General features: G+C 39.3%; 2 protein-coding genes and 1 non-coding gene across 9 annotated transcripts; 1 reads left to right on the top strand and 2 right to left on the bottom strand.

Moving 5' to 3' along the window:
* Positions 1-14,944: 14,944 nt before the first annotated feature.
* LOC110776991 (transcriptional corepressor LEUNIG) lies at positions 14,945-24,227 on the top strand. Of its 7 annotated transcripts, none has more exons than XM_056835091.1 (18): positions 14,945-15,218; positions 15,944-16,041; positions 16,156-16,289; positions 17,042-17,617; positions 17,696-17,781; positions 18,162-18,240; positions 18,334-18,397; positions 18,576-18,625; positions 18,842-19,156; positions 19,697-19,888; positions 20,492-20,716; positions 20,826-20,943; positions 21,534-21,643; positions 21,752-21,901; positions 22,563-22,718; positions 23,102-23,218; positions 23,423-23,629; positions 23,769-24,227. In XM_056835091.1, the coding sequence occupies exons 1-18, from the start codon at positions 15,187-15,189 to the stop codon at positions 23,910-23,912; spliced, it is 2,853 nt and encodes a 950-aa protein (XP_056691069.1). In that variant the 5' UTR covers positions 14,945-15,186; the 3' UTR covers positions 23,913-24,227. The 7 variants fall into 7 exon arrangements, with proteins under 7 accessions (XP_056691069.1, XP_021837252.2, XP_056691062.1 ...); XM_021981560.2 differs by having other exon boundaries at positions 17,699-17,781; positions 20,477-20,716; XM_056835084.1 differs by having other exon boundaries at positions 14,946-15,218; positions 20,477-20,716.
* A 1,517-nt stretch (positions 24,228-25,744) lies between these two features.
* On the bottom strand, positions 25,745-37,058 carry LOC110776992 (U-box domain-containing protein 4). The gene is made up of 5 exons (XM_021981565.2): positions 36,770-37,058; positions 35,922-36,202; positions 28,295-28,411; positions 26,037-28,088; positions 25,745-25,946 (listed from the first exon to the last, which is right to left on the bottom strand). Exons 2-5 carry the CDS (start codon positions 36,195-36,197, stop codon positions 25,890-25,892), a joined length of 2,502 nt encoding a protein of 833 aa, XP_021837257.2. The 5' UTR covers positions 36,198-36,202; positions 36,770-37,058; the 3' UTR covers positions 25,745-25,889.
* A 15,278-nt stretch (positions 37,059-52,336) lies between these two features.
* Positions 52,337-52,443, bottom strand: LOC130466485 (small nucleolar RNA R71). Its single transcript, XR_008926710.1, has one exon. It is a non-coding gene; the product is annotated as a small nucleolar RNA R71 (small nucleolar RNA).
* Between the last annotated feature and the right edge of the window lie 19,646 nt (positions 52,444-72,089).

Raw genomic sequence — 72,089 nt, forward strand, 5'->3', positions numbered from 1 at the left:
GGGCGCTGAAGTTGCTGCTTGGCTTTCTGGTCAGGCGCAGCAGCCTCGGTGCCCAAGCAAAAAGAAAGCACGTAGCACAAAAAATGCTCATCAAAAGAATTGCTACGAGGGCGTAAGAAAAGCACTTGATTTCAAAAGGCGACTCGCGAAAAATTAATAACTCTTTGTTTCGTCGTTAGGCCTCCTACGACGGCAATGCTCGGCACCAAAACCGAACATGCTAACAACTATGAATGTCACACGGGCAAGTGTTTCGAAAATCCAAAGAACGACCAAAATAAAAAAAAAAACCCCAAAAAGTGTACCGACAGAAGAAAGAGCGAAAAGAAAACACCAATTTAGAGAGTCGAAGTCTAGACTAAGTAATGCTTGAAACTTTGGGAACCTAAACTTTAGCTTATCTTATGCCTAGGACTGGTCCTGCCACTTGGTGCCGATCAGGGAATCAACGGCTAGTGCGTCTCGAAGATACATCACCAACACCAGGTCTAGTAACTCCAAGCTCCGTCCGTCGTCCCTCATTTCAAGGATCTCCGCTTCCCCAACCTCGATTCGCACCTCCAAACATGTCCATCGAAGATTTGCGAGACCAGATGGTCCAAATGACCCAACTCATGGGCCAACTGAAAATGGAAAACGAAGCCTTAGCGGCTGCGCAAGCCAAAAATGACCTCGAAAACGAGAAGAAGATCGAAAAAATGTTCCTACAGCAAACCATGGGGAGCAGATACTTCTCCCTCGAGCCTGAACCTTTTTCTGGCAAATTACCAGAAAAGTTCAGTTCATCTGACTTACCAAAGTTCAAGGCCACGGACAACCCCCGTGATCATCTACTGAGCTTTGTGAATACCATGAACTTGAAAGGCGTGGACAAGTCCATGTACCTACCTGCCTTTCCTTTGTCCTTGGAACCTGTGCCGCTCAAATGGTACTATCACCAGGACCCTAAGCTCTTCCCCACTTGGGAAGACTTTGTCAATGTCTTCATCAAGCAATACTCGTCGAACATGGATTTCCAAGTCACCATGCGCGAGCTGGAAGTTCTCTTCCAAAAGAAAAATGAGGGTTTCACAACCTACTTTGCTAGATGGAGGGACCAAGCGGCCCAGCTAATCAATAGGCCTCCCGAAACAGAATTGGTCCAAAAATTCATTGACAACTTGGACCCGGGTTACAGACAACACCTTAGGTACCTGGGACTCAACACTTTCAAAAGGGTTTATGATGTGGGAATAAAAATCGAGGACGACCTCGCCAAAACCATACAGAGCAAACCTGCATATAAGACCAACACCTATAATCGGGGTAACGCATCCCAAGCCCAAGAAGTCCATGCTGTAGAAGAGGCTCCCGCCCGAAGATACCCTGTAAGATGGGTCCGAGACCGAAAGTTTGCCCCACTCGGGTCAACTTTGGTACAAGCCTTTGAAAGACTAACCAATCAAGGAAAGTTGAGACCTATAGGCCCCACCCGTGACCCTCCTGTCAAAAATAAATACTGGGTCGAAGGTACTTACTGCGAATTCCATCAAGGAAATGGGCATGACACTGAAAACTGCTGGAATCTAAAACATACGATCCAGGACATGATAGAGGATGAAGTAATACCTCTCCCTAACGTTGGCAAACCCAACAACGACAAGAGCCCACTCGGCTCTTGTCACATCTCTCTCGACCAACCAGAGAATTTCGACCCCACGGTGTATATTACACCTCAAAGTGCACCACTCGCTGTGGTACCTATGGATCGAATCGAGGGGGAAGTGTGCAGTGTGTGGAACGATGATGTTGAAGATATTTACCTATCTCAAGTCTCGGGCCAGGACCTCTTCACTGAAACTTGGCCAGGGTATGCTCTCATTGACACCACCCCTCAGGAGCCCGAGGTCGACAACCTCACCCGATCCGGAAGGATATACCAACCGGATATTCACCCACCTCCTATGGACGACATCCCGGTTAGGCAAACTCCTGAGAATGGGCGGCACGCCACCGTCGCAGAAGTCATTGAAAATCCTCTCCTGAAACAACTGAAAAGAACCAAGGCCGAGATTACCATCTGGGATCTTATGTGTACTTCAAAGGAACATCGCGAAAAGCTTATTCGCTCACTTGACCTCATCTCAGTACCTACAGATATCACACCTGACTCATTGGTTAGCCATGTCACGAGAGATGCCGGAGAAAAGGCCATAGTTTTCACTGATAAAGACTTACCCAAAGAGGGGGTTGCTTACAATAAAGCCCTTTACTTAGTGGTTGGATGCAAATGACAAAACATCCCCCTAGCGCTCGTAGATAATGGTTCGGCGGTTAATGTCTGCCCATTGCGAACCGCCCATTGCTTGGGGCTAGGAAGCAATGACTTCCAAACCTCCTCACAAGGGGTACGAGCTTATGATAACTCCCGAAGGCCTGTATTGGGAAAAATCAACCTTACCATACAAACTGGGCCTGTGGCACGCACCACGGAGTTTCAAATAATCGACATCAAGCCCACTTTCAACCTCCTCTTGGGGCGACCTTGGCTCCATGACTTAGGAGGTGTGGCTTCAACCTTGCACCAAATGGTTAAACTTAACCATAACGGGGTAATACTAGAAATCCGCGCCCCTCCTCTCGACGTCAGTTGTACTATGGTTGGAACGGCCGAAACTGCAGATGACCTTTATGGGTTTCAAATGGAAGAAGCAATCCAGTTCATCGAAGATTATGATCCAGCCTTCCTAGACCCGCATGCATCCCGAGTCATCCCTAGAATGCTGTTGGCTCAAGGTTATTTCCCAGGAACCCCATTGGGCATAAGGAAGAAGGAATGCACATTCCATCCTTTTCCCGACAAATCTACTCCCTTTGGCTTAGGTTATGAACCAACGGAGGAAGATATTGCTGACCGCCTATCTAGGCTACGCCTTAACAAAGCCAAACAAACCACCCTCCTTCTCCCATATCAAAGGACCCTTAACGGGATGTTTGTTCGGGAAGGAGAAGAACACCCATGCTGTGATTTCCCTGAACCCTTCGTTCGGGATGGCTTGCTAAAACCCGGATTTGAAATTTTCCATGACTGCCACACCTTGGATGAGGCACCCCACCTCACCAAGACTAAAACAGCTGAAATATTGGACAACCAGGCTCTATGGACATTGTTTAACGAATCGAGGCCTATGGAGAACGAGACTGTGATGACTACCCTAGCTTTACAAGATGAAGGTTTCGATCCAACCCGGTTAATCTCTCCTGCATCAACACTAGAAGAGGTCGGGAACGGATGGGTGAAGACATATCAGTGGGTCAACGCAAAAGGAATAGGATTCAAGATGAGTACCGGTGAAGGATCGAAGTTTTATGAGACTAAACCCCAGGCTTGAGCCATATAGAGCACCATTAGTAGTTCTTTAGATTGATAGAAAAAATAGAGACTTTAGATGGTCCTAAGGCCCTTTAGAATATGGGTCAGTTTTATTTCAGTGTGTTTTCCTTACTTTCCAAATCAATAAAGGCGTAATATTTCTCCTAAAAATTTTATTCTAACACTAAATAAGCACCAAATGTACTTGCAAAATAAAAAAAATAATAAAGAAGCGGCCCACTATAGGCCCAACAAACAAAGCCCACTCGGTTTTGAAATAATGCCATGTGAACCAGTTCCCGAAACCCACAAAATAAACCACACTATCCCATCCTCAAAACCTAAAAAGCCAACCAATGTCATCATAAGAGCCAATCCATGCAACCCAAAATCAAAAAGAAATCAAAAATTTAAAACAAATGCAAATGTTACCAAAAAAAATAAATTCATAAAACATAGAATCCACCAACAGCTGTTTCACATAGATTCCATCATACCCTCCACAAAGATCTTCATAAGTTCCGCACCCTAACTCCATTTTCAAAACCGTTTTGAGTCACCAATAGAAAAAATTAATCTGGACAAAAATGCGTTTCACGCTAACAGTCAAAAAAGCCTCCAAAATAGCCTCAAAATTAACTTTAACTACGAAGCAAAATATCAAGGCACAAAAAACGAAATAGAAATAAACGCAAGAACATGTGAAGCAAAAACGTCAAAATTGACCGCCCAAGTTATTTTCAGCGCCCAGGGCTGGGCGCCGAAATTTCTGACGCCCCAGCCTGGGCGTTGAAACTCTCTGCCTGCCAAAAGTTTTCCTTTTTTCGAAAAGTGCTCGTCATTTTATCCGCACACAACGGAAAAATAACGAACACTTGGGGGGTACAGTACGTATCCAAATAGGTTTACCAACAAATTGGTCGAATTTTACGCAACCTATGGAAAACGGCAGATGAAAATAATGGCAAATACTTCACTCATTTGACCGATTAAGTAATATGTTTCCACTTCAGGACATATCTACCGAAATCCGGCATACTAGAACTTATTCTAAAGCTAAGAACTACGCGCGACCTGATTCTGACAAGATACGTAGGCAATCCTTACCAAGGATTCGGTCCAAATAATAATAAAAAAATTATATTCTTTGTGTAAAAAAGTGTTAGACATATAAACAAAATTGAATGGAAACTAAAAATACGCCTTTATTAAAATATAATAAGAAGGAAAACAAAGTGCTAAGAATAAAAACAAACACAACTGAAATAAATAGAGGGCACCTACACCCTAGCAAAGAACTACACTACTCTAGTTCTTCCGGATCATCAAATAAAGTCTTGAAGAGAGCAATGTTCGCAGGATCCACCCCCATAGTCTTCTGCGCTGCCCCAATATCAATCTCCATAAGAACTGGCTCCTGGACACTAACTTCCAAAGATGCCAAAGCTTTAGAAACATTCTCAGTTATAGCCCGCTCAGCCTCAAGGGCACAAACAGTGGTGGGAGAAGGATTACTATCATCAACTGGACTAGCCACTGTTTCTACAGGTGGCTGAGCCTTCCTAACCCATACATTGTTCCGGCGACGATCTCCGTGAGAGCTTGCATTTCTTTTAACAACAGCAGGCCCCTTCATGCTAGGCATCTTTTTAGGCCTGACACTGGAACGGGGAAGAACTTCCTTTCGCTTTCGATCAGGACGAGCTTTCACAGTCTTAAAACTATAGGTACGAGGTCTGGCAGAATCAGGACCCTCATACTTAACACGAATACGAGGTATCAAAAGCTCAGCCGGCTCCCTATTACGAGCCTCGGTCCTCACATCCTTGTCATCGGAACTCATCCACAACTTATAGTTTTCAGAAAGACCCACAAACCCATTTGTAGCTACAGCCCAACGCGGGAGACCATCATAATACCTAGCCCACGCTAAGACCCGTGTTTGTGCAAAGGTCGCTACCTTAGGTGGTACCGTATCAGAAAAGGGGATAGTCTGCCTTAAACCATATTGACGCATGACTCGGTAAGGGAAAATATAAATGGGACAAGATAGCCCCAACAAAGAAACATAAACCGATACATCAGACCCCCCCTGTCATAGTAGTCAAACCCCACCATGGTACCATCCACTTAATAGAACAAATGCCATAAGTAAAAAAGGAGGTCCATTCGGCCTCGTCCTGGCCTTGGTGCAAGTACTTTCGGTTACCCAAAGCTATAGGGCGATAATGTTTAGGATCGGCAGGAGCTTCCAAAATTCTAAGCCGTTCCGCAAGCCAAATCTGCAAAAACAGGTACGATCGAATCAAAAGAATAAAAAGAAAGAAAAAAGGTTCCTGGGGCGCAGTTTCAATGCCCAGGACCAGGCGCCGAATAGTCCAGCGCCCAGCCCTGGGCGCTGAAACTCAGCCCCAGGCAAAAAGAAATATATAAAAGTGGCGTATGTGTGCGCAAAGAAAAAATAGATAACCTGCAGTAATAGGGGGCTTCCCTTAAAAATTTCGGATTTGGCATCCTTCTTCAGCTCATCCGCACTCAGCAAAGTCTCAGCAACAACCAACGGCATAATAGAATAGCAACTTTCCATCTGGCTAATCAAGGGGATCAGCCTTATGTCACCGAACTCACCATTATTATTCGACAGCAAATAATGATTCAACAAGCAAAATACAAGGGCTCGAATGTTCAATTTTTGTTCGGTCATATTCTTACTAGGCCTAAAATGATGTTTTACGAGTTTTGCCAAGTTAACCTTATCGTCTACAACAAGTTCAGCAAACATGTTATCATCTAGCCCTAGGAAAGCCCTTATGGTTGTTTTACCCTCTTCAATAGTGCCAGGGGTAACAGGAGTAGCATTAGTAGGATAACCAAGGATCGCAGCAAATTCATCAGGCAAAGGACATATTTCATTGCCCCGAAAGGAAAAAACATGATGATCGGAGTCCCAAAAGTTTAGGGCAGCATGCAGAAAATTATAATCAATATTAATTTGTTGTAAGCCTAAAAGTGCCTCTAAGTGGTATTCTTTTAACAAAGCTTTTTCTGTGGGAGTAAGGGCTCGTAGCCAACGCCTAACAGTCCGTTGGAGTGAGAAAGTAGGGATCGACATGGCAAAAGCAGTAAATAATTAGAGCACAGCAAAAAAGAGAGAGAATTTGAGAGTGGTGGAAAATAAGGACGTACCTAGCCCCTATATATAGCTGAACGCACCCAATAAACATCCTGATCCCATTCGGAAACGTGTTTAGAAATCCGAAAATCAAATATTACCAGGAAAGAACTTTCAGCGCCCACCTCTGGGCGCCGAAATTTTTAACGCCTGAGCTTGGGCGCGGAAAATGCAGCCCAAGGCCCAGATTTCACAAAAACACGGAATAGGAAAGGACTTAAGACCGTGTTGCTAAAACACGAGGCCCTATTACAAGTAAGATCAAGCCCAAAGCACCTTTAGCTCCCAAATAAGCAAAAAATAATAATAATAGTGAAACTTGGTCGAAACTTAGACTCATCTCAGAAAACGCTCATGTACACTTTTCAAAAAAAAAGCAAGTTAAATATCATGGTCATTCTTCGAAACACCAAAAATATGTGTCGTCAAGTCATTGGTTTTCCAAATAGAAAATGTATGTCTGTCAAAGGGATAATCCGGGCCAAGCCAAAACCGGATGTCGCCTGAAAGCTAAAGTCGCACTCCACGGCTTCACTAAAAATAGCACACTACTATAGGAGGTCGCTCGCACATACGAGCGTGACCCCAAACATGATTACAAGACGCGAAAAACAACCGACGAGCTCCAACACTTGGGGGCTCGCGAAAAGTGGACTCCAACAGGGAGCGCCAATCAGAATCACATTCCCAGACTGCGCCACGCACCATAACATGTTTGGATATCTCAAAAAATATCGTTAAACAAAAATATACACAGTGTGGACCCACTTATAGGACACATCTAATCAGGAAATATTACGACCCACCAACAGGTTGTAATCACCAAAAGCTCTTCTACATAGGCAAAATAAGAAATTCAAAATGGGCTCGCCCACCCTCAGCGGGCGGGGTCTGCGTCACTAGCCGCGCAGGTCCTCAGTTTCGAAAAATAAAGTCTTCAAATTTAAAATAGGCTCGCCATCTTCAGCCGGCGGGGTCTACGCAAAACACGTAGGTCCTTATTTTCAAAAAAAAAACAAAAAACAAAACAAAATAAAATTTCAAAACAGATTCGTCCACTTCTATCGGACGGGGGGTCCACCCTCAGCGGACAGGCTCGCCATCTTCAGCCGGCGGGGTCTACGTCACAAACCGCGTAGGTCCTTATTTTCAAAAACATCAAAACAGATTCGTCCACTTCTATCGGACGGGGGGTCCACCCTCAGCGGACAGGCTCGCCCACCTTCAGCGGGCGGGGTCTGCGTCACTAACAGCGCAGGTCCTTAGTCGCTGCAGCGATAACTTTTATCGGTTTTCCCTTTTTCCAAAAATCAAAGGATCGGTTTTCCCTTTTTCCGAAAATCAAAGGATCGGTTTTCCCTTTTTCCGAAAATTAAAGGATTGGTTTTCCCTTTTTCCAAAATTTAAAGGATTGGTTTTTCGTTTTTCCAAAAAAGAGCGATGTGCTGGATTTTCCTTCGTTTTACGTCCTATAAAAACAAGGGGGTTTTCTCGTTTAGCTAGCCCTGAAAATGAGAATATTTAAAACGGATTTTTCATGAAATACCCCTCAATTTTCACGAAATTCACCAAATGCCCCTCAACTTTCAGAAATTCACCAAATGCCCCTCACCTTTAATATAATACCCAAACTACCCTTACTAATGACACGCCGTTAGTCCGCCGTTAGCCTACTTTTCTAATTCACCAAATGCCCCTACAATGTAACTTATTTCACCAAATACCCCTATTTTAAAATATAATTCACCAAATGCCCAAATGTAAAAATTACATTTTTAAAGCCCAACAGCTAGTTTTTGGGCATGTGTATGTCGGCCGAAAAGAAGGAACAGTCCTTGTCGGCTGGTGTTATGGGGGAGGAAATTGATGAAGCAGGTTCTCCGTGCTAATTTATTGGGCGTTTCTGTGATTTCTCCGGCTAACAATTGTCCATTGGTTGGGGTTGGGGTTTGGTTGGGGTTGGGTTCTCTCTCTCCATTTTTTTAAAGACAAGTGAGAGTCTTTTTATTATTAGATGTGAATACAACATTAGTTTACACCATAACTGAGCTTAATCATAGTTTGGGGAAGTTGATGTCAAAAATCCGTAGCTCTAGCGACAACCACATGTCCATAATAGGACTAGACATCGAAAGGCACTACTGTCAAGATGACACCAAACACCAACTTGCTGAAAAAGTTGCCATAGTGAAGCTGTTTTTCTTCGACAATTGCTTGATTATCCAGTTGTTGCGGATTAATAAACCTATTTGTTCACTGGCTTAGTTCTTCCAAAGACAAGAGCTTACCTTTGTTGCTGTTAAAATGAACAACTGTCTTAAAGCGTTGAACAGAGATTATGGGATTCAATGCAGGAATGCTTTTGATTTGCGTGAATTGGTTGTAACTGCTAAACAGGATAAAAAACAGACCAATGAAAAGTTCAAAATATTTGGATTGCAATATTTGACGAATCTATTTACACCGGGTAAAGAATTGTTTTTGTACGTGCTTAAAGGTCCTGCAGCACCTCTAGGAAGTTGGGGTGCTACTATGTTGTCTTTACAACAAATTGAAGCAGCTACTCGTGATGCTTACTTGTGTTGCCTTGTTGCGTATTTCTCTTGTTAATTACTCCATATTTGGGAACTAAACTACTTCCTCATGAAATTGTAATCAATCTAGCATTTCTGCTGCTAATATTTTCAGATGTGTCAGAAATAAAGTGTACTAAAAATATCAGCAACAGATTAAGCATATTCAACACACAAAAAAACATCATTTATCAAACTAGATTAAGCATATTCACCATTCAAAAACATCATAATGATCATATTCACCATTCAAAAATAACTTCATATAGTGACAGATATACTGAAACAATATGTAGTATTGATCAAAAACATCATATTTAAGCATATTCGCCATTGTTGCTTGGATCACACTTGTAGTATACCCTTTGTGGAATGAGTGTTGTATCGGAGCTACGAATGACAAATTTCCTCCCACGATAGCAGATTTTATTTGGGACTCTAACATATGTGGACTCATTATGTGTGGATGATGATTTTGAATGATAACTCATGACACAAAATGAGATGAAACTACAATAAAACAATTTGGTGACTAAATAAACACTCAGAACAGGGTTATTTATACTAAAACAATAAGCTACGGCTATTTTTCAATCCCAAAAAACTAGCCGTTGGGCTTTAAAAAGGTAATTTTTACATTTGGGCATTTGGTGAATTATATTTTAAAATAGGGGTATTTGGTGAAATAAGTTACATTGTAGGGGCATTTGGTGAATTAGAAAAGTAGGCTAACGGCAGACTAACGGCGGACTAACGGCGCGTCATTAGTAAGGGTAGTTTGGGTATTATATTAAAGGTGAGGGGCATTTGGTGAATTTCTGAAAGTTGAGGGGCATTTGGTGAATTTCGTGAAAATTGAGGGATATTTCATGAAAAATCCGTATTTAAAAACGTTTTACCTCGTGATTGGGCTTGGCCAGGCCCAATTACACTTTACAGCTTTAATTTCGAAAACATTTGTAGCTACTCCCAATGACAAAGTGAGGGAGTTTCTACGCATCTTTAGATCCTTCCAATGACAAAGTGAGGAAGTTTCTATACTATCAGTTGACAAATCCCTATGACGCGTGAGGGATATGTCGACACTTCAAGTGATAACCCTTAATTCAAATGTTATCACTCGGGGGCTCGTGAGACCCTCGCAAAACAGGTCACATACACCATGGCTTGTGTGACGCACTCCGTCTAATACTTTGACCATCGTCTTACTCCAAGACTCAGTCAAAGTGGGGGCTAACTGTAGACACCTACTTTTGTCCCCGTTCCCGCAAGGGAAAGGTTCGATGATGAAAGCATAAAAACTCCACTTAACAACGCATCTCCTATAAAATAAACGAATCTCGATTCCCCATTTCATTTTACCCGAAACCTGCTATTTATGGAAACCTGCTAAAAATAGTAACTGCCGTAAAAGGTAGCTTCTAAAAGTGGTAAATCATAAAAGATAGAAACCTGTCAGAATTAGGTGTTGCACTCCAACATAAATCCTAAATGAGATAGAAAACCGCGAGAATCCTATTCCTAATAGGATTCGGAAATAAGAGTTACGTATTAATTAAAATCCTAACGAACCTAGAGTTCGTAACGGGCCCAGACGCATTCCGTCACAAAATTGATACGCGCTAAAAGACTCGAATTAATCTCAAACTCTACGGATTTTAGGAATCCGAATCTGACTAAACAAAACTGCCCAGACCCTATTTTCAACGCCTGGCTCTGGGCGCCAAAATCTTCGGCGCCCAGGCCTGGGCGCTGAAAATACCTGGGTACGTCTCTTTTCCTAATTCTTTATGGATTAGAACTCTGCAATTCTATCTTTCCACGAACTCTTCCCTATAAATAGGCCCCTAGTTTCGACGTGAAACAACACACAACAACACATAATATATTCTGAGTATTGACTCTAAACCCCTTAGCCTAAGCCTCTCGCTGCGAAACTGTTCACGCGTTCTGTCGCAATCGATCCATAAATCGAACAGAACGTATCCTGTCCCATAATTGAGATTCGTTAAATAAAAAGGAGAAATAGCAAAGTCAAAGTGGTTAGTTTTCTGAGAACCGTGACGCACCTCTCAAGGGTGCGTCGTGATGTGTCCCTTTTCGATGATTTAACTGCTTTCCTCGCCCTTTTTATGAACTGTTAAACTAACCTAATATGATTGTTCTATCACGCCTAACCAATATAATATTTGTGGGAAATCGGATTATCATGCTAGGTCCCTTAATGTTATTTAAATCAGATAATCACGATCGAATTAGTATTATATGTTGCATATTGCTAAAATCAACTCAGATTAGTTTAATAGTTAACGCATGTCCCTTCAATTATTTATGCTGAGCTAGTAAGGATATCCTGCCTCTGGAGTTATCGACGAGCGAATTACTCCTCTCGGTAGTTACAGTCCCCCGAACCCTCAATCTCTACCTTGCGGGTGTATATTGAGAGATCCCCACACCAGGGATCACAAGGGAACCTACGGCCGTCGTGGTCAAACATAATTGCACTCCCTTTATGTCACGATAACCGGGTTTTGTCAGTTTTTCTCATTGTCGTTAAAAACTGAATGGCGACTCCTATATTACTAGTCAATTGGGTGTATACTCACAGAAAATCCAATTACACTTGATTGAATAAAAAGAATCGTCACACCCACGAGGGACAAGGTCACGCATTAGCCTCGCGCTTTTTCGACCCCCTCACACCCCCGTACTTAGATATTCGAGGTACGTACATGCCTAGGGTGACCACCAATTACATGAGGACTATGTGATGTTTATTATTTGTGAATCATGTGACTTGTATTGTTATTGGATTCATGTTTGATGTTGTAAACAAGCATGTTATTGGATATTGTTGAATTATGAATCCTATGTGAACAATCATGTTGTGATTATGTATTATCGTTGAATTATGTCAAGCATGGTGTTCAAGTTTATATGCATGTATGGATGTTTCATATGCAAGGATTATGTTTATGCTATTGTACGTAATGTCTATCATACTTTGAGCCAAGTATTCATGCCTTGTTGCACTATTTATATTGCCCCATCTGTAGGGTATGTTTGAGAAGTTTATGTGAATTGAACTAAGGGCATTCGTGCCTTGTGCATACCCCGCTTGTTAACTGGCAATGTCGGGTTATCTCAATAGATTGAGAAAGAACAATGGGAGTAATATCACTTGAGTCATGTGTTTGATCACAAGTCCTAAAGGATTAAAATGAAGTGTCATCGTTTGGTTGCCTGTACTTTATGTCTTTTTGTTGTGTCTTGAGTTCACCTCGTACATAAAATATTAATTAACGTAAAGTGCAACCAGAACAAGCTTCAAAACTCTTGGAACGTATATACCTCGAGTATGAACAATGGGGGGGGTCTTGCCAGAAAACTTGTACTCCTTTAATGATACAAGACGTTGTTTCATTCTTTCTTTTAAGCGCGGGAATTCCGTCGGTATGGCCCGACAGTCGGTATTGCTTGACATTTTATTACTTTGGTGTTTGGTGGGCTCCCAACACCCTTCATTTTATGGATACTTTCCTTTACCCGTTCGAAGCTAATTCTTAATTATAATTAAGCTGTGAGTCAAGAGTCATGTCAAGAGTCGTGTCAAGTGTCGAGTCTTGTCTCCATGATTACTTGTTTATTAAATGGTTTTTGTATGTAAATTATTATATTGTTGGAGTGAAGCATGTTAGACTAGAGCTTCATTCTAGCTTGTTCGTACTCAGCTTTCGCTGACTTCGTGCTTCATGTTTCCTTTGGTCATGGCCTTTGCCTTAATGACACTATGATGATCCATCCTTGCATTTGCATTGTTGGGGAGTAGATTTTTAATAACAGATTTGTAGAGATAAATTGCGGGAGAAGTTATCGAGCATGGGATTGAGTTTGAGAGATGTTTTGTCTTCCGCATTTATAAACTCTATTATTTCTATAGTCATGACTACATAAACTATTTAATTGCTAGTTCATGAATTTTTAAATGTTTTGGTTTGGGCCATAATGGTTCCGATTTGTATAACTATTTATATGTTTGAAAGTTAGTTAAATTCCGTTGCGTAATTCTGGTAAATAGTCTTAACCGTTATCACGGTGGCGGTAATATCTTGGTAATTCCTTTATTTTAAGTTGGAAAATGGTTTTATAAAAGCAAGGAATTATTAGGGTGTTACAAGTGTGGTCCATTCTCCCACAATAAAAGAAAAATCCAGTCAATCTCTCATATTGAATGTCGCACCATTTAGAGGTCGAGTGGCTAATAGAGATCATAGCTCCTCTCCGTAATGGTTTATCCATCTTTACCAGAATCTTCACACGCATGAATTCATCCTATCTAAGTGGATCCAAATCATCATATTCAATAAATCCTCCGAGGTTTTCTCCCACCTCATATGCAACCTCCATGTCCCGCCTTTTAAAAGGGACGCCCTTGATGCAAATCCAGAAAGGGGTAGAAGAAAAACACACCTCAGAGGGCTGTTCGTCCCCGTTAATCTCTTTCAGCAGCAGGACCTTGTTATCAAAAAACCAAGGGCATCCCTCAAGAACTCAGTTTTTATCCGCCTCACAAAAGAATTGGTAGATGAAGAGATTCATCTCGACCATTCGAATAGCAACGTTTTCCTTCACCTTCCAGACATTAAGCAGGGTTCGCTTCATCGCATCGACATTGAAAGGCTTAATTGTCAAAAGCTTCCCACCAAGGTTAAAGAAATTTGCTCCCTAGCATCCTGGTCATTCAAAACCTCAAAATCCCCACCTATGACCGTCATTTCCTCCTCCGCCAGTCTCAATTTCTCCCACTCTTCCACCAATTCAGCCTCCATACGTCAAATCTGAATCACTCAATGAGATTACAGTCACAAACTGAACCAAAACCGGCCGTAAGGAAACTCGAGCACCCACGTAAGGAAACTCGAGCAACCACGTAAGGAATGCACCATCCTAGAGAGGGACTTTTGAAACCCTAAACTCTAGGGTTAACTCACCATAATTTGTGTTTGAGGTCCTAAAGGGTGGAAAAAAATGTGTAGGTTCTAAAAGGTAAAAAAAATGTGAAAAGTTGGACCCCAAATTTTGATTAATTTTTTTATATGTATATACATGTTGCTATTATGGTTAACGGTGAGTTTGATTTGGGTTAACATGCCAGAAAATTAGTTTTAGGTCCTAAATGATGGGAAAAGGTGTAGGTCTTAAAGGGTGAAAAATATGCAAGATGAGTCCTCATTATTTAGCTTAATTCGAAATAAACCTCACAAATGTCTGTTCTTTTGCTATTACCCTCATTGCTCTAGGAGTATTCAATTTTTTTAAAGGAAAAATAAGTTAAATTAATTATTAATACCATTAGTTTTTAAATGCATTTTTTTTTTTTTTGGTGTTAGCACCCGGTTCACCCCTAGGACTAATCCGGATTCGGGGCGAGTTCTGGGTGGATAGGTTTCAGTCCCCTCCCAATTGTTGTTGCGGGGAATCGAACACGAGTTCTCCCTATCAAATTCAGCCCCAATCACCACTTAACTAACACACAATTGATCATTTATTTTAAATGCATTGTACTTGCAGCTAAGAGCTATCTATTAGCCATAGGGGCAAAATTGCATATCCAGTTTCACTTTTTGTTTCGTTTATTGCAAACAGTTGAACAAAAATCCAACATGAGTAAAGACAAAAAAATGGAATAGAAAAAAGCAGAATCCACAAATATATTAAAACTAGTGAAATTACCTTTTTGGGCCAATGTTATTTCTTTGGACAATGAGAATCTATAATTAAATTATTAATCAATTAAATAACATTTTAATTCTATATTTGCCCAAACTAGAGGCCCTGATTCAGTTCAGTGTTTTCTCTCTCTCTTTTCAGTTCAGATAGATTTCCTTCTCCCCATTTTCCCTCTTTTTTCTCTCTCTACTTTCTCCCTCTAAATTTTCAATTTTATATTTTCTGACAATAATAATACAATAAAGCTTTGCCCTTTTTCTTCCCCTTTCTCACTTTATTTATTGTTGTTGTCCTTTGGGTTTTAACTGTTTAATGAAGAACTGACATTGTCAATTGAATTTGTAATTTCTCAACAAAAAATGTCTCAGACTAACTGGGAAGCTGATAAAATGTGAGCTTTTTTTTGCTAAAAATCTCATGGTTTTTCTACAATTTTCTTCATTTCGCCACTGTTTTGTCCCTAATTAGTATGCTGGAGTTCTTTCTTATTTTTTGTGATTTTTCTTCAGGATTAGCTTCTGGGTCTCGTTAATCTTTTCTGGGTTTGCTAAAAAAAACTCATATTTTTTACCTTTATTTTTTTTATATTTTTTTAGGGAAATTAGTCAGGAAATTGCATTTTCTTCTTGATTTAGCATATGGGTAACTTCAAATTTCTGGGTTTTGTTCAGTTTTGTCATTTTTTACCATTACATTGTTTCTGTAGTTATGTTTTTGGTGCTGTTCTTAGCTAAGGATTGTTTAATTTAGGGATGGAAAATTTGAAACTTTCGTGGGACTTGAGTTTTGAAAGCTGTATAAAATAGTGTTTCTTTAGTATTGCATGCCTTCGTTTCTGGGGTCTAATGTTAAGTTTCTGGTTGTTTTATGTTTTTTGGGTTAAATAATTGCATAAATGTGTTGCTAAACTTTGGGTTTAAACTGAATGTAATGTGGGATCCTTGAAAAATCGTAGAATTAACGTTTGTTAAACTCTGGGTTAGTGTGTTTTATGTGTATTTTCTGTTTGTTATTATGATTTTTGGCTTGAATAGTTGAATCATTTGTAATATTAAAGTGTAATTCTTGGAAAATCCCAGAAATAATGCTTTTTGTTGTTGTCGTTGTAAATCTCAGGTTAGATGTGTACATTCATGATTATTTAGTTAAGAGGGATCTAAAGGCTACTGCACAGGCCTTTCAAACTGAGGGAAAGGTGTCATCTGATCCTGTTGGTATGACTTCTTCTTACAGATTTACTGTTCTGTTGAAACTTGAAAGGTTATGTTTTTGTTTGGTACACTTGTATTTTTGATGGGGTTTTGAGAATTTAAGCATGATATTTGCAGCTATTGATGCACCTGGCGGGTTTTTATTCGAGTGGTGGTCCGTCTTTTGGGATATATTTATTGCCAGGACAAATGAAAAACACTCAGAGGTAGCTGCTTCATATATTGAGGTTGGTCTGAGAAGTAGTATGCGGGTGTGTTTGCGTCTTGTATCTTGTCTATCTCATTTTTTCGCTGTATTGTAATCTATTTGCGTGGCTAATGAGGAAATCTAACTAGTGTACTTCTTCCTGACTTATGTCATCACTCATCAGCGTAGTTGTTGGAAATTTGGTTTTTTTTTTAGACAGCATGTGCACTTTTCATTGTTTGAATCTTGCACTTATTTGTATGCTGGAATATTTGCCAAATTTTCCCAACAGCCTCCTAATACGCCGTGGGTTGTAAAACATACTTCGTATTTCAAAATTTTAAACCACTGTATTTTGTGCCTTGGGCTGAGTAGAACTGAGTTACATACTTGCATGTAGCCGTAATTTAGCATGAAATTGTAATATATAACCCTCCTTTCTCCATCTTGTGTTCGTGTTTAAGAAGCTACGAGTAAAGTAGAAATCTGTTTTGAGCTTTTTCTAGCTCTCTCTTTCTACAAAGTGCCAATACTTATAACTAATTTGGTATGATCCCGTGGTATTCTGTTGGATGTCCACTGTGACTATGATTATATTAGCTACTTTTTAACTAATTAAAGTTTGCTCGACCAATTTCAAGTGTTGATGTAATAAGGATTTCTAGTGATTCTTCTTTGCTGGAAACTTTTCTGTCATCTTTTCCCTGTATCATAACTTTCCTCTTGAGTAATGCTAACTTCGGTATTTTAGAGTGCAATTAGAACCTAAATCTTACCTTGGACTTTGGAGTTTCTAATATGTTCTTGAAATTTTAGACTCAATTGTTCAGAGCAAGGGACCAGCATAATCAGACTCAGAGCCAGCAGCCGCCTAATATACAGCAACAACAGCAGTTGCAGATGCAACAGATGTTATTCCAGAGGCATGCACAACAACAACAACAACAACAACAGCCACAACAACAACAACATCAGCAGCAACAACAACAACAGCAGCAGCAACAGCAACAGCAACAACAACATCAGCAACAGCAGCAGCAGCAGCAGCAGCAGCAGCAACAACAACAACAGCAACAGCAGCAGCAACTACAGCAGCAGCAGCAACGACAACAACAACAACAACAACAACAACAACAACAACAACAACAACAACAGCAGCAACAGCAACAACAGCAGCAACAACAACAACAACAGCAGCAGCATCAGCATCCACCGCAATCTCAAAGAAGAGAAGCTGCCCATCTTCTCAATGGCAATGCTAGTGAGCTTGCAGGAACTGACCCTCTTGCTCGACAAAATTCTGGCACTGCAAATGCCATGGCTGCAAAAATGTACGAGGAACGATTAAAATTGCCCCCACAAAGGGACTCACTAGATGATACATCAATAAAAGTAAGTTGTTCCCTTATACCATCAAATTTAATGTTGCGGATTCTCTTTGAGATCTAACTACCTATTTACTCCTTGCAGCAGCGACTTTCTGATAATGTAAACCAACTCATGGATCAGAATCATGCCTCTATGCTAAAATCAGCTTCTGGTAGCCAGCCTTTAGGGTCTGTCTTCCTCTCTGTCCCTCTCCTTAATGATGACTGAATAAATATTCTAGCTGTACATTGTCAAATTTGTTTTAAGGGAGTACTAGTTATGTAGATTGGCATCTAAACAAGATCATTTCCATCCAATGAATTGGTTTGAACCAAGTTTCTGGATGTTTGACTTTGTAGGCATTGTAGCACTAGTGCACTACAATATGTTATATCAAGTAATTTTGTAGTTCTTTGTTAGCCGTGTTCTAGACATGGTCAGGTTTTAACCTTGGATTTTGGTTCGTCTGAGAGTAATTTCTTTTTTCCATTCTCTAAACTGTAAAGCTTTTCACTGCTATTTCTTCAATATATGTCTAAAAAATTATGTGTTATTTTGCTATTTGCAGACAAGTATTGCATGGTTCAGCTGGTGGCATGTCTCAGCAGATGCCATCTCGGAATCAACAGCAGCTAGGGTCTGTTGCAGTAAGTCCTTTTGCTTGGTTTCCTTCCTATTTGCTGTCCAATTCAGTGTTATGCAGTTCCCTTACAAGGTCTAGTTATATCTTGTTTGAGCAGGAGGTAAAGACTGAAATGAATTCTCGAGCTTCTGGACCTGAAGCATCATTGATAGGAATTCCTGGTATTATTTGTGATGCCCTTGAATCGAGCTAATGTATTATTGGATCAAATGATACATGAGATGATAAAATTTCATCCACTTGGATACTGCTGCTAACTGAAGGTGGCAGTTTCCAACTTTATCTTTATTTTTTATCATGTAGTTGTGCTCATGTAATACGTTAAATCTCTTGTATCAGGATCAAACCAAAGTGGTAATAGTTTAACACTGAAAGGATGGCCACTCACGGTTAGTCTTTTTAAATTCTAGTTGATTTAAATCGTCAATTATTGTTTCATTTGTCCAGCCTCCAGCCTTATAATTATGCTTGTAATTACCAGGGTGTGAAGTTGTAAATTGTTTGAATTTGTACTTGTTTATCATTCTGACTAGGTATTTTGCGAAGGAGCTCATAGTTATCATTCTGACAATTTCCTGACCACATTGCCTGCTCATTGTTGATAGGGACTGGATAATCTTCGATCTGGGATTCTTCAGCAGCAAAAATCATATATGCAGGCTTCTCAGCCCTTTCACCAACTCCAAATGTTGTCACCACAATATCAGCAGCAACTTATGCTCGCCCAACAAAATTTGACATCAGCTTCTGCAAATGATTTGGAAAGCAGAAGACTCAGAATGTTATTGAATAATAGAAGTTTGAATTTCGGGAAGGAGGGATTCCCAAACTCTGTTGCGGATATGGTCCCAAACCTTGGATCACCCTTGCAAGCTGGTTGTCCTGTTTTACCACGAGGAGATCCTGACATGTTATTAAAGGTAATTACCTTTTCCTTTGGTTTTAGTCTCTGGTGGGATTCATCCCGAGAAAGCTCTTCTAGTTAATATTTCCCCCTAATAAGTGCTGCATTGACTAATTTTAAGTTCTAAACAAATCAACTCTAGATTACTGGAATTACAGTACAAAATCTAAACTATATAAATACCACATAGAAATTTCAGTTAAGTTGATATTAACCATCCTTCGTAGAAATACATCTTTAAAACTGGAAATTATTATTTTCCGTTCTTTACTATCATTCTATCAACGATATTGCCTCTGACGAGGCTCCCTCCTAGAACAGGGTGAGGCGAAGGGGTCTGTATTTGTAGCTTTACCAATGTGATCGTTATTAGGGTTATTTCATCAAGACCCTTGATTTCAAAGGGCACAAGATGAGAGAGGTTCTTAAAACTTTTCAAATCCACAGTTTGAGTCAAGTGGTGGAATTAAAGCCTTATGTCCTCTAGTAAGGTTGTTGAGTAACCAACACTTGTATCTGGAAATCTAACTCTTTTGCGTCTGTCCAATTTTGCTAGTTGAAAATGGCTCAACTGCAACAGCAACAACAGCAAAGCAGCCACCACCAACATCAGATTCAGCAGAATGGGCTTTCTGGTCAACCTTCTCAACTTTCAAATCAAATTCTTCATCAGCCAGATAAGATTGGTGGAGCTAGTAGTATTACAATGGATGGTAGCTTATCCAACTCCTTTCGGGGAAATGAGCAGGTCTAATGTTTTTCCTATGCCAATGTTGGTTTTGTTTATTTCCTAAGAGCCGTTAGTTAAAGTAGAAGTGTCAGTACTAGTTCGAGATTACTATTTATGCAGTATTTAGTTTGATCGTCATGCTGCAGTGGTACTGACTTTTAGTTTCTCATAGTTATAGAGGGAGGAAAATGACTGTAAGCTTCACCTGATGCTAATTCAATCTTCACCTGATGCTAATTCACTGGCACAAATGTTAAATCACTGTTTGAAATAAAAACATCCTGTTATTTGTTCTTGCATCTTTATTTATGCATGTACATCTCTATCTTGAAAAATGCGTAACAAATCCCAATGACAACTTTAGATTTAAACAATTATCTACCGCTTGATTCCCAAACTATTTAACACCTCTTTTCATAAAGATATATTTAGTGATTTCATCTTTTGAGTTAACAGATCTAAACAATGATGATTATTCTATATACTACCATGGGAAAGAGAGTGATGACATTTCTAAAATGTTAGTGGTGGTATAGTCATTTAGCCTGTTTGTAATCGTATGGCTTGTAATTGTATGGTTTCCTAACATAATTTTAACGTATTAAGGCTTCAAAAAATCAGACAGGCAGGAAGAGAAAGCAGCCCATATCATCCTCAGGACCCGCCAATAGCTCAGGAACTGCAAATACTGCTGGACCCTCTCCAAGTTCAGCTCCTTCAACACCCTCAACTCACACAGCTGGAGATGTGATGTCAATGCCATCCTTTCCTCATGGCGGAGGCACTTCAAAGCCCATGTTTAGCGCAGATGCAACTGGAACCCTAACATCACCATCAAACCAGCTGGTGAGCAAATTTATATTACATTTTGCTAGTAAGCAACATTTATAGCATTGCACAACCTCTCATCGGCATTTCACGCCAGCTCTAAGATGGCAAACATCTGGAGTTTCAGGCTGATATGGATCGTTTTGTGGAGGATGGATCGCTAGATGACAATGTAGAGTCATTCTTATCACCTGATGATGCAGACCACAGAGATTCCGTTGGCCGTGGTATGGAAATAAGCAAAGGTGCGTTAGAATCACTGTTTCACAAAAGTTCTCATTACTATTCCAGAACATGAAAGAGGCATTTTTTTGTAAACAGTTGTATCACTGGAGTAAGTTTGCAGCTGAAATCTTATAAGTGAGAGGCAACAAATGATCTACACATTTCCTCTTTTCCTGATGTCTTTTATAATTCTGGTTATTTGGATCTTACTAGCTTATATCTGAAGAGAACTGTCAGCCTGGTTCTGTACATGATTTATTCATCTCAATATGGTTACCAAGATTTTTTGCTGCTTAGGGAGGATATATTGCGGAGTTCTTATATGGAGTCAAAACAAGTCCCAGTCAAATCTTGATATCCGTGTTTGCAGTGACTCAAACACATGAGCTTGAGTACTCATATTGTCATGCATACCCACTTTCTAACAACTATGTATTGTTATGAACTTCTTAGTTTAATAAGGCTAAAACAAATCTAATACAGCTTTGGCATAATGTAAAGCAGTATCTACTTGAACTAAATTCAAGTGGCAGGCTATTAATATATGCTTATAAATTGGTTTGGTAATTTGTTAGAGTTGAATATAATTTTTCATCTGCCATTGCTTTAGGATTTATGTTCACGGAAGTTAACTCCGTTCGAGGGAGCACAGGCAAAGTAGTCTGTTGTCACTTTTCATCAGATGGAAAACTCCTTGCCACAGGTGGACACGATATGAAGGTGACTATTGAAATAAAAGCAGCCCTAAGTTTCTTTTGAGTTATTGCTGGAAGTTGCTTTAACTAATAGAATTTGAGTTTATTGAAACATGTTGATAATATCATACAGGCTGTACTATGGCATGCTGATACATTGAAGCCCAAAACTACACTGGAGGAACATACAAAATTGATAACTGATATCCGCTTCAGTCCCTCTATGTCACGCCTGGCTACTTCATCGTTTGATAAAACTGTCAGAGTTTGGGATGTCGAAAACGTTAGTGAACATTTCACCCCCCCCCCCCCCCCCCCCCAAACTGTTAATTGTTATGCTATTGTTGTGGCCTTTAACGAGTAGCCTGAATAAATTTACAAACTTCAGTTGGATCCTTGAATGCTGTTTTTATCCAATTTTTTGGATGTGATGTACAAATACGGAAATACAACAGCTTGTTGGCATGTGTGATATGCAAGAGAATGGGTATGCAAGAAATAATGGTCAATTAACACAAGAATTTCATGTCAGGGTTCAGAACATTTGTAGTGACGTAAACCCACATATTCTGACACAGGTACATATTGGGATACTAAATTGTGTTACTCTGCAGGTTGAAATGCCTTGTGACTAAATATTGCTTCTCTTCAAAACATGCTAACCTCTCGTTTTTAGTTTTCACTGGCAATTCTACGAAAGATCTAAATAATTTTTTTCCATATCATCTTTTGGATGGTTCAGTTTGGGTGTTTAATTGTTGAAACATCAGCTTTGTCAGTATCTACACAGTCTATTACTATTGTTGCATGCTTTGGTTAACTCTGTGTTTCCCTTGACTTGTCCTTTGATTGTGTTTTATCCTGCAGAACATAATTTCATCTGATTGTATGTGTAAATTAGAGCCTTTTTAAACTATATTGACGAGTAAACCATGGAATTGCAGCCTAGCTATTCACTTCGTAATTTTATTGGACATTCCGCCACTGTCATGTCTCTTGACTTCCACCCTAATAAAGAAGATCTCATCGGTTCGTGCGACGGGGATGGTGAAATCCGCTATTGGAGTATAACCAATGGAAACTTTTCCATGGTCTTTAAGGTGAAATACCCTTAACCTTTAATTTGCTATTCAATATAGTAAATAAAAGTTCCAGGGAACATCAAGTATGGTGATGTTTCCAACCATTTCTTTTACATGCTAGTTGTAACTGAAAGACATGGTTTTTTGTGGTGTATATTATTAGAAATTGACAACTATTTTGAACATCCAAAAAGGAAAAAGTTGACAATTTTTATAGGATGGAGATATATCAACCTCATGCCCCTCTCTTGTAGTTATTGTTGCTACAGAGGGCATTGCTAATTTGCTAAGTTCCCCTCCTACAAAGAAAGAGAGACAGAAAGGAAAGAGGAGTGGATATCAGAAGAAAATGATCAAGATTATTAGCCTAACAACACTTTCACATATTAAATTTTATGCAGGGTGGCAGCACCCAGATAAGATTCCAACCCCGTCACGGAAGGTATCTTGCTGCAGCTGCAGAAAATATTATATCCATACTTGATGTGGAGACACAAGTTTGTCAGCACAGATTACAGGTTGGCCTTTATGCGTATGGTTTCCAAATAATTGAACGGAAAGACTTGAGATTGAAATAAGTTATGCTGTGGCTTGTCCCAGTCATTTAAGTTTCAACTTTCTTGGTTGGAATTTGAGAACTCTGACATGGAGTAATTTTGCGTTTTAGTGTTTATGCATGTTTTTATGCATTTGAAGGTTAAAGTGCATGGTTCTCGTTGCAGGGGCACACAAAGCAGATTCATTCTGTATGCTGGGATCCTTCTGGTGAATTCTTGGCTTCTGTGAGTGAGGACTCAGTTAGAGTCTGGAGTCTTGGCTTAGGAAATGAAGGTGATTGTGTGCATGAGCTGAGCTGCAATGGAAACAAGTTTTACTCGTGTGCTTTCCATCCTACGTACTCCTCTTTACTGGTGATCGGGTGTTACCAGGCAAGTATCTAAAACTTCACGCAGTTCCTAAATTATTGGCCACCATTTGAACTTGTGTAATTTTTTCAAATAATTAATGTTGTTTGAGAGTCTTTTTTAGCATAAATGTAGTATGTGAAAGTTGAATTGCATTTTGTAGTCTATGGAGCTTTGGAACATGTCAGAGAACAAGACCATGACCCTATCAGCACATGATGGGCTCATTGCTGCATTATCTGTATCTAGCGCGACAGGGCTAGTGGCTTCTGCCAGTCATGACAAGTTTGTGAAGCTCTGGAAATGACTTTGTCATTCTCCCATAAGGTTACAGCGATATTTTCTGGTGAATTTGTAACCTAGTTAAGCTTCATCGGTTTTAGAAATAACTTTGAACCAAACTTAGTGACTGGTAGCCTTTTTTGTATGCTAACATGTAACATCCAGTGTAGACGTCTTTGTTCAAAATCATATCATAGTCGAAAATACTGCAAAGAATCACGAATGTCCTACAGTAGCTGTTGTAACACTTTCGGCTTGGCTGATACCTGTTGACTGTTGAGTTCTTGCTCTAGCGATTCTGCATTAGCTTATTATACTAGACATCAAACATGTGCGAATATTACTTGAGTAGTTGAGTTTTAATGTTTTAAAGAATAGGGATATCCAACAACAAACCATGTATTTAGTTCAGTGAATTGAATATTGCTCCAGCTAACCGAAGCCTGTCCCTATCAAATGATAACCTGGGGAGGGAACAAAATTCCATATCTAAGATTAGTAAGGGCTCTGTTTGTAGACGAACCAGGCCGGCATGTGGGTTGGACTGTGGATGTGCCTCGTTAATAGAAGAGAGGCATGAGCCATCACTATTTTTCCTTGGCCATCATGGTCTATGGGCCTATATGGTCCGGCACGTGCCCAACTCTAACCGAGAGAGAGTTTCACAATTGAGTCCCTTCTCCCTAACTAGTCAATTCCTTGGTCAAGCAAATGAAAATGCAATCAAGCATGGATAACAACCCAGAATACTTCCAATCAAAGGTGATTCCATGATATATTAATCACATCAAATAATCAATGATTTCAAATGTAACCCTACACTTAAAGCTTGATATTATGTTTTCCCCAAACCCTTGTCAATAACTTACTCCATAAACATCAAAAAGTAGAATAAAGATAATAAGAACTACTACCATGGAGTTTATAACGACGATGCTATGACCAGAGAGTAATGGAAGCGTCATTATTAATCAAATAAACATGATAGGTTAAACTAAATTGATCAAAGACACGATGAACTAAATAAATCCACACGTTATTAGTGCATAATGTCTTTGTTTGTCCATCTGCTGATTGATGGAGTTAGTTTTCGTTGAGTTGTTTATTTTCTCTCTTATGTTGATTGTTGAATGATTGTATAACTGGTTCAGAGATGAAACAGGGTATTGAAATCATTCTTGATTGCAAGCCGAAAGCAACCTTAATTTTACCGGACCAGATCCCAAGAGTAACAATCATTCGATATAACGATTTCAACCATTAATAGACAGCAAGAGAAGGCCAATACACAGAGGCACCGAGCAATCATCTCTTCCATGCTCTAAATGCACATACGAAGCCCTAAGCAACAACAATCAGCCTTGAGGCAATTGACCAAAATACCTCCTGCAACCTCACCAATCATCAACTCACAAGGGATGATTTTCTAAATCTATAAACAAAGTATCTGCTCAAATTATTTACAAGGTCAGGTCAGATTTGGTCCATGTAGATGGATAACCCGAAACATCAAATCACCATACATCAAGGTCGAACAAGATCAACATCAAAGTTCATAATAATAAGACTGATAAATTATGAAGTCTGTTGCAAAAAGTTAAGCCACTTCAGAAATTCTACATTAATTAAATTTGTTCAATACCACCAACAGTTACACATGACTCATATGACCAAATCTTTAAAGAATGGTGAATGATGATAGTGAGGGCTTAAGTTCGAGATAGGAAAAGAAGTAACCGCAATACAAGATAGTACTATAACCTTTTAAAGGGAAAGGAAGGCAAATTAGCCGCTCCTCTGTCATCAATCTCATCATACCTCGCAATCCTGGGGTACATAATAGGGAGAAAGAAAAAATTCATAGAAATAATGATCTCAATTGCACTCAGCAAACTATGCCAACAATATGTCGTGCTAAAAATCATAAGCATTATTTGCATGTCAAATTTACATTTTACAGAACTTACAAACAAAATTATCGACCTTGAAAAGTTTTAGGAAGTCAACCCCTTGAATTTTGATGACGTTGGCTTCTAAAGTAACTTAGAAGACTTTGAGCCTGAAAAAAATAAAAAGGTTTGGTTTGTTACTTTGTATATAACAAAGCATATTTCAAGTCAACCTATGCTGGGATGTGTTAGAATTATACCTTCTCTCTAGCTCTGGGAGTGCCTGATTGTGACAAAGCAACCAAAGGTGGAACAGCTCCTTCCTGGAGTACCATATTGCAAAATCTGGAGCTGAAAGTACAAAGCTGTAGAAGTGCAGCAGCAGCATTTTCCTTTCCTCTAGCAGAGCCCAACTCAACAACCTCTACAAGAACAGGAATCCCTCCTGCATGCCCAATGGCAGTCCTTCCCTCAGGAATTGTGGCAAGATTAGCTAAAACAGCAACAGCCTTATCAACCATACCTGCAGCTGGATCCATCAATTCAACTAGATGCCTAACTGCACCAGCCTGCACAATTCTAGCCTTATTCTCATGATATATAGATAAATTAAACAAAGCAGTGGCAGCATCTTTCTTTCCCCGAGGAGTCCCATTTCCTAACAATTCAACCAAAGGACCAATTGCTCCAGACCTTCCTATTTTCGCTTTATTTTCTTCTATTACTGAGAGGCTAAAAAGTGTGGCAGCTGAGTTCTCCCGAGCCTCTGCAGTGCCTGTCTGAAGGACATGAATAAGGGGTTCTATTGCATCTGCATCTGCAATAGCAATTTTATTATTATCGTTTATTGACAAGTTCAGAAGACCAGTCACAGCATTTTCCTGTGTCTTTAGATCTGTCGATTGTAGCAGATCGACCAACAATCTTATGGCCCCGCAATTGGCTATAACTATTCGGTTATCCATATTGTGTTTTGCAAGTAGCCGCAATTGAGTTGTTGCATCTCTTTGTGTTTCTATTGACTCACTTTGCAAGTCCTCAACCAACTTCTTAACTACAGCTTCAGTTTCAGAGAGATCGGGTCTTGTTTCTGTGGTCGATGAAGATATCATCCGTGGAACAAGCCTATCTGATGGTCGGCGCCAAATATTTTGACTACGGGATCTCGCATCCATAAGTCTAGGTGGAAAATCGTGTTCTCTCTGGGAAGTGCTCTCAGGGGCAGCAGTATGTAGTTCTTCCGATAGTTCTCCGGAAGCATCACGGCTATCAGAACCTGAACTCTGCGAAATCTGATTAGCATCTCCAGATAACCGTTGAGCCAAATGCGTTTCCGGGACTCTGTTACCACTTAAGGACATTCCATCATTCCCTTCAGATGGCTGTTCAAGAGAACTGACAGCATTAGAATAATCTCTATGTGCTGGCGACATAGGGCGCTGGCCATTTGAATCCACACTTTTTCTCTCTGAGTTGCTTAACCTGTCTTCCAGAGATATTCTCCCAATATCCAATCCGTGTTCTCTCTCAACCATGCGAAACATAGAGCTATCTGAGGAAGAACGAGGATGTGATGGGGAAGCCCCTTCTCGACGACGGTCACTTGAATGGCTGGAACTTTTGCCATCAAAAACTGCAGAGCGTATCGACTCAGGTGATGCAGGTTGGTTACCTCTAGAATTAGACCTAGTATGAGAATCCCTTAAAGAACCAGAGTCGTTAGGGGAAAGTAGGGTCAGCGGTTGATCTTTGTCTATCGACTTCATAGGGTCAGGCAGTTTCACGTTGTTTATCTCACACCAGTTTGCAATAAGTGCTTTAACTGTATAATTAGGTATCAAATTGGTGTGAACTAATGACTGCCTCGTCTTTGGACATACAGTAAGACCAAGATCAAGCCATTTCCTGATGAAAGCACGTTCATATGTTTGTCCGGAGGATACGATGACAGGGTCCGTCATGAGCTCAAGGGAGAGCGGACAACAAAAATCAGCAGGTATAGGGACAGGTGTACAGCTCTGGGACTGTTTCAACATTACAAGACGTTCATGCATGCGTGTGACAAGAGAAATCAAATGTTCATAGTCATCCACCTCTGCATTTTTTTCAGCCTGCTCAGCATTCTCCTTCAACTTTTCAAGGGCCCCAGCCTCAATTAGAATTTCCTGATTTGACCTTAGGCCCAGGCAATCAGCAATTTTTACGAGCTGCTCTGGGCTTGGGCCATGGTCGCCTGTTTGATCCTTCACAGCATCACTGATGATTGTAGATGTAGTATCTAATCCTATGCTCTTCACCTTTTGTATGCAATGCTGTCCAATAGAGACCGAGCAGACTATATTAGAGATTGGGTTACAAAAGTCGTTGGCAGGTTACAAGTTACAACTCACAAAAGTACTAGAAAAGCAATATAGAGCATTGTAATGTTAAGATGAAATGAAGCAACAATTATACAATACATAAATGGTTTCTCCATCATTCTAAGAGATGAAGCAATCAGTAAGACAACCAAAGGTACCTCAAGAGATGATGAGCTCAACTCCGCAGGGAGGGACTGATGTGAATCTTTCAGCAGCCAGAAGAATTCCAGAACACAATTCTGGATCCTTGCTGTCAATGACTCGGCTCGGAATACCTATAGATAATGGCAGTCAGAAGCAAGCAGCAATGAAGCATAAGGAAAATTTTAGAGAAGTGAAATATCAGGACATGGAATGGTGGAGAAGGATCCACATCCCACATAGGTATAATATTCAGTTTGGACTCGCTCTGTTTTTTTTTCTGTTCCCACTTCTAATCTATTTCACTTTTGACAAACACATCATATCATCTTACCCTACAATGTTTACACCTTTTCACTCTCTCTCTTACTTTTTCCATTTTTTTATTTACACCACCCACCTTTTTACTACTTCACCACTTTTTTCTTACGTCCACCCACCTCTTGAGTCTACAGAAAATTGGTGCATAAAAAAACGGAAGGAGTATATTACTTCAAATCAGGGAGATTTCAGAATAACCATTTTTCTTATATAACTACTTCTCTTGTTTCCAGCCAAGCATTTAAAAGAAATTCATGGATTTATTTGGGACAGATGGGTTTCTATCGTAAGGATAACAAAAGATACAGAAATACCCACGTATACAAATAGAGAAAACAACATGTTTGGATTGCATCGGAACGATTTCGGGAGTAGGTGAAGATTGCATTTATTAGTTAAGGCTCCATTTCCCACAATATGAAAGCTGGATACAGGAGTTAAGTTCTTTCCCCTTCTCAACATCAGATTTAGTGGGGTCAAGGCCCTGGTGTCACGGTCCGGATGTTTTAACACCGGATCGTGCGGCACACTCTTGCCTATGGGGCGCAAGGGCGCAAGCCTTGTGCGGAAAGTGAATCTCAAGACTCGGGGCACGAGCGGGTGCTTGCTTCAGAATGGGCACTCTTGCCTATTGGCGACAAGAGCGAGGGTCGAGGGTCGATCGGGGCGCTTGTGTGCGAACAACAAGAATGTATATGTTTTGTGGGAGACTTTGTTGAGTCTTGGAAAGCTTAAAAACATGCGATAGCATAATATCTATAAAGGCTAGCAAAAACGCAAGTGATTAAGCAAAGGCAACTTCTGATGAGAGGTATTGATCCATACCCCTCATAGAGGTTTATTTTAAGTTAGCTAAAAACAGTCAGTGAACAATGGGATTACAATAACAATATAATTCTCTCTAAAGCTTGAAAAACTATTAGAAAGATCCTAGAAAGCAATAGAAAAGAGAAATACAAGTAAAGGAAGGTTGGATTCTAACATCCTCCCCCTACTTAAGCTGTCGACGTCCTCATCGACTTACAAGAGTTACAATAGATAAAAGAAAAAGCTCTTATCCTAAATTCTGCAGTCTCATTCGCGTCGTTGGTTGACTGTCGTTGTTGGAGTCTTCTTGAATCTTGTTGTGTCTTGGTTGGTTGGTGAGTTTCTTTATGGAGTTGGTGCTTCTTATGAATCCAAGTCTTCCTTGTTTCTGGTTTCTTGCTCAGAGCTGTTGGGCTTGAGCTTGCATCTTGATTCTTGTGTTTGTGGCGAGGGGGTATCTGAGATGTTGCATTCCGAGTGGCTCCATCACTCGCATTGTCGAAAGGTATCGGCCCTTCTCTTTTGTTCTTGTGGGAGTACATGTACTTCGAACTAGACAAGTCTGTCCACCTTCTACAAGCAAAGAATTCAAGTGAGGCATTACAATTGCTTTGCTGGTGCAGAGGAACTCCAATCCAAGCACAAGGTTGAAGTGTTGTCCATATTGACGGCAGTGAAGTTCATTTTTCCTTCCCAATCTCCCAACTTTGTTTCCACCTGTTCTGTCACACAAAGGATTGGCTTGGCTTTAGAGTTGACGGATTTCATGCTACCGTCTTCCTTTCTTGAGTACCAACCCCAATCTTCGGGCTTCTGTTTCGGTCAAAAAGTTGTGAGAGGCGTCAGTGTCGACCGTGGCTCGAGCATTCCTCCCATTCACTACGAGGTCCACATACATCGTGTTCGCTGATCCCTCTATTGTCTTCGGGGCCTCTTTCCCCATTGCATACATCATGTAGACGGAGCTCATTCTGCGGGGCTCATCGTCCTTCTGTCTCTTTCGAGGTTTCCTCCACGGACATGGCCGACAAGTTCCTCTGTAGGTTGTCGATCTCCCCTTTGTGCCTGCACACCATTTGTGTGGGCCTCGACACAGCAAACAGTTAAGGCTACTAATGTTTCCCGAGGGCGTGCTGATCTTGGATTCCTTTGTGGATAGGGAAGGTGATGACCATGATTTCTGCGAGTCTCCTCCCCCGTTTCCTTTCTTGAATCCCCCGATTGAGCTGGACGACACCCTTGAGTCACTTCTCGCACTCTTAGGTGAGCTTGGAGTCGGGCCCTCCAAACTTGTAGGCGTCCCCCTTGGTTCTTCTTCCGAGCGAAGCCCCTTTCCTGCAAAGTAGTCCATTAGTCGCTCTGCAGTAATGGCAGCCGAGAGGGTGTCAACCTTCACCCTCAGGACTTCGCGTTGCGCCGTTTCTTTCAACCCGTGAACAAAGTTGAACAACCGATCCTTCTCATTCATGTCTCGGATGTCTAACATGCAGGCCGAGTATTCCTTCACATAGTCGCGTATGGAGTCCTTGTGGCGGATCTCATGTAGCTTCATTCTTGCAACAAACTCGGTGTTTTCGGGGTAGAACTGATCTTTGAGTTCCTTCTTGAACTCTTCCCAGGTGTCTATCTTTACTTTCCCCTCTTCGATATCGGCGTGCTTTGTGCGCCACCATAGCTTCGCATCATCCGACAAATGCATGGTCATGGTATCCACCTTTAGATTGTCACTATCTGACGAATTCTGAAATACTGCTCCATGTCGAAGAGGAAGTTATCAACTTCCTTCGAGTTTCTAGCGCCGCTGTAGTCTCGAGGCTTTGGAGGTTTGATCTTCATCGGCTCATCGCACCACCTCCACTCGAGTCAATCCTTGCAGCGCGCATCAGGGTCGCGCACTTGTCTTGTGCATCTTCAGCTTGCCCTTTGACAAAACTAAGTTGCTCATGCAGTCCTTCTCTTTCTTTCTCTTTCTTGCATGAGCTCGTTGATATGTGTGTTTTATATAAAGTTTTACCCCCGTCTCTTAGTACTTTTATGCGTCAAATGAGCTCTTAGGAGCCGTTTTTAGTACTAATATGTGTTATTGAGTGTGCCTTGAGTTTCAGGTTTTGATTATGAGAAATTGGTCTTTTTAGACCCGTTTCATGGTGATTTAGGCCACTACGCGATCCCGAGAGAGTTCGGGACGACTATCGTCGACTTGCGGGAGCCTTAGATGCTCATGGTTGAGCCCCGGAAGTTGGACTCGGTGTTGCGGACGAAGGGCGGTTCATTTAGCCTACCGCCCGGTTGATCTATCCTCGCCCACCGGGCGAGCAAGCAGAAGAACAAGCAGTCAACAGGCGCCCGACGGGCGGAGTTTTGCCCGGTGCCCACCGGGCGCCCATCAAAGCAGCAGCAACAAGCTTTCTCTCCTCGCCCGACGGGCGGGAGCTGCCCGACCGGGCGCGTGCCGATGCTTTCCAGAATGTCTCCCTCCGCCCGGCGGGCAGACCTGTGCCCGACGGGCGGATTTCGAGCTGGTCGCCCGACGGGCGGAAGGCTGCCCTACCGGGCGACGACAACCCAACAGGCCTTAGCGCGCGGTTTTCTTTCCGGTTTTCTTTTATTTTTATGGGCAAACTTTGAATACTAGGCTTCATTATCTGAGGGGACATCTTAATTCCTAGTAATGAAACCCTTAGTTTTATTTCCCTTAGTTGAATTCTCTCTCTAAATTTATGCAAACACATAGTTTAATTTTCAATAAAAATCGAAGCTTTCATTTTCCATTGTTCTTGAATTAGGTATTGATCTTATTTTAACTCATTGTCTTGCTTTAATAATGCTTTCAATTAGGATTATCACTTTGTTTATTGTTAATATGCTTGAGTAGTCTAATTTCTAGGGTTGGGGATCCATGAATAATATGAAGGGATGATTGAATAATTGTGATTGTTGGCATTGTAATTGATTCCTATTGATTGGTTTATTTCACTATGCAATTAGATTTGCGCAGGTTTAATTGTGATAGTCATGCAATATCAAGTTAAGATTCGAGAGATGCAATTTGATGTTTAGGCTTGTGTCAATAGGTGGAATTAGAGTTAATACGTAGCGAGATCCCGTTAATTCTAAGTCTATCATTAGTATCGATTCGAGAGAGCATGCTAGTCTAATTAATTACTTTGTTGATTATTGTGATTGTTTATCGTCCTGGATTGTTATTTGTTGGTGAACCTATGCCCTAGATTCTTTAATTCCTGAATTCTTGCTCGTTTAATTATCGTTCGTAGTCTTAGCATACAAACCACCAACCAAATCCTGTTTCCCAATAGTCTAGTTTAATTGACCTAATAATAGAAAAAACACTGTTTCCCTGTGGATTCGATCCTGACTTCCCTTGCTACCTAGCTAGTGGATTTAGGTTTATTTTTTACTCCCTCCGTCCCATAATATAGTGCCTGTTTTCCTAAAATGGTGTCCCTAAATGATGTGCCTATTTCTATTTTAAACCATTAATTTTTACTTTGAAAATTGTACTTTTTGACTTTTATTCAACCCATGTGCTTGATTTTTGTCCTTTTTAGGCCTATTTATTATGTACACACCTTTAATCTATAATTTATCTCTCCATTTTTGCCAACTAACATGTACTTTATCTTGAAAGTACAAATCATTATTGTTTTTATTATCAATGTTATCCTTTACCTTAATAACCGTGATTTTGGTCAAACGGGCACTATATTATGGGACGGAGGGAGTATTAGGTAATACGACTTTAGCCTGTACTCGTCGACTGCATTCTTGAGTCTCTCTATTTCTTTGGTTTGGCCAATCACAATTTCCTCGAGTCGGGTCCAGTTCTCTGACTTGCCCTCTAGCCAGGCTAGTCTCTCTTCGAATGATTCTATCTCAGATTGCTTGTTCGGGTCTCTTGATGCCTAGGTTTGAACCTTGGCTCTGATACCAATTGTCACAGTCCAGATGTTATGACACCGGATCGTGCGGCACGCTCTTGCCTATGGGGCGGCAAGGGCGCAAGCCTTGTGCGGAAAGTGAATCTCAGGGCTCGGGGCACGAGCGGGTGCTTGATACAGAATAGGCACTCTTGTCTATTGGCGACAAGAGCGAGGGTCGATTGGGGCGCTTGTGTGCACACAGCAGGCACATGCGAGACCGACGATAAGAATGTATCTGTTTTGTGGGAGACTTTGTTAAGGCTTGGAAAGCTTAAAAACATGCGATAGCACAATATCTATAAAGGCTAGCAACAATGCAAGTGATTAAGCAAAGGCAACTTCTGATGAGAGGTACTGATCCATACCCCTCATAGAGGTTTATTTAGAATTAGCTAAAAACTGTCAGTGAACACTGGATTACAGTAACAATATAATTCTCTCTAAAGCCTGAAAAACTATTAGAAAGATCCTAGAAAGCAATAAAAAAGAGAAATACAGGTAAAGGAAGGTTGGATTCTAACAGCTGGGCTTCCTTTCTAGAGAGAGAAGATTTAACTTCTCACTATTACCCTATGTATAAAATAAAGACCCACAACCCCCGATCTCAATCAACCTATTACCCAGGTCAATTAACCTCTTCCCCTCCTCTAAAGAAAAATGGAAGCCTTTCAGCCATTTAACAGTTCAATTGTTCAAACTCTCTCATTATATTCAGAGAATGCTTAACACCCGATTATAGCAATTACCTAGGCAGATTACCTTCCGCCTTTGTCATTCGAAAAATTTGCTACTAAGCTGGAATCTCGCCACATAAGTCTTAAATCAAGTTTTTTGTCAGGCTCTTGTTGACATGTGCTCCCAACTCTGGCTCTTGTTGACATTTTCTTCAATCGGGTTTTCCGGCCTGCGGATTTGTGGTCCTATCGTGACGGTTGAAAGATCTCAAAGTCTCTTATCCAATGTATAAAAAAGGTCAAGGTGCATTGAATGAGGCGTACTATATAGGGTTTTTAAAAAGCTGACTGATGTGTGCCTCACTGAATGCACATCGCCTAGAACTAAAAAAAGCATAATACCCCAATCACCCAGCACCCAAGGGCACCTTTTCACACACTCCTCTTAGCTCATGCTGATACACAGCTATATTCTGCGAAGTCGATGTTGTGCTTGTCTTAGATATGTGGGTGTCAATCTACAAGCCGCTGCCCATGGGTCAATCTACATGATGGTATCCATGTTGTGGTCTGCTTACTTAGTAGTATTTGTGTTCTTCCTTTTTTTTGTTGGTTTAGGTAGTTTTATTTTAGACAAGTTCGCTTTTCTTAGTTTTTGCTTTATCTTTTCAATGTGGTCTTAGCTTTTGACATTAGGTCATTGGTTAGATTTGAGCACTTTTGGATTTGTAGAATAATTGCCTGCTTCCTACGACTAACCGGTTTGGCTGCTTCCTAATACAACAACTTTTTAGACAAATCACTAGATAGGAACCAGGCAATTCTTCTAAATATACACAGAGGAGGTGTAAAGGTGCCATAAGGCGCACCAAAAAGTTTACATATGACGCATAACTTGTTTGGCTGTCACACCAAAAAGTTTGTTTTCATTAACTTCACCTCACTTCGATGAGGTTTGCACTTCATACCTGCATTTTGTGCCTAGGCTCTAAGATCCCTATCATGCATCTTAGCCTTTCCAAATAGGTTGCAATCCTTTCCCTAACTACTCATCACATTTCAAATTAGTTTCCTCATTTTCTGTTCATCATCAAGTTCCTAAACAGCAGTAAAGCATGGGATTGACAACTATCATACTCCCTCTAATTCTCACTTAATTTTTTTATTTCTAGTTATTAGACGAAATCCACATGACAAATCAAGACATCGTGTAACTGATCAACCTGTCCTAGGATACTAGTAATAGGAGTAGGTCGAAGCCGTTGAACTGATTCATGAAATGAAAACTATCAATGAGTAGGTCCAAGTGGTTAAATTTTTAATAGGACATGTGCAAACATAATCACAAAATACAAGGATAGATAAACATCTCAGACATGGTAATTGTCAAACTTTTATAATCACAAGATAACAGATAAAAGCATGTTTGTCATATTAAATGCAAAATTGTTTATAAGTATAGCAAAACCCCGTGGAGATTTAAGCGCATATAATTTCATATTTTCCTAACATCCTAAACAAAATGATTATTTGATGTGAGCAAAAGAAAGACACTAAGTTGTGTTTGTAATGTTGTTGCTTCAACGGAGCTAATCTTATGAAGGCTATGATGTGTTTAACTTCTTAAAACGGAATATATGGAAGTAAAATATCAAGAACTGAACAATAAAAACATAGAGCTCTTGAAATATACTCCCTCTATTCTTTAATAATTACAACACCACCCGTTTTAAGAGGTTGCAAGTTAATTGCAACTTTAACTTCTTTGCTTGTGGGTTCCCTCTATCGCTCTCCTCATCACAGTATCACTCTCTATCTTTCTCATCACACAAGCTCTTTATGTTGCAATTATTAAAGAACGGGGGATGTATGATATACCCATATAGATTTCAAAAACTTACAAGATCAACTCTGCTTGCTAAAGGATGCCAGCTCTCAAAGAGATCTTGTGACTCATCGATAGACATTCCAAGTTCTTCTAGTGCCTTGTTGAGAAGCTCATCAAAGGCTACTTCAGTGTCCACGATAGCATCAATTATCGGCTTTAACAGCTTCAATATTTCTTCCATCTTCTGGTAACGTTTTCGCAGTGGTTCGACATCAAAGCCATCACGTGATGATAAACTCAAAAAGGACGATATATTGTGAAGAAGAGCCCTCCACAAAGAGACCTCCATTACACCTGCGCGGGAAGGAAAACTCCAAAGATATCAGAAATACTCTCTGAAACTGCAAACAGTGATAGTTCTTCTATAGGCCTACCAAATTACATATGTGTTGCAATCCGAATCAAACCTAAAGTGGGATTTTAACAAGATAATTGGACAAACATGAACCATAACCAAAGAGCCTTACAACAGCTAAGTTACCCAATTGGTCATCAATAACAGTCACACTTGCTCACATACGTAGAACATCGATAAGTAGCCAAAACCAGGCCCTCCATAAGCGAGGGCAGGAGGGGCGCCCGTCCTGAGCCCGGGGGAAAAGGATAATATGATTTTCAAGTACAATTATGAGCCGAGTATAGACTATTAGACATAAAACTACACCAAAACAAACCTCACAAAAAACCCAACAGAAGATATCTAACAATTTGAAACACAATTTCAGGCAAAATCCATCATCCCCACATGACATTACACACTTTTTGGATCTATAAAGACACAAATAAAATCAACAAAAAGTTGCAAAAAAATCGATACAAAATAGAAAAGTGAAGTAAATTGATGAGGAAAAGAAGCTATACACTGTCGTCAACACCGAGAATAGCAGCGGCTGAGAAGGAGAGGTGGTTGGAAGTACCCCAAATTGAAAACCCACAATGGCAGAGACGCCACCTACTAGAGGCGGTGCTACAACTACAAGATGGTGGTTTTGTTGGAGAAGAGGACAAGGAGAGGCAATCAGAACTCCGGAGGCTGGAGGAGGACGAAGGGGAAGGGGAAGGGGAAGGGGAAGAAGATGACGAGCAGATGCGAGTTGGAGTTTGAGGAGAGAGAAAAATCATTTTGGTTCTTTTTCCCCTTCATTATTTTACTTTGAGGAATTTTCTTGTTTACTTTTTTTTTTTTATTATTCATTTCCTTCAATATTATTTGATGATTTGTAAATTCCCAAAATACACTACTTTTTTATTTATTTCTCACTCTATCGTCCATGTCAGCAAGAAAGCCAGTCTAATTTTTTTATAAAATCTATAATAAACCGCTATCTGAAACAGCGGTTTAAAGAGGTAAACGCTTATAAAACCACGCGGTTTTATAAAGTTTTGTTTTAAAAGAAACCGCTATCTCAGATAGCGGTTTATAACATTGAACCGCCATCTGAGATAGCGGTTTGCTTTAAAACAAGACCGCCAACTCAGATGGCGGTTCAACGCTGAACCGGAAAAAAAAATACTTTTCTTTCTCTCTTGCTGGCGTGGACGGTATGGTGGGAATTAAGTTAGAACGTAACGTATTTTGGGAATTATTGGATCTTTATGCAATATTGAAGGAAATCGCTCTTAAAATTTTTTGTTAAAGTCCTTTGCAAATTCTTGAATAAGGCTCCATTTATTCGGCTTATTTTATCTGAAATTAACTAAATTTATCCGAATGTAACTGAACTTATTTTATCTAAAAAATCTTATTTTGTCTGAAATTAATTTATTTGTGTGTGAAAATATCTAGAAAAAAATTATTTTTCTAAACTTAAATTATCTGAACATATACGAATTTAATTGAACCTATTTTGTCTGAGATAAGTCAAAATAAATCGGACAGAACAGAACCTAAGCTGAAAAATGAAAAAAATTTAAATTATCTGACGATCTTTGAAAATTATATTTGTACTCAGTATTTTCTATTTGGAAATGTTTTGAAAACGCTAAACGATTGGAAAAAAATAAAAATAAAACGTTGATTCAATATTAAGAATATTGAGCGTTTTGCGACGCTTAACTATTTCAAAATTTCTGAAATGCGTAACTCTTTCAATAAATTACAGAGAATCAATCTACCGTCCAAGTAGGCACAGAAAATCGGTTTATTTTTTATCTGGTCAGCTCTACATCGCCATTTGAATTAGCGATTTAGACCACTAAATAGCAATTTGAGTTAGCGATGTAAGAGGCCTAAATCGCCAATACAAATGGCGATATACTACCTTTTACTTGTTTTAGTATGTATCTATAACTTTCCAATTCTCCCAGCAAGATCGCCAATTCAAATGGCGATGTGCCACATAAAAGTAGCCAATTGAAATGGCGAGTTACCTGGTAGACTCGTCATTATAATTGACGATTTTGCTATGGTACATTGCCGTTTTAATTGGCGATTTGGTGTTGAACCGGGAAAATTTTGGTCTTTTACCAACGTTGGCGTGCACAGTAGATTGTGAATTATTTTTTTTGAAAAAAGGGCGTATCTTTGGTGTTTTGACATCTTTAAGCATTTAAGCCGGAAATCGTTCAAGAACATCTATAAGGGAACTCATGAGGTTTTTGAACTTTTTGATGTCCCTGATGGGGACTAAACATGTCGCAATATCTAGACCTTATGCAAGTTATACAATTTACTCCACTTGACTTAATCCTATGACACTACGATGAATATAGTAAACAAAAGGTAAGTAAAGGGTCAAACTCTCGAGGATCAAGTGTTTTCTACACTAGTTAGGCACATGCAATCACTAGCACATTTTATTTCAAACACAATCGTTGATTGGGTTTTTGCACAACTTGTTATGAATTTCACAAACGGGATAATCTATACTAAAGGATAGGGTTATGGAAGAGGGATTCATTTCTCCTAGTTCAACTATGGAAAGAGAAAGTATCTCTTACTCTACTCAAGCATTAACACAAGGCGAATTACAAGTTAATATGGGGAGCATGCATTGTGCACTACTACAAACCATTCCCACCTGATAGTCGCGATGTGGTTCAAGAGTATAGAATCGTGATTGCGGTTTTCTACCTAGTTTCCCGATGGTCATGGTGACAACTAGGTAAATAGAAATGAGGCTCAAGCCCCCACTATAATCACGCTCATAGGGTCAACACGAAGAACAACCCCGTGTCAAATGGAGCATTTTCAGTGTCAACGGCTTTGTGCTCAATGCCTATCTAGGAGCCAGGGCCGGATATAGCATGTGCATTCATACCTATAGCACAGGGCCCCAAAAAATGTTGGGCCCAAAAGGCCACAAATTGTTTTTACAAAAAAGCCTGGTAGTATTAAATAACTACTCCCTCCGTCCCAGATTAGTTGTTACATTTACCTTTGCACAAAGTTTTAGGTGATAAGTGGTTGTTTGGTTATCAATTGTTATTTTATTGAAAAAGTAGATGTGATAGGAGTTAGTGGGGTATTTTTTTAATTGAATGAGAGAGGGAGTCGGGACCAAAAAAAATTGAGTGGGAAGAGAGAGACAATATAATTAATTGTGGGGTCATTCCTAATTTAGAAGTGTAACAACTAATCTGGGACGGACGAAAAAGGAAAGTGTAACAACTAATCTGGGACGGAGGGGAGTATAAGATAAAAATTTGTAAATACTCTTACTAAATACAATTTGTATCAGCGGTTAAGAAGAGCGCCTAGCATAGTAGCATGGGAACATTGACTCTTTGGGACGAGGTTATATTCCTATTCGAAGCATTTCTTTGTTTTGTCTTTTGTTTTTTTCCCCCTCTCCACTCATTGTAGTTAAATTAAAAAGCCATATGACTTACACCTCAAAAAAAAAAAAAAAACAAGCGATATTCTATACACCAAAAAAGTTATTCTATACGTGCATAATTGGCACAGGGCCCCCAAATTATTTAAGACAACCCTGACTATAGCACATGAATCACAACTGTTCCTTTGGGTTTGGAACAAGGAAACAAACAAACAAGACCAACCTAAGTCCATCTAGCATGCTCATACACCCATCTCAGACAATGACATAATACCACAACAACTAGCAAATTAAGCCCAAAAAACACCCAAGTTACATAAAATAAGAGGGAGAAAGAGCTTTAATGCCATAATTCTACTAGGGGTCACCCAACCCCTAAGCTTAAGGGAACTACTCACACATAGTAGAACTTAAACCTAGATGATCTAAGAAAATCATACATGAAAATATGACTTTCTATTTCGTGTAAAGCAACTCAACCTAAAAGATAAACACCAAGAACATACCAAATTGGGTAAAGTAACTCAACCATAAACCATGAAATAAAAAATCATAAATTGTAAAGAAGCTATAAATGAAAGAAATAACAAGATTAAGCTAAGAAATAATACTAGACTTGAATAGAAAGAGGGGATCTTGTTCCTAAAGCGCGGAATTCAGAAGAAATTAAAGAGTTAAACTAAGAAACGAATAAAGTGGTGAGAGGGTGCAACCTAGGAAATTCAGAAAAGTCAGAGAAAAACTACACTACAACACGCTCCACACATGTGGGCTTTAGGGTAACTGTAGGGGCTGATTTTCCTCTTTTTCGGTCACGGGGCTTCCGAAAAAAAAACGTTTTTGAAATGCAAGTTTTAGTGATTTAGCCAAATTCGTTTGAAAATGACTAAATGCACCAAACTTTGACTAATTTGTCAAAAAAAAAACATGATTGTCAAGAATTGACTTGATTTTTTACAATCGCACCCTTAAGGGGAATCAACTACAAGAATCATGTTTAGTGATGTTATAAGGTTTTGAACATTGGAAAATCAAAATTTAACAAAGGGGTGCCCCTACGGCTTTGAACATTCACCACAAAACATTTATGGTATGTTTGGAAAGACCACGATGAAGGAAATAATGCCCTTGATCCAAGTTTGCATTTAATGCTAAGTCTAATAAATGTGGTTCAGTATTAATTAAAGCAAGTTAATTATTCAGTGAGATCAAGTGATCTGAATGCCTAGCGAGGCCGCTTCAGTTCAAGTGAAATTAATGTTATTAATATCACAACTTACTCTTGACTGAACCCGTAGGGTCACACAAATAGTACGTGAACGGATCAATTATCTAGGTGAATATTAAATTCAGTAAATACTCTAATAATGGATATTCGAAAATGACAGATGTTGGTTTTAGTGGGAGCTAAACAAACTGTCAAAAGGCAAAGAAATAATATTTTCCGGAAATGAAGATATTACCGGAAATGGAAGTATGGTTCATAACGGAAATATAAATATCATCGAAGTCGAAGATATTGCCGGAAACGGAAATATGGTTCGTATCGGAAATATTATCGGAAATAGAAATATTGTTGGAATCGGAAATATTACCGGAAACGGAAATATTACCGGAATTGGAAATATTGTCCAAATCGGAAATATTGTCGAAATCGGAAATATTATCGGAGACATAAATATTGTTCGAATCAGAAATAAGTTCCTGAATCGGAAAAACAAATCAGAAGCTCGACGACCGATAGGCAGCGCATGGGCCAGCCCATCGCTCGACGAGCCAGCCCGCAAGTGCATTGCAGCACGCCAGGCAGCAAGGCCCAATGCACAACAATACACGCCAAGCCACAAAGCCCAACGCGCGCGGAGCTGTTTGGGCCAGCGCACAAAGCAGGCTTCGAAGCCTTGCTTGTGCATCAAGTCTGGTCGGTTTGCTTGCTTGCAGAGTTGCAGGCAAGCAGCCGACCAACCCTAATGTTTTAGGGTTTTGATTTTTGGTATAATCCCAAAAATTTCCTAAATTCATTCTAGGGTTTTGGCTTCTAGGGTTTTTCTTATTTCCTATAAATATATGGCCTATGATCATGAATTAAGACACACAATTCAATATGAAGGAAATAATGCCCTTGGTCCAAGTATGCATTTAATGCTCAGTCTAATAAATGCGGTTCAGTATTAATTAACAAGTTAATAATTCAGTGAGATCAAGTGAACTGAATGCCTAGCTAGAGGTCGCTTCAGTTCAAGTGGAATTAATAATATTAATCGACAACTTACTCTTGACTGAACCCGTATGGTCACACAAATAGTACGTGAACGGATCAAGTATTTAAGTGAATATATATTATTCATTAAGTACTCCATTTATGAAAATTCGGAAACGACGGATCTCGGTTCTAGTGGGAGCTGAAATCATCAAAAGGCAAAATAAAGAATACTCCGAAAATGATGATATTGCCGGAAACGGAAATATGGTTCATAACGGAAATATAGATATTGTCCAAGTCGTAGATGTTGCCGGAAACGAAAACATGGTTTGTATCGGAAAATATTATCGGAAATAGAAATATTTCCGGAATCGGAAATATTGCCGAAAATGGAAATATTACCGGAATCGGAAATATTGTCGGAAAATGAAATTATTTCCGGAATCGGAAATATTAACGGAAATGTAAATATTTGTTCGAAACGGAAATGAATTCCGGGATCGGAAAACGAATCGAAAGCTCGATGAGCGACAAGCCAGCAAGCGAGTCGGCCCATCGCTCGACGAGCAAGGCAGCAGCCACGGCCCACGAGGCCGCGCCCTGCGAGCAAGGCCGTATCCATGGGCCGCGCCAAGCTACAAGCAAGGAAGTAGCCCCATGGGTCGCGCCAAGCTACAAGCAAGGCAACAGCCTCATGGGCCTTGCCAAGCCTGCGGCAAGGCAACAGCCATGGGCCGTGCCAAGCCTGAGGCAAGGCAGCAGCGCATGGGCTGTGCCCAGCCTACGAGCATCATGTGCAAGGCCTGCCAAGGCATGGGCCGAGGCAGCACACACACCCATGTGGCCCATCGTGGCTGCATGGGTTGTTCGTCTTGGGATCCAAGAAATATCCAATTGCTTAATTCCCAAGTAACCTTGAATTAAGTATTCCTAGTTTTACTAGAATTCAAATAATTAAGAGTATAAGTATAGTTGCAATTCTAATTGAATAAGAATTTCAATCCTAGTAGATTTGGAAATTCTATTCCTAGTAAAACTCAAATTCCTTATTTCCTACACTACAAATATGAGGCTAGGCCCTCATAATTATAACACATCAATTGAATTGAAATCATATTCTTTATTCCCATTGTGTTCAAGGGAGAGCATAATACAAGCCTAACCCGAATACATATATAAACCTTAAGTAAAATCCTAGTTGGTTAAACCTAAGGTAGATCCTAACGTGATGTGGACTTTCCACGGAGGGGCAACGTTTGGGGATCTAAAGACTTGTTCTTGTTCGGTTCGGGAGCAGCTAGGAAAGGCACGCATCACATTGTATGTATAAATTATGCTAATTGACTATGTGGCAATTAATTTGGATTCTGGTTTTATGGTTTTTCCGCATGAATTATATTGTTGTATTATTCATAACCTAAAAGTGGTATCACGAGCCTCTAATTAATTCCATAATCAATTATAGTTAACATGGATTAAACTTTATAAATTTGCAATGAATTAAACGGGTGATTAATTTCGTGGATGTAATTGATTGCAAATTCGTGCGATTATTTGATTATATGTTCGCAGGATGTTTCGGCATTTTTGTCAATAATGGTCGAAATCGTATGTTTTTATAGTGAAATTCGCATGTAAACGAAGTTTTCAAATTTTGACAAAAATTAAAGATTTGACGCCGAATCCAGAATTCCCAAATTCGAAGCCTAACTATGACTTTTTGGAGATTTTAGTTTTTCGAATGCAAAATTTGTAATTTTTATGATGTTAAATTAAATATTTGCGAATCTTGTATGTAAATCTTGAATCTATGATTGACCTACTGTATATGTTTAACAATTTTAAGGTCTAATCTTGTTAATTATACAACCTAATTTTGTGCAAATTTAGCAATTGGGCAATTGGAGTAGATCTTTTGTAGCTGTTGTGTATAAAGAATCATCAATTCTTGATAATGCCTTTCCAGTAGGAAAGTAAAAGATAATTAGGTAGTTGTCGTTGTTACAAATACCCATAACTTATCTCCATAAAACTCTTTGGTCACAACTTGATGTTTCTTTCTCCTCATGGTTGATTCAGGGTAATAGTCGAGTCTATGGATGAAACTGATGTTGATTCAATCAAGAGTGCAACTGATTTTTTGGGGAATCATATGGAAGATCCTTCATCTTGTATTTTGGGATCTTCTCCTGGTGTAGGAAAGGTCAGTTTAGTTGCTGCATTTACGCTAGGAGTTTGTTGGCTTGGGGATTCAAGCTGGGAAATTCATTGGACCTATAGCCAAGTTATACGGTGGTGGTGGTGGCGGAAGGCCAAATTTCGCACAAGCTGGCGGAAGAAAGCCCAAAAATTTATTAGCTGCTCTTGATAAAGCACGTGATGATATTATTTCCGTTCTCTCAGAGAAAGCAACCTGAGACAGAAGTAACTCCATTTGTTAATAGGTTTTTTTGGTTAACCTATTAACAAATGTAGGGCTTGAGCAATTGGAGTAGATCAATTAAGCAAAGAGAGTTTTTATAGACTTTCAAATGTATATGGCAATGACAATGGCAATCAGAGTTTTTGTAAAGCTACTATGCAAATTAATCAGCTTTTTATGGAATATAATACCTGTTTATTGCTGGAAATTTGTTACAAACTTCTCTACTTCATTGCTAGGAAAATTAGAAATGCAAACTAGCTGTTAGATTCGAATTTTGCAGTTTAAAAACAGTTTGAGTATTTGGTGCAAACAAGTTTAAAAATAGGTGTATATTGTGCAAAAAGTTTATAAATAGGTGCATTTGGTGAATAATAAACATAACTTAACGGAGGACTAACGGAAAGTCAAAATAGGGGTATTTGGTGAACAGTATGAAAAAAATAGGGGTATATTATGTAATTTGAAACACGTAGGGGTGTTTGGTGAATTTCGTGAAACATCAGGGGCATTTCATGAAAAAATTGATAAAATAATTATCTACTCTATATCTTATTTAAGTTTTCACACCTGTAACAGGCCCACAAATTAGGTAATCTGAACAACTTGTAAATTTAACAAACTAGGTTTACAAATTAGATTTCGGGATAATCAAAATAGATTTGTGGCATCTATCTATTACTATATACTAAAAGAGACACCAGGAATGACACGTGTCATTTTCTGGTGCGATTTTTTCCCGCCAAAATATTTTTTTATTTTTTACTTTAAAATAATAAATTACATTACGTTTTTTTAGGAAACTAAGATAAAAAAATATTTTAATTACCATAAATGTGTACTGCATAATATATTATTGGAGGAAAGCTAAATCAATATTATTTTTTCCTTTATGATATAATTTTATTTATGTATTATTATAACTTTTTAATCTGATAAGAAATATAACAAATATTGATAAATGAACTTCTAATGTTAGTCTACTATTAATAATATAATACGGAGTACATGGTAACTGGTAAGTAAGAATGTTAATTAAAATGATAATACATGGTAAGTAGACTAACATATGAGTTTATTTATCAAGAATTTACTCAATTCAAAATATGTTGTATTTGACTAACTCGGTTACGCTCAGGTCTTTTCGAAAATTAGTCTTGAGTCATTTGGGTTTGGTTAACGTTTTTAGATCGATCTACATACAAGTAAACGACTAAAATTTCTAACTTTGTATAGTAATATGCAAATTTAGTTCATTTGAATATTTTTTTTACACAACTTTGAATTTATACTTTTTCATATATCCTTTTTACTTTCATGTTTTCCTAATATCACAAGTCTTTTAGTTACTATTAAAATAATAAAGTTTTTAGTAGTAGCCGTGCGTTGCACGGGACCTAAACTAGTATATTAAAACTAGTCTCTATTATATAAGCCAACTCCTGAGGGTATTTTAGTAAATTAACTTTTTGTGTCCACTTGCGAAAAGACAATAATACCCTCCCCGTTGAAATCCCGCATCCAAACAACACTGCATTTCTAGGGTTAGACTTCTCCCGCAAAGATGGTATTCAATCGCCTCTATCCTCGATCGCCTCGACGGCGGCGTCTCCCTCAACAGCCGCGACGAACTGACTCAGGTGCTGAAACGATTCGACGCGCGTACGAGTTGTAGATGGAAATGGGTTTTAGGGTTTAGGAAATTTTTTTATTGGAGGAGAGAGATTCAAATTGAAACTTTCGTAATAAATAATCGAATTAGGGGTTTAGGAAAGGGGATTGAAGGTCGATAATAGAGGAGAGAGAAAGCGATGGTGGGTGATGGCTCCTTGGAGGCGGCGACGATGGCGGCTCACCTTCCATTTCATCCTTTCAGGTTTAATTTCAAGCTTCTCTCTCCACTTTTTCATTTCAGTGATTGATTCGTAATCTGGTGTTAGGGTTTTACTTCAATTCAATTTAGTTCAAATTCTTGCAGAATTTTCAACTTCTTGCTGAATTTTTAATCGCTGGAATTCTGTTGCACCAACTGAAATTGTTGTTGATGAATCACATTTTATCATCAAACCCTCAATTTCAAATAACCCAGGTAATTAAGGTTTTTGAATTGGCGATTCCAGTAAAAAAAAATTGATTGAATGTTGAAATTTGAGACTGTTTGATCAACATTATAATGGCAATTTGTTGTTCAAATTCTGTTGGTGTGCTTATGATTGTAGTTAACCACATTAACAAGGAGAAGGCCATTAGAGAGATTAGATCTTCTGCGGTTGAAAGACACAAAGGAGGTATTGAATCTATTTCCTTTGAACAAACAGATTTCAGGGCTTTTTTTTAAGTCTGTAAAGTAAGGCCCTCTTTTTTGTTTTCAGTGGTTAGTTGTTGATTAATTTCATTGATATAATCATTTTGGTGCTGGCTCTACAGAATCATTTTGGTGCTGGCGAATAAATCGAGTTCCAGAATCAAAATCTTTCTCTCTCAGGTAAATCACTCAATTTCTTTACTGTTATTGATAGTTGTAGTTGATCAAGGTAATGCCGGGATTTGTCTAACATTAACTGAGTTGTGTTATAATCCCGTAAAGATATATTACCAATATGTATTTTTGTGTTAATTCTTTGAATTTGGTTGTTTAATGCCATTGTGTTTGAGTTTTGATTACATTTTTGTGTTAATTCTCTGAATTTGGTTGTTTAATGCCATTGTGTTTGAATTTTGATTGTATTTTTGTGTTAATTCTTTGAATTTGGTTATTTTATGTTCTGTGATTTGAATTTTGATTGCATTTTTGTGTTGATTCTTTTAATTTCTGAGTGATTTTTATTTGAATGATTTTGATGTGAAATGTGTCGATATACTCACTTCTGCTTCAGATTTGATTTTTGTTCAATTGTTTTACTGTTGAATTTTTCTTTTTCTGCAGTCTTTTAATTGTTTGATTCGAAAATTGTGTAGTTTGATTGGCAAAGTAGTGAAGTACCTAAAATGTAATGAGAATGAGGAGGATTGAAAATTGATATTGTTTGGGTGATGAATGTTGCTTGAGGTATCAAGTTACTGAATGATTTGGTGTGTTGCTGGAATTTGCAGGAAGCATTGATGCTTCTAGACTAATAGCTGATTGAGCGTCAATTTTTACACATGCATCTGTTTTTATTTAAAGCCCTCTCAAGCTGGCAGCTGCGACTGCTTGGAGGTTTGCTGCCAATCTGATTCACAATCGAAGCAAAGAAAATGTAAGAATTCATCTTTTTTTTCTTTATAAATACGAATTATTGTTAAAATAGTTTAATTTTGAATGAAAAACAGTTGGATTTGGATAGATTTATTTCGAATACATCAGCTATGGATTTTGATTTTGGTTTATTTTGTGAGTTTAGTTTGATTCAGAATCGGAAGTTAGTAGTAGGCACCTAAAGACCCTATCCTCGGTGTAACCGAAGCTTTCTTGGTCGATCCTTCTTAGTTGTATGTTTTTTTACTTTAATAATAATACATTTTTTTAATTATTCGGATTACAAAAAAGGGGTAAAGGGAAAAGAATTGGGCATGTTTTAATTTATTTCTTGCTTCCGTTTTTTTGGGTTTTTTTGGTGTTTCAGATTAGGTTATCTCCGTCTCATCTCACCTCACAGATGGAAGCTCCACAAATTCACATAAAGGTGATTTATTCTTTGTTCAGCCTCCAATTTCCAATATCAAGATATACGATTCATTTTGAGTTTATTATTATTATTATTATTATTATTATTATTATTATTATTATTATTATTATTATTTTGACAAATTCAGTTTTTATTTTGAAAATCCATTTGTTGACTTCGCAGGTGCCCCATTTCTCAAGCTCCTCTCTTACAGGTATGAAACTCATTTTTCTTTAATTACAGAAATATGAAGTTCTGTTTTTTTCCTGTCAATTAATTTGTTTCTACAATGTTTTTCAATGAAATGAGTGTTTGTTTGTTTTGGTAGAGGGAATCGTGTTCATGTTCATTCGGTTAAAACTAAAATCAAACTCCGCATGAGGTAATGTTAATTGCTCAATAATTCTGTGAGTCATGAAGTTGAAAAGTGCTCACTTTTTTTTTTAAAGCAATGGGCAAATTTCCAAGAATGCAAAAGAACATAAAACACTAGGAATGAAATAGGCAGTAAACTGCGTATTGACAGCTCTTAAAACAGGAGCAATATAATTAACTTTGGTAGTGAATCAATAACCTGAAATGCAGGGTTTTTCATTTTCTGTTATTGGACTTTTTTTTCGTAATTGTTGATTATAGTGAATCAATAACCTGATTTTAATTCTACTGCTTTGTTTGATCATAGGGACCGAGTAGAAATGCAGGGTTTCAGGTCATATATTTTTTGTTATTGGACCTTTTGATGTGGATTAACCAGTTTGTATTTAGCTAATGGATTTTATTTAGGGTGTTTTTTCCGTTCCTTTTGTTTTTCATCCTTATTGAAAAATCAGATCTGTTTGATTTTTATTCATTTTTTTTTTGCATTAATTCCAGCTCAGATTTTAAGGTTAGAAATCATGTTAAAGTCCTGGCTTGCCACAAGTTCTTCTTTAAAGAAACACTGATCATTTTAGTTGGCTGTTGTGTTTGTGGTTTTATTTTGTAATTGATTGTTACAGTATTTTGAACGGCGACACTGATTTCATCATTCGTGTGGTTTATAATCCCTGCTGTAATGCTGCATTATAAATTTGTTAACTGTTTACGTTTTTGGATGCAGCTATTCTGCAGATTCTTGCATGGTTAGCTTTGGAAATATTCTATTCGTCAGGCATCTCAATCATCACCATAACTTTCTATCTTCTTCTGAGCAACTTAGGTGCCTCTATAACTGAGGTTGCTAATGATTCTATGGTGGTCGAGATTAGTAAACAACCTACTTGTTTAAAGACAGAGCAATCATCTTCCTTGGGGGAGCTTCAGTCATTTGTTTTGATGGCTACTTCAGTTGGGGGAGTACTTGGGAATTTAGTGGGAGGGGTTGCCATTGTAAAGTTCAGCCCTCAATGTATGTTCCTAACTTATGGTGTAATCCTAATTATCCATCTCTTGATAACTATCACGGTCAAAGAGAGATCTCTTAACCTTCCCAAAAAACAATCTGGTGGTGGCATAAACGAATAACTCGCTCAGCTTGCAAGTGCGTTGTGCAAACTTGAGATTGCTTACTCAATTGGTTGGATTGTGGCCTCTTATGCCATGATCCCTGTATGGATAAGTGACTTTCCAGAAGTTGCATCTGGTGCTGCTTCTTGGGATATACTTTTCTATCTTATCAATAGAGATTATATATCCTGGACATTCTAAAATAGTATTAAAATCCCGAAATGTTTTTTCTTACCTATTAATTTTTTAGGTAATTAAATGTAATAATACTAATACAATATTTAGTTTTTAAATACCCGCACGCATCGCGTGCATATAAGACTAGTATATTATACTAAAAGAGAGGAAATCAATGTCATGATGACAAATGTCACTCATTGATTGACTTCTCTTATAGATATTAAAAAAATTATAAAATAAAATAAAATAATTGATTCTATAATTATTTTGTACACTTTTACCTCAAAAAAAAATATTTGATTCTCTTTTCCTTAAAATAAAAAAAGATTTCATTCTATGAATAAGGAATATTTTTAAAACTATATATATTTTCTGTATTTGGTAACAAATATAACCAATATAAGATTATATTTTTATAAAAAAAATTAATCCATTATACAAAGTACGTAGTAAGATTTTTATAAAAATTTAAGAGTAGTCTACTAATTTGTATTTCGTAGTTATATAATTCGAATACAAATAAATTAGAAAATCAATCAAGTATGAGTAAGAGTTGATATGTGCGTTTTATATATTGTTTTCACCCCCGTCCCTTAGTACTTTTATGCGTCAAATGAGCTCCTAGGAGCCATTTTAGTACTAATCTGTGTATTTTAGTGTGCCTTGAGTTTCAGGAATACTTAGTGAGAAATTGGTCTTTTTAGGCCCGTTTCTTGATGATTTAGGCCACTACAGGATCCCGAGGGAGATCGGGACGACTTTTGTCGACTTACGGGAGCCCTAGATGTTCATGACCGAGCCCCGGAAGTTAGACTCGGTGTTGTGGACGAAGGGCAGATCACTTAGCCCTCCGCCCGGTGGATTGCCCCTCGCCCATCGGGCGAGCAAGCAGAGGATCAGGTCGTCAGAGGGCGCCCGACGGGCGGAGTCTCGCCCGGTGCCCACCGGGCGCCCATCAGAAGTAGCAGCAGCAGAAATCGCCCTCCGCCCGACGGGCGAGAGCCGCCCGACCGGGCGCGCGGAGAAGATTTCCAGAAGTCTCCCTCCGCCCGGCGGGCAGACCTGCGCTCGACGGGCGGGTTACGAGCTGGTCGCCCGCGGGCGGAAGGCCGCCCGACCGGGCGACGACAACCTAGGAGCGTTTTTGCGCGCGGTTTACTTAGTTTTTCCGGTTTTTCTTAATGCTTTTTGGGCTAAACTATAAATATAGCCTTTGTTAATTTAGTGAAGGACCTTATTATCTCATACTCTAGTATTAAACACTTGGTTTTTTCTCTCTAATTTGTTCAAAACACTTAGTTTATTTTCAATCAAAAATTCAAGCTTTCATTTGCCATTGTTCTTTAATTAGGTATTATTCTTTATTTCAATTCTTTTTTTAAGCTTTAATTATGTTTTCAATCATGCCAATTTCTTTGTTTATTGTTAATATGCTTGAGTAGTCTAATTTCTAGGGTTTGGGAATCCATGAATAACATGAAGGGACATTGAATAATTGTGATTGTTGGCATTGTAATTAATTCCTATTGATTGGTTATTATTACTATACAATTAGATTTGCGCAGGTTTAATTGTGGTAGTTTGGCAATATCAAGTTAAGATTCGAGAGATGCAATTTGATGTTTAGGCTTGTGTCAATAGGTGGAATTAGAGCTAATACGTAGCGAGAGCCCGTTAATTCTAAGTCTATGATTAGTATCGATTCGAGAGAGCATGCTAATCTAATTAACTGCTTTGTTGATTAATGTGATTGTTTATCGTCCTGGATTGTTATTTGTTGGTGAACCTATGCCCTAGATCCTTTAATTCCTGAATTCTTAATTGTTTAATTATCGTTCGTAGTCTTAGCATACAAACCAACCAATTCTTGTTTCCCAATAGTCTAGTTTAGTTGATTAATAGTAGAAAGAACACTGTTTCCCTGTGGATTCGATCCTGACTTCCCTTTCTACCTAGATAGTGGACCTTAGGTTATTTTTGATTAGCTAGGTAATACGACTTTAGCCTGTCAAAATTTGGCGCCGTTGCCGGGGAAACGGTTTTATTTTCTGTTGTTGATTGCTTATCCTAGATTATTGTTTGTTACTACTCAAGGAACTCACGTTCCTTGAGACCGGATCTCACATTGTTTTGTAGTCTTTGTCTATACCCAGGACCGTAGGTACTAGTAATCTTACTCCATTCGATCCTGAGCCCGAAAGAACCTTTCGTAGACGAAGAACTTTCATTGCACAGTGTGGAAATTACTCTGATTCTGATCATAATATTGGCGATCTTTTTCCTTCAGATACAGATTCAGTTTCAGAGATAGAGATGGGTGACGAAAATCTGATACCGCCACCTACCCCACGGCTTACAGACTATTCTAAGCCAAGTCTGTCCGTGCTACCAAAGGCGATCATGCCTTCTATTGCAGCTGAGACCTTCAAGATTGAGCCTGCATTGATTAACATGATCGAGAGACGCCAGTACGGTGGGGAAGCAGGTGAAGATCCGAATCTTTACATTCAGTCCTTTATCCAATATTGTTCCACCATCAAGCAAAAGGGATTGACTCCGGAGCAGACTATGGAGATACTTTTCCCGTTCTCTTTGAGTGGGAAATAGCAACTGTGGATTAATGGGTTGAATCGGGCGGCTTTGAAAATCAATAATTGGGAATCCTTGGCTCTTGCTTTTTATGTTAAATATTTTCCACCTGAGAAAACGGCTCGTCTGAGGGGTCAGATATTAGGTATCTCACAACAAGCGGATGAGAGTTTGTTCGAGGTCTGGGAGAGATTCAAGGATTTGCAAAGAGAGTGCCCGCACCATGGTTTGGAAGATTGGTTCTTGATTCAGCAGTTTTATAATGGTCTGGGCAATGAGTCTAGATGTTTGTTGGATTCAGCTGCAAGTGGGAGGTTCATGCAACTTGAGGTGCCTAGAGCTATGGAGGTGATTGAGGAGATAGCCATTCACAATGCCCAGTATAGAAATCCTAGAGGTCTATCTAACAGGGGTGGTAAGCATGATTTAAATTCTATTGAACAATTAACTGCCCAATTGACTGCTTTACACTATAAGTTTGATAATATGCAAGCAGCCAATACTCAATCTTCCCAACCTGCTAGTGTAGCTGCTATGAGTGCCCAACCTTCTACTGTTTGTGAAAGTTGTGGAATGTCTGGTCATTATGCACCGGAATGTAGGAGCTCTGTTGAACAATGTCACGCATTTCAATCCTACAAACAAAATAACCCATTCTCCAACTCTTACAATGAGGGCTACAAAAATAACCCTCTACTATCCTACAGGAGCAACAATATCCAGAACCCTCACCAAGTCCAACATCCACCACAACAACCATACCAACCCTACCAACCACGGAACAACTACAACCAACAGTCTAGTGGACCACCTGGGTTCCCTAGACAACACACATCACCTCCACCACCACCACCTCAAACCACACAGCCTGACCCTATGCTAGTAGAGATGAGAAACATGATGCTACAAATGCAAAAATCTCTAAGTGAAAAGGATGCAAAAATCGATGCTCTTACTGCTCACAACAAGATCATTGATACACAGTTGGCACAGATGGCTACTACTATTGCAGGGAGGCCACCAGGCCAACTTCCTTCACAGCCTGAAAATAGGGAGACTGCTAATGCAATTACATTGAGGAGTGGTAGGGATTATGATGGTCCTTCTATGCCGGTTGAGGTTTATTCAGGGGTGTCTGCTAGTGATCTGGTCAGTGAGGAAATCCCGAAGATGGTTATGGATGGAAAGGAAGCTGAAAAGGTAGTCAATGAGAATGAGGCTACACCAGAGGTTAAGAAGGGGGCGGATATTCAAGTACCACCTATTGCACTCCCCTTCCCAAACCGACAACTCAAGAATAAGCTAGACAAGCAGTTTGGCAGATTCTTGGAAGTGGTCAAAAATTTGCAGGTAACGGTTCCTTTTACTGAATTAATTTTACAGGTTCCTGCTTATGCTAAATTCATGAAAGATATTTTGACCAGGAAACGTGCTTTTTGTGAGGTAGAGACTGTAGCTTTCACTGAGGATTGTAGTGCTTATTTGCAAAACAAGTCTCCACCTAAACTTAAGGACCCCGGGAGTTTTTCCATCCCATGTAACATTGGCACCGTGTTTATTGATAAAGCTTTATGTGATCTAGGTGCTAGTGTGTCTGTCATGCCTTTGTCTGTCTGTACTAAACTGAATATGGGTGAGCTTAAGGTTACCAACATCACTCTACAAATGGCCGACCGTTCTGTCAAATACCCCTTAGGTGTTTTAGAGGACGTCCCTGTTAGAGTAGGTAAATTCTATATACCTGTAGACTTTGTAGTATTAGACATGCAGGAGGATTCTCAAATTCCCATAATCTTAGGTAGACCCTTCCTTCACACGGCGGGGGCGGTAATCGATGTTAAAAGTGGGAAATTGACATTGTCTGTTGGGGATGATAAGGTGACTTTTAATCTGAATAGTGCCTTAAAAAGTCCCATGCTAGAAGAGGAACAATGCTATCGCATAGATGTAGTTGATTTTATTACTCGTGATAACGTCTCCCAAGTTCTCGAAAGAGACCCTTTGGAGGCAGTGCTTTGTTGTGAGTCTTCTGCAGGTGATAGCAATTCTTGGAGTGCTGAAGTGGATGCTCTGGAGTTGGCTCTTAATGGTGGAGAATCCGAGCCGGAGAGCACCAAATTGAAGAGGTTAGTTCGGCCGGTTTGTTCTGTTAAAGAGGTAAAGAAACCCGAACTTAAGCCTCTTCCTGCTAACCTTAAGTATGCGTTTTTAGATAATGAACAACTTTGCCCTGTGATCGTCAGTACTGCACTTGATGCAGACCATTTATCCCAACTTCTTATTATGTTGAAAAGGCACAAAAAGGCCATTGGGTATAGTATTGATGATTTAAAGGGTATTAGCCCTGACTTTTGTATGCATAGGATACATCTAGATGAGAATCATAAACCATGCATCCAACCCCAGCGTCGTTTGAACCCTGTCATGCAAGATGTTGTAAAAGCTGAAGTTATGAAATTGCTTGATGCGGGTATTGTGTATGCTGTGTCTGATTCTAAGTGGGTGAGTCCTGTTCAGGTAGTGCCTAAGAAAGGGGGGACAACTGTGGTGAGAAATGAAAAAAATGAGTTGATACCAACTAGGGTAGTCACAGGTTGGCACATGTGCATTGATTATAGGCGTCTTAATGTTTCTACTAAAAAGGACCATTTTCCCCTTCCCTTCATTGATCAAATGTTAGAAAGGCTAGCCTGTCACAAGTTTTTCTGTTATCTGAATGGTTATTCTGGTTTCTTTCAAATCCCCATACATCCAGACGACCAGGAAAAGACCACCTTCACCTGTCCCTATGGTACTTTTGCATATCGTAGGATGCCTTTTGGTCTGTGTAATGCACCTGCTACTTTCCAACGTTGCATGATGAGTATTTTTTCTGATTTTATTGAGTCTATCATGGAAGTGTTTATGGATGATTTTAGCGTCTATGGTACTTCTTTTGATTCTTGCTTGCTAAATCTGACTAAAGTCTTGAAAAGATGCGAAGAATGTAATTTAGTCTTGAACTGGGAAAAGTGTCATTTCATGGTTACTGAAGGGGTGGTTTTGGGACATTTGATATCTGATAAGGCCATTCAGGTGGATCGAGCTAAGGTCCAAGTGATTGAATAATTACCCCCTCCAGTCAATGTGAAGGGTGTTAGAAGTTTTCTTGGTCATGCGGGGTTTTATCGCCGTTTTATCAAGGATTTTTCTAAAATTGTTAAACCACTTACCCAGCTCCTCCTCAAGGATGCCCCGTTTGTGTTTACTGATGCTTGTCTTGAAGCCTTTGACAGGAGTAAACAGGCACTGATTTCGGCTCCCATCATTCGTTCTCCCGAATGGGATCTTCCGTTTGAGATAATGTGTGATGCAAGTGATTATGCAGTTAGGGCAGTTCTGGGTCAGAGAAAGGAGAAAGTTTTACATGCCATCTACTATGCAAGTAAGACATTAGATGAATCTCAAGTTAATTATGCTACTACTGAGAAGGAGCTTCTAGCTATAGTCTATGCCTTGGATAAATTCCGCACCTATCTGATTGGATCCAAGGTGATAGTCTATACTGACCATGCGGCCCGTAAGTATCTGCTCTCTAAGAAGGAAGCCAAGCCTAGGCTTATTTGATGGATACTACTGCTACAGGAGTTCGATCTAGAAATCCGCGACAAGAAAGGGGCTGAGAATGTGGTTGCAGATCACTTGTCTAGATTGAGGTATGACGATGGTAAGGGATCTACACCGATTGATGATTCATTTCCGGATGATAATTTACTTGCACTTGCCAGTCAGTCACCATGGTTCGCAGATTTTGCTAACTACATTGTAGGGAGAATTCTTCCGGCCGATCTTTCATATCAACAGAGGAAGAAATTCCTACATGATGTCCGGTTTTACTTTTGGGACGACCCTTATTTATTTCGTGAGACTGTTGAAGGATTGTACAAGCGTTGTATTCCAGAATGGGAAGTTCAAGGTGTTATCAGTAGGTGTCATTCTTCACCTTATGGTGGTCACCATGGACCGTCTAAAACAAACGCTAAGTTGTCACAATGTGGTTTTTACTGGCCTACTATGTTCAAGGATGCACAGGCTTTTATTATGGCTTGTGATGCGTGCCAGAGGGCCGACACTATTTCGAGGAGGTATGAGATGCCACAGAACGGGATCCTTGAGGTTGAGATTTTTGATGTGTGGGGAATTGATTACATGGGACCATTCCCATCGTCCAAGGGTAACTTGTATATCCTTGTTGCTGTAGATTATGTGTCAAAGTGGGTGGAAGCCGTTGCCTCACCTACTAACGATGCTAAGACAGTCATCTCCCTGCTCAAGAAGATCATTTTTCCTAGATTTGGGGTTCCGCGCGCTTTGATCAGTGATGGAGGGTCACACTTCCATGAGAGGCATCTGGATGCGCTCCTGCGCAAGTATGGGGTTTATCACCGCACTGGGCTAGCCTACCACCCTCAGACGAGTGGTCAAGTTGAGGTCTCCAACCGAGAGATCAAATCTATCCTTGAGAAAGTGGTTGCGAAGTCTAGGAAGGATTGGAGCGATAAGCTAGATGATACTTTGTGGGCATACAGAACCGCTTTTAAGACACCTATTGGTACCTCCCCGTATCGGTTGGTGTACGGCAAGGCGTGTCACTTACCAGTAGAAATGGAGTACAAGGCTTATTGGGCAATCAAACAGCTCAACATGGATGCAAAGCTAGCCGGTGAGAAGCGGTTACTTCAATTGGGTGAGCTCGATGAATTCCGACTACAAGCCTATGATAGTGCCCGGATTTACAAGGAAAAAAGACCAAGAAGTGGCACGACAATCACATTTTGCATAGAGAGTTCGCGGTGGGCGACAAGGTTCTACTTTTTAACTCTAGGATTAAGTTATTTCCTGGAAAACTTAAGTCTAGGTGGTCTGGGCCGTTCACCGTGACTATGGTAAGAAAATTTGGGTCTATTGAAGTAGAGAATGAGAATGGTGAACGATTCAAGGTCAACGGGCAACGTCTGAAGTTGTACCATGATGGGGCTACTGTAGGAGTGGTTGAGGTCCATCACCTCAACCCCTCCGCCTCATAGACTGCATATTCAAGGTAACAAGGTCGAGCGGGACCTATGAATAAACCAGCGCTTTGCGGGAGGCAACCCGTATTTCATTGCTTTCGATAGTTTAGTTTTGTTTTGTGTGTTTTTTAGTCTAGTTTCTTTGTTCATGAGTGGTGAGGAGAGAGCATTTTACGGTCCTTGGGTGTTTAATGATGTACAGGTTCAGCTCCTAAGCACGAAAAGATAGAAAAAATCCGTAGGAGCAAAAATCGCAAACCGCCCGACGGGCGATAGCTGCCCGACCGGGCGCGTGTCGAAAGAACCGAAAGTCTCTTTTCGCCCGACGGGCAGCCAAGCGCCCGACGGGCGGCTCATTACGGAGCTGCTGGAAGTGTCGCCATACGCCCGACGGGCGAGGAGCGCCCGACCGGGCGCGTGCGCAGAGGTTTGGAAGTGTCGTCATACGCCTGACGGTCGAGGAGCGCCCGACCGGGCGCACGCGGAAAAATTCACAGTTGTCGCCTTTCGCCCGACGGGCGGACCTGTGCCCGTCGGGCGGCTTACGAGCTGTTGGCCCGTCGGGCGGGCGTTGGCCCGGCGGGCGAAAGGAGAAAAATCAGATTAAAACGCACGGGCTCCTTCTTTTCCCTTCACTTCACATCTCAATCATCTTCTTCATTCTCTCACAAACTCCATTAAACCCCAAACCCTAAGAACTTCAACTCTCCATATCTCCCTCATCTCTCACTCAAATTCATCAAGCTACACACCAAAATCATCCTCATCACATCCTCTTCAACCTCCACCAAACAATTTTCTCTCTTCCTCACTCTCCACAAAAAATCCAATTTCACCAAAAAAATTTGAAAACTCAAAATCATCTTCAACAATGGGTTCAAAAAGAACTTGCACGGGAGCAACAAGGAGACAAGAGGAGGCTTCCACAAGCCGTCCACCACCACCACCTCAATTTGCACCGGATTCGGCTTTCCCAAACATGGTTCTCACTAGTGAGGAGCAACAAACCCGCCTTGCACACCTTAAGCTACGGAAGGTAGTCCCTACTCGATTTATTTGTCAGAAAACTTTGAATGATATGGGTATTGAGAGGGATGTTAGGAGATAATTTCATGGGGTGGGCATGAAACATATGTTTTTCATGACTAGGTTGACATTTAGGGATCTTACTCTCGAATTCCTTAGCTCGTTTAATGTCAGAAAAAATGGTTACCAAGATGTCACTAGAGTTTCTTTTAGATTGTTGAATAATGATTATGATATGCCTATCAAGGATTTTGGTGCCATTTTTGGTTTGAATGTGGAGTATAACAGGTTCCCCGGGGAGGGGCATAACAATAGTGAGGTATGGGGGAAATTGACTGGGGATTTTAATCCCGGTACCATGCAACATTTGCACACCTCTAGCGTGCAACACCCCGTCCCCTTTGTTTGGTTCAGATTTATGGCTTTTACAATCTTTGGGAGGGACCAAAAGGAGAATGTGAGAAGCACGGAGTTGGAGGTGCTCGGGGGGTATTTGTTAGATGGTGATGACAGTTACATGATGAATTTGGCCCATTACTTGGCCATGCAGCTGCTTACTACCGCCACCCACCGCTACTCGACCGATATTGCTTTGGGTGGTCTGATCACCCACATTGCCATAGCGGTGGCAAACTTTGTTGAGAGGGACCATGCTGCGGTCCGGGGAAACAATCTGTTGGATATTGAGTATTTTGGGAGCCTTTACAGGGTGCACTCTGAGTACGGGGGACTTCTCCCCGGTCAGATGTCATGGATGTTCCAAAGGAACGCTCTCTTTACTCTCCCAGACACCACCGGGCTCACCAGTTTTACTAGGGGTCAGCCCCATTACATATATGTAGGTGAGCAGGCAGCACCCTTAGCCCAGCCCCAGCCACAGCCCGAGGTCGCGCCTCGCACCCACCATAGGAGGGGAGGGCGTAGAGAGAGGGGGTCGGGACAGAGAAGTAGTCCGGCTCCACAGGAGGAGCATGGGTCTTCAGAGGAGTTAGGGGCCATTCATGAGAGGCTGGGCAGACTTGAGCTCGGTTTCCACGAGTTTGCCGCAGATCACCAGAGGACTATGTTCCCTTTCTATGATCAGTACGCCAGGCAGGGCTACATTGCCCCAGATCATCAGCACCCTTCCTGGTTTACTTACCCCACAGAGGGGTACGGAGCCCCCGGTTCCATGGGCACCATCACGCCTACCCACTACGGGGGGTTTGGAGCGGGCAGCAGCGGCTATGGTGGCCAAGGTGGCCATGGTGATGATGGTGATGATGGTGATGATGGCCAAGGCCATCAGTGATGTTGTTGATGATGATGATGGTTCGGTACCCCTTGAGCCAATGAGGACATTGTCTGATTTGGTTTGGGGGGGGGGGGGGTTCACATTACCTGTATATATTAGGTATGTTTTTCTTTTCTTTTCGTATTTCTTTATTTTGGTGTGTTTCTTTGGTGTGTTTAATGCTTTCTAGATTAGTTTATTGCTTTGAAAAAAAAATATACAAAAATACGTTCCGATGAATACAATATCATGCTTCCCTGTGCCCCTTGAGCGGAAATTGTTTTGATTCTTGGTATTTGATGATGGGCAATGTAGATGTGTTAGCCATGATTTGATATGCGATTGCTTTGATGCCTAAACATGAGTCAACTCCGACTAACTGCTTGTGGACTTGGTGCTTGACTAGTTGACTTGGTTAGGATGTGTGATAGCTTCCTGGTGTGTCGTTGATTTTGAGTATTGGTTTGCAGCTATTAGTAATGTTTTATGACTCATATACATGCACATTGTAAAGGACGAAGGAATTTTTCTATTTAGGTAGCCTTCAGATGAAATTAGATACATTTGTTCCCTCTTTTTCTACCCATGTTGTGCTTGTGCCCTTTATTCGGTGACTAACCACATTACAAGCCCGTAAATTCCCCATTGGTTACTAGTCCCAAGCCTAGCTTGGGGGAGCTAATAGTAGTGAGGTGAGGGAGTTGTAGTGTGGTACATTTTGAGCATATTGAGTATTGAAAAGGGAAGTTCTTCTTATCATGATTGTTGTTGAAAAAAAAATGAGCTGAAAAATGAATGAGATGAGGAGAATAAAAAAAAAATGCGAAGGTTCCAAAAGAAAAAAAAAAGAATTTGAGATTGAGATTGAGCAAGAAAAAAAAAAGGAAGAAAAAAATCGTTATTCTCAAGTTGATTCAAGCTTTTGTCACTCCGGTATTACAATTTCTTATCTTCATGAGTGATTGGTTACAATTGTGAAATCAAGGCAAGAAAGTACAGTGTGGTTGCTTGTTGTTTTTATTCATGTGTTGAGTGGGAGATTATGGTCATTGTGTTGATTGATCGCGGTTGTTTTTAGGATTTATGCTCCCCAAAGCCAAGGCTTTAAGCTCACATTTTACCCAAACTTACCGCACCCTTACCTAAGCCTATCATTACAAGCTTGAAAGACCTTCCGACCTTTGTGCATAGAGTTGTATTAATGTGAAAGTAGTTGTTTATCAATGCAAGTTATGACATGACACATTCGAGTCGACTACTAGGTTGAGTGTATGTTTTTCTAGACACACGAGTGTGTGAGTTTGGGAGGGCATTGTTCACTTATATGTTGGGAGGGGAGCGAACGGGTACATCTTTTATCCTCCACATAAATGAGTGACGAGTGTGTGAGCACTAGTCTTGAATTCCAATGTGCATTTGTGGTTCGCTTTGCGTGACGATTGTTAAGGAGGATTAGCAATTGAATGGACTTGATTGGTTGGCATTGATGCATACTTGTTAGATTTTACCTTGGATTATGTGTTCATTTTGAAATATGTTGGGGGTGAAGTTGGTTTTTGTTCATCGATGATTTCCTTGCTTAGGGACAAGCAAGGATCTAGCTTGGGGAGGTTTGATATGTGCGTTTTATATATTGTTTTCACCCCCGTCCCTTAGTACTTTTATGCGTCAAATGAGCTCCTAGGAGCCATTTTAGTACTAATCTGTGTATTTTAGTGTGCCTTGCGTTTCAGGAATACTTAGTGAGAAATTGGTCTTTTTAGGCCCGTTTCTTGATGATTTAGGCCACTACAGGATCCCGAGGGAGATCGGGACGACTTTTGTCGACTTACGGGAGCCCTATATGTTCATGACCGAGCCCCGGAAGTTAGACTCGGTGTTGTGGACGAAGGGCAGATCACTTAGCCCTCCGCTCGGTGGATTGCCCCTCGCCCATCGGGCGAGCAAGCAGAGGATCAGGTCGTCAGAGGGCGCCCGACGGGCGGAGTCTCGCCCGGTGCCCACCGGGCGCCCATCAGAAGTAGCAGCAGCAGAAATCGCCCTCCGCCCGACGGGCGAGAGCCGCCCGACCGGGCGCGCGGAGAAGATTTCCAGAAGTCTCCCTCCGCCCGGCGGGCAGACCTGCGCCCGACGGGCGGGTTACGAGCTGGTCGCCCGACGGGAGGAAGGCCGCCCGACCGGGCGACGATGTTGGATTATGATACATATGACAATTCATAAATCATGCGGAAAAAACCATAAAGCCAGGAAAACATATTATTTACACATAATCATTTAGCATAGTTTAGATGCATACTCTTTGTTGCGTGCCTTCCCTAGCTGCGCCCGAACCGAACAAGAACAAGTCTTTAGGACTCCAAGTGTCGTCCCTCCGTAGATAGTCCACAGCACGTCCGGATCCGCCTTAAGATTGACCAACTAGAATCGCCCTTAAGGTACTACTTATTTTCGGCTAAATGGGCAAGAGTTTATGGCTGATTTTTCTGCTTAAAAATCCTAGCTTTGAATACTTGAAAACTTGTGTATAAATTTATGACCCTAGGCATATATTTATAGAACCTTGGAAAGGATTTCGAATCCTGTTAGACTACTAATTAATTAATTAGAATCCTTTTAGAACTCTAAATAATTAATTTAATCTTTTAGGATTAGGATTTAATCTATGCACGAATTCTGATAGATTTAGGATTCGTATAGCACGTACACACGCACTGCACGAGCATCACACGCCCATGCGCAAGCCTTGCGGCCCACGCTGTGCGCACGGTGCACAGGCCCACTGCCCGCAGCCCATTTGTGCGCGCGCGCCAGCCTTAGCTGGGACTGGCCTTACGCTGGGCCTGGTCGAGGCATTGGCGTGTTGTTGGATGCGTGTGGCTTGCTGGGCGATGGCCTGGCTTTCGTGCTGGGCCCTCGTCCGGCAGGCCTCGTCCGATGTTTATTCGTACGATACGCTTCCGATTAAATTCCCGGTTCCGGAATTCATTTCCGATACGAACAATATTTAATATTTCCGATTCCGGAATTAATTTCCGTTTCGAACAAATATTTAATATTTCCGTTTCCGGAATTATTTTCCGATTCCGATAATATTTCCGATTCTGACAATATTTCCGTTTCCGGCAATATTTCCGATTCCGGCAATATTTCCATTTCCGATAATATTTTCCGATACGTACCATGTTTCCGTTTCCGGCAACATCTACGACTTGGATAATATTTATATTTCCGATACGATCCATATTTCCGTTTCCGGCAATATCATCGTTTCCGGAGTATTCATTTCTTGCCTGTGGCGATCTCAGCTCCCACTGAAACCAAGATCCGTCGATTCCGAATATCCATAGATGGAGTATTTAATGCCATTAAATACTTGATCCGTTTACGTACTATTTGTGTGACCCTACGGGTTCAGTCAAGAGTAAACTGTGGATTAATATCATTAATTCCACTTGAACTGAAGCGGCCTCTAGCTAGGCATTCAGCTCACTTGATCTCACTGAATTATTAACTTGTTAATTAATACTGAACCGCATTTATTAGACTTAACATTTGAATGCATACTTGGACCAAGGGCATTATTTCCTTCAGACGACAACCTAGGAGCGTTTTTGCGCGCGGTTTACTTAGTTTTTCCGGTTTTTCTTAATGCTTTTTGGGCTAAACTATAAATATAGCCTTTGTTAATTTAGTTAAGGACCTTATTCTCTCATACTCTAGTATTAAACACTTGGTTTTTTCTCTCTAATTTGTTCAAAACACTTAGTTTATTTTCAATCAAAAATTCAAGCTTTCATTTTCCATTGTTCTTCAATTAGGTATTATTCTTTATTTCAATTCTTTTTTTAAGCTTTAATTATGTTTTCAATCATGCCAATTGCTTTGTTTATTGTTAATATGCTTGAGTAGTCTAATTTCTAGGGTTTGGGAATCCATGAATAACATGAAGGGACATTGAATAATTGTGATTGTTGGCATTGTAATTAATTCCTATTGATTGGTTATTATTACTATACAATTAGATTTACGCAGGTTTAATTGTGGTAGTTTGGCAATATCAAGTTAAGATTCGAGAGATGCAATTTGATGTTTAGGCTTGTGTCAATAGGTGGAATTAGAGCTAATACGTAGCGAGAGCCCGTTAATTCTAAGTCTATGATTAGTATCGATTCGAGAGAGCATGCTAATCTAATTAACTGCTTTGTTGATTAATGTGATTGTTTATCGTCCTGGATTGTTATTTGTTGGTGAACCTATGCCCTAGATCCTTTAATTCCTGAATTCTTAATTGTTTAATTATCGTTCGTAGTCTTAGCATACAAACCAACCAATTCTTGTTTCCCAATAGTCTAGTTTAGTTGATTAATAGTAGAAAGAACACTGTTTCCCTGTGGATTCGATCCTGACTTCCCTTGCTACCTAGATAGTGGACCTTAGGTTATTTTTGATTAGCTAGGTAATACGACTTTAGCCTGTCAAAATTTGGCGCCGTTGCCGGGGAAACGGTTTTATTTTCTGTTGTTGATTGCTTATCCTAGATTATTGTTTGTTACTACTCAAGGAACTCACGTTCCTTGAGACCGGATCTCACATTGTTTTGTAGTCTTTGTCTATGCCCAGGACCGTAGGTACTAGTAATCTTACTCCATTCGATCCTGAGCCCGAAAGAACCTTTCGTAGACGAAGAACTTTCATTGCACAGTGTGGAACTTTCGAATTTGAGAATTCTAGGTTCGGCCGAAAAATACTATTTTTGTCAAAATTTTAGAATGCCTTTTACATGCGGAATTCACACAAAAATCACTCGATTTGGATGAGTAACGAAGAAACTGCCGAAAAACTGCGTACGTATAATTAAATAAACGTAATTTGCAATTAATTAACAATTACGAAAATTAATCACCCCTTTTAATTCTTGCAAATTTGTAATATTTAACCCTGTTCATGCAATTTAGATTATGAAAATAATAAGAGGCTCGTGATACCACTGTTAGGTTATGATACATATGACAATTCATAAATCATGCGGAAAAACCATAAAGCCAGGAAAGCATATTATTTACACATAATCATTTAGCATAGTTTAGATGCATACACTTTGTTGTGTGCCTTCCCTAGCTGCGCCCGAACCGAACAAGAACAAGTCTTTAGGACTCTAAGTGTCGTCCCTCCGTAGATAGTCCACAGCACGTCCGGATCCGCCTTAAGCTTGACCAACTAGGATCGCCCTTAAGGTACTTAGAATTTTCGGCACATATAGGCAATTGTATGACTGAATTTTTGCTCTCAAAAATCACTTTGAATACTTGAATACTCGATATAAATTGTGAGCATTGATCACCTATTTATAGGGCATGGGTATCGGATATTAGAATCCTACTAGGAAACGATTTAGTGAATCTGAATTAATCTAAAATTCAATCACTTAATTTATCTAGTAGACTTAGGAAATCATCTTATACGAATCCTAACCGATCAAGGTTTCGTACGCAAGCACAAACACACACGCAGGCGCAGCAGCCCACGAGGGGCGCCATGCGCGCGCGCGCGCTGAGCCCAGGCCCAGCAAGTGCTCGCAGCCCACGAGGGGCGCGCGCCTGCTGGCCTTGCTCTCGCGTTTGGGCTTTGCTTCCTTTGGTCGTGCGCGGGCTTTGCTAGGCGTTGGGCCTAGCTTCGTGCTAGGCCTTGCGTCTAGCAAGCTCGTCCGATGTTTATTCGTACGATACGCTTCCGATTAAATTCCCGGTTCCGGAATTCATTTCCGATACGAACAATATTTAATATTTCCGATTCCGGAATCAATTTCCGTTTCGAACAAATATTTAATATTTCCGTTTCCGGAATTATTTTCCGATTCCGATAATATTTCCGATTCTGACAATATTTCCGTTTCCGGCAATATTTCCGATTCCGACAATATTTCCATGTCCGATAATATTTTCCGATACGTACCATGTTTCCGTTTCCGGCAACATCTACGACTTGGATAATATTTATATTTCCGATACGATCCATATTTCCGTTTCCGGCAATATCATCGTTTCCGGAGTATTCATTTCTTGCCTGTGACGATCTCAGCTCCCACTGAAACCAAGATCCGTCGATTCCGAATATCCATAGATGGAGTATTTAATGCCATTAAATACTTGATCCGTTTACGTACTATTTGTGTGACCCTACGGGTTCAGTCAAGAGTAAGCTGTGGATTAATATAATTAATTCCACTTGAACTGAAGCGGCCTCTAGTCAGGCATTCAGCTCACTTGATCTCACTGAATTATTAACTTGTTAATTAATACTGAACCGCATTTATTAGACTTAACATTGAATGCATACTTGGACCAAGGGCATTATTTCCTTCAGTCTCCCACTTGTCCTTAGGGACAAGTGTGAATTTCCTAATTCCTTTGTCGCTCGATGCTTGCTCTTGAACATAAGGTAAGAGTTGTCATCCTTATTATGTCCAGAGGTGTTCCTCGGTTTCAGAGTTCAACTGATCAAATAAACAGATAATCATAGCCTATGATTCATCCGAGCACGGCCATGCATTTCACAGTCTCTAGCTCTCCGAGTGGCCTTGTACAACTTTTAAGCATCTCATCCCGATTTATGGGAGGACAATCCCAATCTTGCGATCTTGAGATTAGACTTCGTTTGATAGGTGATTACCTGAGCGTTGCCTTTATAGCCTCCTTTTACGGTGCGACGTTTGGTCAACGTCAAAGTAACAAGTTCTCAAACAAGTAATCTCAAATCACTCAGGTATTGAGGATTTAGTGTCTAATAATTTTAATGAAATTTACTTATGACAGATTTTCATCTCTTACAGTAAAGTTTCATAGGTCTTGTCCGATACTAGTCTTCCCAAAGTAAGTATCTATGCAAATGATTATGACATTGCCATGTCCACATAGTTCAAGAAATAGAACTACTAGTCATCTTGCATTCTAGTCGTCTAACGTTTTCTATGCGTCCAACTTTATAGAAAACTCCGACTAGGGACCATTTTCAACCTTTGACATTCAAGTTCACTTGATAGACATTTCTTAGTCACAGGACTGGTCCTGACAGTCTATCTTGAAAATATCGTCAAATTGAAGGGACTCATCATTTAATACTAAACCAAGATTAAATGGAATATGAAAAATACATTTCGTATATGATAAATGTTCAACCCCAATGTTTTACAACCATGGGCCTCAAACCCATCTTCTAAAACAGTTCATGGAATTTCAAAGCTATGCTTGATTTCCAGTGCTACAACGTGAGTGTTGCTTCTCACTTGTTGCATAGGTTTAGTTATCATGTTTTGCCAATCTTAATATCCTTTTCATCGAATGATTTTCGAGATATGATGATAAGATATTTTGAGTTTGTTTATTATGTGATCTAGTCTTTCTTACTTAAATAGTGGTTCTACACATTTTGCAATGAAGAACCATCAAGGTAGCAGACATGTGATCCACCCAAGTTCAATGAAGAACTCTTTAATATAAACAACTCTATTTTATTGCTTCTTAGGCAATAAGTACTTTTACTTCAACTGTATAGGTTGCTAGTGATGCTTTGTTTGGAATTACTTATCCAAGCAGTTCAAAGATATGTGGAATACTTTCCAGCTGTATCTTAGAACATAGAAATTAATATTTTTAATATCCCACGCAACAACTCATGGTCTCCAATCCATGTTGCCATATCAAAACACGATGCTCTATAGCTCGTCCTTATCAATGGTTAACTCCAAAGGGTCTTGCTTGATCCTTTGCCAGTGTTTATGCGTGTAGCATCAATATTTAGCATATCTTTATTTCCTTGAATCAAGAACTATTCCTATGTACCTTTTCAAGTACCATAAGTATTCTTGATCTCAATCTAGTTGATCTTTACTTAGATCAATAGAGATTGGTATATGTTCGTCATGGCTAAAGTCATACGATACGTTTTTGGCGATCCTCATATTATATCATACATGATAAATTCTTTTGCAGAATAATTCCCAATTGAATTCTATTCATGTAACTTTAGCTCATCTAGTTTCAGTAGATACTAAATCCAGCTAAATTCTTTGACATATAATATAGGTTTAAGAATCTTACTTAGATTCTTTGATGTTTAACTTAGTAAATGCTTATACATAGTTCAAACATCCTTTACTTAGATTTATTCATATGGGTCGAATATCTCCAATGGAGTCTTTCGTGTTTGATTTAGTAAATGCCATTACTTAATCCAAAACAATATCATAAGATCTTTGTAAATAGATCTTAATACCCAGTATGTACTAAGTTTCGCCTTGGTCCATCATTGATGAATAATTTCAAATCTAAGTCATTAGCATTTGAATGTTATTTCACAATAGAGAGATATGTGTGTGATACACATAGGACCAATTAAGTTTTATATACTCCCACTAAACTTCTTATATATCTATAAGAATCATGTACATTTTATGAAACTAAAATACTTATTAGCTTCACTAATATACAGTTCCAACTCCCAATTGCTTGCTTAAATCTGTACTTAGATTTCGTAAGCTAGCTTTCTTTTCAAGCATTTATTTGGATCCACAAATTCTATGACATACCATGTACATATTATATTCCAACATTTGATTGAGGAATACGTTTTGTCATCCAATTGCTATATGTACCAATATGCAATCATTGCTTGAATATAGACTTGAGCATTACGATTATGCATGAGGTTTCAACACAATCCACACCGTGAATTTGCTTGTAACTTTTAATCTAGCTTTGTGTGTGAACACAATTCAATGTTTGATGGTTTTTATCCTTTAAAACAAACTTGCAACCAATAGGTGTGAAACTATTCTTGCAAATCAACAAAATTTCAATTTTGTCATCAAAACATTGAGTATGTTTTATGGCCTCTAACCATTTAAAACATTTGAGTCTATATATGGCCTCTAACCATTTTAGGGAATCTGGGTTTCGTCATAGCTTTCTTACAGGTCACAAACTCATTAATAGTTTGACTGCAAGTTGTAGGTTTCTTTACTATCTAATAGAAGAATTGCATAGCTTCAGTGACCTAAACTCCATGTTTCTTCACTATCTAATAGAAGAATCTCATAGTTTCAGTGACTTGAACTCTATGCCTACTAGGGTATAGAACATCAAACAATAGAATATCAATAGCCACTTGAAAGTCCTTTGAATATTCTGTTCTCCTTGAAGCACTTGTAAAGTCTTCTAAGAGATGTCTATTCTTTAAAGCCACTTCTAAAGTTCTTAAAGAATACGTGTTCGGTTTTTCTGAAGCACTTCGAAAAGCCTCCGGAATGTCCGTTTATGTTTGTTGTTCGCCTCGAAAACTTTCGAGGTCTATTTTCTCCCACTTGTCATTTTGGAAACGAATCTCCAAAAGGACATTATTTCGAGCAAACAAACATTATGTTCTCAAAAATTCGTGGTAGAAACAATACCCTTGTGTCTCATTTGAATAAATCACAATGAAACATATATCTATACTTGGGCCTTAGTTTGTCGAATGACAAACACTAAGCTCCCACTGAGTTTTGCAACTCTATATTTTATGAAAAGTTATTCTAAAATTACTTTTCAATAGCTTTGACGAATTTGGTTTAGTTTGGTGGTAGTTGAGCATTTTGTTTTAGAAATTATAGGAAAAGTCTTTATGATTCATCATTGATCGAATCAAGTACTAATTGACTTCGATCATTCCAACTAAGATATGCCATATCTTATGGACCTAGATTGTGAAATTACAACATGATCATATTTGGTCTCAAGTAATCATCAACATGATCTAACCTAGATCTTTATGATTTCTTGCCAAGTGGATTTTATACTTCTGAATCTTTGAACTAGCCAAACAGATTCAACTTATATCACGTTTGAGTAAATAAACCTATATTCACTCAAATCCATGTGAAATAATAAAGTCATAAAACCTTTCTTTAGCTTTGAACTCTATCGTCTAGGCGTTCTAACAATAGTTCATATTCTTTGTTACTTTCAACAAGTAAGACTAGCTTGTCTTAAGTTGATCTAGAAATCAACCAACTTTCAAAAGTCCATTAAAATAGAGCTTGTGAATGTTAACTTGTTGACATGGTCTAAGCAACAATGCCAAAGATTAGTGGAACTCAAATCAAGGGGTTGATTTGAACCTAGTAAAGTTCTTTAAAGAGTTGTTTGTTTTAATCAAGCATATTGACTCAACCTGTAATTGACCATTTCATTCAAATAAACAAACAAACATTGTTTTTGTTCTTCTGAATGTGAGTCTTTCTGTGTTTGAAGCAGAAATTTAGGTATGCTGATTATGGAACAAAATAGCCATTTAGTTCCAGCCTTGTAAGGACTTAAAACAAACTAGATGACCCTACAACTAATGTAGCATTGCCATGCTTCATTTTTCACTTGTAGGCCATTAGTGTAGCCTAGCTTCCATTATTTGAGTTATTACCGAAGTAAGAACCTCAAGCGGTATATGATACCAAGGAAGTTTGATTTCTAGGTCACTTCTCTTTAAACATAAACTTATAGGTAGAAACGGAATCGTAAATTCCTTTCATTTGTTCCTTGTTTTCCTATTTCTTGTACCCTTTCTTATAGTCTTAAGAATTGAATTCTATAGTGTTGACTTTTATACTTTGTTAGACATGTCCGATGTCATTCCAACAGAATTCTTACCATTTTATTTATGTTGAATATTCTGTTTCAACTAGATGATCTTACCAGAAGCTTCTAAAGTTCTCTAAGCATCAATCTTATTCGACTGTCTAGGGACTAGACCCATTCGAGAATTAAATGGAAAAAGATATTAGGTTGTTAACCATTGGTAAAGCTAAGTGTTTAAACTCAATGCTTTATGATCTCAAAACTACATTGTATTTTGAATTCACAAGCACCAATCGGTTTGCCATTCGACTTTGATACTCGAAAACAACCATATAAGTCGCTAAAATAAACGTACATTTTAAATCGCTCATTTTCTCTCATTTCCGTGAATCGTTCTTGAATTCACTACCAATCGAGGAAATTTACTGTTACCTTTTCAAAAGGATTTATTGCAGTGCAAGATATTTAATTATAAACAATAATTAAAACATACATTGAAGCATGCAAAGTCTAAACATTTATCATGAGTAATAACTTGGAAAGAAATCATGCAATTTAAACAAGTTATTAGCATTTTATTCGAATTTATTGTTCCGGCAGGTGTGAATAAAATGATTCCAAGACCCTAAAATCATTGAAGAATTAAGCACAGTTTGTCGACTCAATCCTAAAACATTTTAGGTAAGCAAAAACCTTTTGCTAATAGTCTAGAAACTATTCTTGGTTGATAGGTACGTCTAAGAACTTATTAGGTAAACCTATCGATTTTGCCACGACATAAAAGGACTCCTTACTTATATCGTTGAGTTTCACCAAAACTAACATGTACTCACAATTATTTGTGTACCTTGCCCCTTTAGGACCAATAAGTAACACCTCGCTGAGCGAAAACTATTACTAGATTGATGTAAAGGATATCCAAGCAAGTGTATATTTTGGCATGGCACATTTTAACTCAATTTTTAAGTTTGGAACTTAAGGCTCTTACTATGTTGGTTAGATTTTAAGTGAACTAAAATCCTTAATCATGCAACATAATCAAGCTTTGATCTCATGCATTTTAAGACATATTTAAAAGCAATAAATAACTTAAAACATGCATAAGATAAATGTGATCTAGTATGGCCCGACTTCATCTTGAAGCTTTAACTTCAAAGTCCGTCTTGAAAATCTCCGTGGGAGGCACCATTTTCTTCAAATAGGATAAGCTATAATTAAAACTAATTACAACTATTTGATGGTACGCAGACCATATTTGAATTGAAAAACAACTTTGGTACTTTAGACCAATTACATTCAAATTAATGGTACGCAGACCATATTTTCTATCCTATTTGGGCCATACTAGTCACTTCATAACCTACAAAACAGTACATATACAATATATACCATTCACCCATTCATTATCATGAATGGCCCACATAGCTGGTTAGTAAAACACATTATGCATCACATAAACATTTGCAGCAATGAATCAAGGGCACCAATAATGTACAAATTATTCAGTCCTTATTAATTCTAATCAAGTTGTTTTAACCTTAAGGATTTGTAGACCTAATCAAGAGTTTATGACTAAAAGGGGCTCCCACTTAAACCAATAAATTCATATGCTTTACTAAATTTAAACATAAAAATGTATTTCTAGTCTAACCGGAAACATACAAATTTAATTAAAATTTAAAGCTCATATAAATTTATAATTGAATCCAAAAGTTTAATTTAATTTCAGTCGTATTTAAATTAATTCATGATTTTAATTTTAGTAAAATAATTAGAATAAATAAAATTTATTATAATTACAATATTCAAAATTAAAATCCAAGAAAATAATTTAAATTATCAATTTTAAAATTAATTAAAATTACGTAAACTGAAAATTTCAAATTAAAAATTTCAAAACGATCTAATCGCAACGCAAC

The sequence above is a fragment of the Spinacia oleracea genome, chromosome 1 (assembly GCF_020520425.1).
Source record: "Spinacia oleracea cultivar Varoflay chromosome 1, BTI_SOV_V1, whole genome shotgun sequence".
Taxonomy (NCBI): Eukaryota; Viridiplantae; Streptophyta; class Magnoliopsida; order Caryophyllales; family Amaranthaceae; genus Spinacia; species Spinacia oleracea.

What these genes read in the sequence shown, in the direction of transcription:
- LOC110776992 (XM_021981565.2), bottom strand. Translation starts at nt 36,197, where the DNA reads ATGGAGGTCTCTTTGTGGAGGGCTCTTCTTCACAATATATCGTCCTTT. An exon ending in TGAGCTCATCATCTCTTGAG is followed by an intron (nt 28,089 to 28,294) that starts GTACCTTTGGTT and finishes TCTATTGGACAG; the next exon opens with CATTGCATACAAAAGGTGAA. An exon ending in CTCCCAGAGCTAGAGAGAAG is followed by an intron (nt 25,947 to 26,036) that starts GTATAATTCTAA and finishes TATTTTTTTCAG; the next exon opens with GCTCAAAGTCTTCTAAGTTA.
- LOC110776991 (XM_056835084.1), top strand. Translation starts at nt 15,187, where the DNA reads ATGTCTCAGACTAACTGGGAAGCTGATAAAAT. An exon ending in GTCTGAGAAGTAGTATGCGG is followed by an intron (nt 16,290 to 17,041) that starts GTGTGTTTGCGT and finishes TTGAAATTTTAG; the next exon opens with ACTCAATTGTTCAGAGCAAG. An exon ending in GAGTTTGGGATGTCGAAAAC is followed by an intron (nt 21,902 to 22,562) that starts GTTAGTGAACAT and finishes ATGGAATTGCAG; the next exon opens with CCTAGCTATTCACTTCGTAA.